General features: G+C 47.5%; 1 protein-coding gene across 1 annotated transcript; it reads left to right on the top strand.

The window, feature by feature from the left end:
- The first annotated feature begins 24,840 nt into the window (after positions 1 to 24,840).
- On the top strand, positions 24,841 to 56,040 carry LOC146863338 (homeobox protein not2-like). The gene is made up of 3 exons (XM_085643357.1): positions 24,841 to 26,616; positions 42,193 to 42,395; positions 53,643 to 56,040. The coding sequence occupies exons 1-3, from the start codon at positions 26,298 to 26,300 to the stop codon at positions 53,799 to 53,801; spliced, it is 681 nt and encodes a 226-aa protein (XP_085499483.1). The 5' UTR covers positions 24,841 to 26,297; the 3' UTR covers positions 53,802 to 56,040.
- The last annotated feature ends 16,049 nt before the right edge of the window (positions 56,041 to 72,089 follow it).

Raw genomic sequence — 72,089 nt, forward strand, 5'->3', positions numbered from 1 at the left:
CACAATGCTGGTGATGGACGATCCTCGTAGCAGATATGTCTTATGTGGATAAAGGATGTGTATGTTACAGTTGGATGCCGACTGCTCAGTGTTACGGTATAAGTATTACTGTGGGCTAGAAAATGTTGAATATGAAATTACATAACTATAAATTACCCCTGTGAATCATAGGTCAGCCCTTCTTAACTTACCTGCCTATCGAAAGTAGTTTGCTGGTTGGGCTGTTTTAATTACCATTGAGTTGGGTAACAATAAACATCTGTTATTTAGCGCCATGATACCTACGGGTGAACGTGCGCTTTACAAATACACTTGTCATACATGTTCAAGTGAACCAGAGATGTACTTAATTACATATAATGTTACCCACCAAAGTTCATGGACCCTCACAACAGCATATGCCCACAACCCTATGGATTCAACCTAATGTGATGCGCCCTATTAAAAAGTCCTTAAAACTGAGTGTGCGAATCTTCCTCAAAGATAAAAAAGAAATTTAAAATCCTAATTATGGTTTTGAACTATTGAAAATTGGGCAGTGGCCTATTGACCCTTTGTAACCACTTTAAGGCTAAGGTGGTTATAATGTGTCCAAGCGACTCCGACTGAAAATCCTGCCCATTAGGTTGCTTGAACCGGCTAGAACGGGTTGATCTATGATCTATCTTGGTTAAAACCCACTATGGAGGGAATAATCATTGGGCCTGTGTGGGGAATATGAGGTCTCGAGGAGTACTTATACCCTACTGATGACGGGTGGGATGTAAAACATGAACCAAGGGCAGGTTAGTGATTAGCTGGTTTCAAATAGCGCCGCGTAACCACCTCACAGCTCCATCTAAAGTTTCTGCACCCTCACTATGTGGCCTGGTCTTACCCCCGAATGTGATGTCAATTAGCTTAAATCTAAATGTTAAAGCCCAAGAGAGATTTGCGTGCACACCACATAGAAAATAGGAAGCGCAAAACTGCAAATACAATCAGCTGTTGGATGTTATATTTCAGGAGCCTAATGCTGCTGAACGGTGAACGGTCTCCAGATTCCTGCACAGCTGTATCAACCATCTTGATCTAGCTTTTTTTATAGCCGGGGCACAAAAAGAACACATCCAGTTCAGTTTCCTCTACATTACTATAAGCCGGGCACCCTAGAAATTTGGTGCCCGCCCGTCTGTCAGAAACAGAGCGCAGGGGGAATGACCCGTGCCTAAATTGTACATATAGCTTCCTTGCTAATGCTGGTTCTATGTTATTTAGGAAAGGCTTCAAATTATAGTGGTCTTTAATTTTCATAATGATTACTGTAGGAGAGCCTAATACTGAACTCTCTTGTAGGTGAGCACGTTTTCCTTCTCTATAACTCCTAGCCAGTTCCTTCTTTGTTATTGCGGGACACGATGTTTCTGGGTCACTCCACATACTCTTTCTTCCCATACTATTGAGTGTGTTCCGATTGTATGTGAGCCACGCTATTTTCCCTACCCTTGGAAAACCCATAACCTCTTTAAGCTCAGATCTATAAGCTACCAATCCGGGGGTCGCCCATATGTATCGCCAGAAGGTTAGTGGTCTGAGACCTATTTCCTCTGCGATCGGTCTCACTCCAAGATCCAAACACAGAGGAATGAGTAGGGTGCTAATAGGAAGTCCAAATGGCTGCCTGATAAAATTATTCTCAATCTTAGTTATGTTTTTTTGTAGGGCAATGCCCCCAGAGTTCAGCCCCATACATAGGGGCACCCCTAATTTGCAGTTAATAGACCACAGTGATCAGGCTAACGGGTTTACAAAAAATAATTCCTAAATACCCTGGCCAGCCCCCCTGTTGTCTGTGCTAGCTTAAGGCTTGTTTTATCAATTTGTGATACCCATTCCACTTTTTCCATTAGGATAACCCCTAGATATTCAAACACTGATACCCTCTCAAGCGGGGTGCCGTTCAGACAGGGATTTGGGCATGTCCTACATGCTGGATTGAAGTCCATATATTTTTGGTCTTCTAAGTATTGATCACCAACCCTCTATTATTGCAAAAAACACCGAAGCTAGTAAGGATCCTCTGAATTCTCATTGTTGACTTGGAGAGAGGGAGAGTGTCATCAGCAAACATCATTGTTGACATTTTATAATGCGCTATCTTTGGGGCATCGATGTCCTTCCCCCTCAATCATTGTGTCAACCAATGCATTGATATATAGACAAAACAATATGAGGGCTAGCACACATCCCTGTCTGACTCCTCTGTTCACTGAGAGAGGCGTGGTGAGTTCACCATGTTTCTCAAACCTAATTTGAGTATAGTTGGATTCGTGCAATCTCCTGATCTTATGGCAGAGATAAGTAGGGACCCCAATGTCACTTAATACAGACCATAGCTAGTCCCTGGGTACCAGGTTGAAAGCCATTTTAAGATCAACACATTTTAAATAGAGATTGCCTCCCTCTAGAGTCAACATGTTCCAGTGCAAAAGCTGCACCCTAAAGATTTGATCAACTGTGGAGGTGTTTTTCCTAAAACCAGCTTGAAAGGGACTCAGGATGTTGTGATCCTTTATCCAATCCTGGAGGCATGTCAATAGTATCCGGGCGACGATTTTCTGTGTTACATCAATTAAGCTAATAGGTCTATAATTAGCAGGTAGTAGTGGGGATCCCTTCTTGAGACTGGAAAAATTTCCACACCAGCCCAAGTTATGGGGATTGACATACCCTGTAATACTGCATTAAATAAAGCCCACAAATATGGACCCCAGATTGACGGTTCTAAATGTAGGAAGAGATCCCCCACTATTTTATCTTGCCCTGGTCCTTTTTGAGTGCCTATTTTGCTTAGGGAACTTAGCATTTCTTTCAGAGTTATCTCTGAAACCCCCCCATGTGCCATCGGCTGTGGGCTTTTTATTGGGCTTAAGTTGGTTCCTTTGCCCTCAGGGGTGGTATATAAGACCTGTTAATGATAGGGACATTCTCAGGGAGTCCCATTTGTCCAGCGCCCATGTTTTGTTTGCTGAAGCAATGGCTTCCCTATATAGAGCCCGCTTTGATTTAATTTGTATCCTAACTTTAAATTGAATGGCTTCTAGCAATGCCAATTTGTCCTCTCGACACTTACCATCAAACCAGGATTGCGTGGACTTTCTATTTCCACTGGGACCTCCTGTTGGGAAAAATAAGTCGCCCAATTTGTAAGACAATGCTTTGGGCTGTTTCCATATTCGTATTGTAAGCAGAAGATTGGATTTGAGGGTGGAATTGTCTTGCCAGGTCCTATTTTCAACTTTCTTCTGGAGTATATGTGCTCCTGGGTGCTTCGAATGATGGCTGGTAGTGAGTTGCAAAGCTTGGAGGCATTTTCTGAAAAAGCAGTGCCTCCTACAGATTTCTTATGGTAAGGTGGTATAGTGATAAGTTGTGCAAGCCTGGAGTGCTTGAAATTAGTTTATAGGTATAGCAGTAATTTTCCTTGGAGGCTCTGTAGACAATGAAATGTGCCTTGAACATTGCCCTTCTTTGCTATAGGTAGCCAGTGGAGTGATTGCAAGACTGGAATCTTGCGTTCTCTTAGGTGATGGTAGAGAAGAAATCTTGCAGCAGCTTTTTGATGAGATGTATTTTGCATATGATGAATGCAGGTGCCCCAAGGTATAGGCTGATGGCATAGTCAAGCTTGGAGAGTATGAGGATAGCCCTCTGCAGACTTCCTGGGGTGCTGCTGCAACCTTGGCATGACACACGTGGCGTCCAGGTGAGAGGTCAGCCTGAGCACTTGGTGGAGATCCCCGGAGGGGTTCCGCAGGCCTGACAGATGTGGTGAGTTGACCGGGGAGGTGAGGCTGACCTCCCTACATGCCACGGTGGAGTGGTGGGCCCGACGCTGGACAATGAGGTGGTCCTCGCAGTAGTGGATTGCCCTGAGATCTGCTGCGACGGCGCGGGGGCCTGGAGCCTTGAGGGCCTGCCGCCTGCAGTCTGGTAGGCGATCAGTGGACAGCCTGGCACCGGACTACGAGGTGAGCGGCGGTGGCGGAGTGGGAGGCCATCCGGCGCTGGCGTGAGGGGAGCACCTGAGCACCTTGCATATACCGGAGGTGTTGACGCGTGGTGGTGGCGCCCAGAACCCTCTACATACAACGCAGCGCCGAAGGAGCAGGGGAGGCATGGACTGACCCGTGGGTGCTGGCGCGCGCCGCATAGGGTGCCCAGGCATAACTGGAGTTGATGTGCCGTCTGGGGCGTGTCGCCGCCTGTGCCGCGCCTGTAGCACCGGGGTAGTGCCCAGCAGTAGGTGATTGCACAGGAACAGCTGCCGGAGGTAGAGGCGGCGGACATCCATCAGCCCTACTTAACGAGGGACGTCGGCGTCCAGATGGAAGATGGGTGCCCGGCGGGGGACCATGGTACATTGGGGGAGTGACGTGTGATAACGCTGGGGGTCCACGAAACCCGCGAGTAACAGGAAGCTGGTACCTCCTGGTCGGTGGCTGCAGTCCCTGCGGGGGGGGCCTTGGCTTTCCCTCGCCTTCCTCCACCCTTGCCGCGTTGGCGGAGAGACTGTGGTGTCAACCCTCTCCTGTTGTGGTAGACTGGCGGTCTGGGCCCGGGCCGCCTGCCTGGTGCCGGGGTTACCAGCGAATGCGTATGGCACAGCAACTGGTCATGGGCCGGCTACGAAATGCGTCAAAGGAGGGCCGGACACCGTTGGCGGGCCCGGGCCCCATGCCGGGATGCCGCGGCGATAGCGTGGAGCCTCAGGCGCCGGCGCTTGCGGCAAAGCTGGACACAGTTCTAGCGGCGGTGGAGCAAATTGGCTCTACCCTGGAGCAGACGAAGGCTTCCCTAGAGTCCCGGATTGATAAAGTCACGGTGGACTTCACCCTTCTTCATGCAGACCACCGCAAGTTGGCGGACACAGTGGCCCAACAACGCCAAACGCTCCAGGATGTCCAACCAGTGGTGAACAATCACACTGCAGCCTTGCAGGACCTGATAGACCGCGTCCACACCCTGGAAGACCGTGTCGAGGATGCCGAAGGGCGCTCCCGGCGCAGCAATATCAGAGTGGTGGGATTACGGGAGGGCGAGGAGGGATGACATCCAGAGCAGTATGTCGAGAGGTGGCTTCGAGATCTGCTCACTCCGGGGGTACTCTCTCCGCAGTTCGTGGTGGAGCGGGCCCACAGGGTCCCGGCACAGAAGCCCAAACCTGGAGCTCGGCCTCGCCCTTTCCAGTTCAAACTTCTCAATTACCGGGACAGGGATGCGGTGCTTCGCGAGACCAGGAAGTTGGGCGCAATCACAGTGGGAAGTGGGCAGGTGATGTTCTTCCCGGATTACACGGCGGTGGTGCAGAAGTGGAGGAGCAGCTACCTGGCAGTGAAGTGCCAACTGCGTGACCTGGAGATTCCATACTCTCTGCTGTACCCGTCTCACCTCAGAGTGGTCATGAAGGAGGGGACTCGCTTCTTCGATGTCCCGTCGGATATCTGGGAATGGCTGGAGGAGATGGGGCAGTGTAGGGGACAGAGGCCTCCGGACCCGGGACTTGGCAGCCAGCGGGGGAGGAGGCCAAGGCGGCGGCGGTGGAGGGTGTCCCGCAGAGATGCAGGGTTGGGCTCGGGGGTGGCGCCTAGCCCGGAGAAGATGCGCCTTGAACGCCAAGGAGTGCTGGAAGTGGTGGCAACCCTTGGATCTATGAGTAGTCAGGGAGATGCGGACACTCACGGACATAGTGAGCCCGAGACCAGCAGATCATCTTCTCCGTCCACCATGCTCTGAGGACCAATTAATGCAACTAGTGACACCCCAGACTTCTGACCAGATCATGTGAGCCGGGAGCGGCGTGACGACAGCGCCCACTGGCACGCACGTTAATAAGGGATGGACAATTAGTCATAGTGGCTGACCGCTTACAGACTCTGCTGTATGCTATGGTATTGTGCAGTGTGATGGCGCCGTTAAGTCTCTTTGGTTGCTGCGTGTGTGCGGAGGGGCGGGAGGCCCTGCCCTGGGGAGGGACTGCACGTCAAATGGAATTTGCGGCAGGTGGCGTAGATAGCTGCAGTTAGGTCCTCCGCCCATGCTTGGCCAGGCACACACTACAGAAGGCGCCTACAGCGCATACAGGGGCACCGCGGTAGGGGAGCTGCTCATGGTAGTTACAGCCACACTAAGCACCCGTTAGCCTCTACCTGGCTTAGTTTCACTCCATAAGCGTTTAGCTTGCAGTTTGGACGAATGCCCGTACGGGGGTTTGCCCTGGTAGTTATACTGGTTTTGATTCCCAGTTCGCGTGCTTGGCTGCACCTATATGTTTATTTGTTCTGTTTCTCGTTGCAGTGCACCGGCATGACATATAGAGCCCATGTTCCTCCCACTGGTCGACCGGACCCCGGTCCCGTCGCCTATGCAGTCTTTAATTGCTTTAGATGGCCAACACAGACGTAATCACATGGAATATCCGGGGCTTGCACACGCTAGCGCGTAGATACTCCATTTTTGCTTATTTGCAGCGACACAAGGCGGCCATAGCCCTCCTTCAGGAGACTCACATGACACAATCAGAAATAGCCCGGTTGCGCGCCCGCTGGAGGGGTCAACTATTTGGAACTACATATTCTGCACACGCCAGAGGCATGTTGATCTGGGTGAGGGCGGGCACTCCGTTTACATGCACAGAGGTGGTAGTCGACCCGGCTGGGCGATACACATTAGTACGTGGGCGACTTAATGGAAAACACATATTACTAGGCTCATTGTACGCCCCGAACGTTGAGCAATCGTCATTTCTTGCCCACCTGTCCACGGTGTTAGCACCGTACGCGGGCCTTCCCTGGCTACTGTGCGGGGATTTTAACTCGGTCCTCGACGTGCGACTGGTTGATGTGTGGCGCAGTTTACACCCCGATGATCGCATCTACTCGTACTACTCGGCGGTGCATGACCTCCATGTACATCTTGACAGGGTGGTGGGCTCCTATTCTTTGCTTACCCTGCTAGACCAGGCAGAATATTTAGCTCGGACGCACTCAGACCATAATCCTCTTAGACTGTGCCTCCGATGGAAACCCGGTCGTCCCCCAATCCCCACATGGCGCCTCCAACCAGCGGCTCTGGAAGATGCATAATTCCATTCATCCTTAGGCACGCCAATCGAGCAGTTTTTCGATCTAAATGAGGGCACTACGGGCAGTGAGCTGACAGAGTGGGATGCCCATAAGTCCACCATCAGGGGGCATTGTTTAGGCGCGGCGTGGAATATTCGCAAGCAGCTTGCATTGTCGCTTCCCGCCTTGGAATCTCGCCTACTCTCGTGCGAGTGACACGGGGAGGGCGGGGGTCGTGACTCGGCCCGGCTGATGCGGCTTCGGGCGCGCCATGCCGAACTGCTGGAGCGCTTGCGATGCCACAATTATGCAGCTCACTCGGCTCGTGTTCATGCCGCGTCGGACAGGACAGGGAGGTTGCTGGCCTAGCTGCTGAGACAGGAGACTGTACATGATCCGATTGGCGCTATATGCGGACCCGACGGGTCACTTGTATGCACGCAGTGGGAGATTCATCAGGTAATGACGACACACTACGCGTCTCTATACCGATCGCGGGACGTCGGCAGGCGCAGGACCTGGACCAGTTCTTGGAGGCTGCCTGTCTGCCCACGGTCCCAGATGAATATCAGGAGTCTTTCGAGGGCCCTCTCACTACGGATGAGATCGGGGACGCGGTCGCCTCTCTGGCTTCTGAGAAGGCGCCGGGCCCTGATGGGCTCCCGGCGGAGTATTATAAGACCTACCGGGAATCACTGGTACCCAAATTGCACAGCCTCTACCTGGCCGCCCTCGAGGAGCGTGCCTTACCCGGCTCAATGCGAGAGGCCTATCTGGTATCTCTGCTCAAACCAGGTCGGATGCCACCCATTTGGGGTCCTACCGCCCCCTTGCTCTGCTTAATACGGATTATAAAATTTTGGCTAAGGTGCTGGCGGAGCACCTGGCGCCAGCGGTGCCATCACTGGTACATGTCGACCAGAATGGTTTTGTGCCTAAACGCAGCACCTCCCTTAACCAGCGGCGGTTCTTTCGAGTGGTGTCCGATAGTGTCCTACAATGGCCTAGAGCAGGCTGCCTGGTTCTAGACCTTGAAAAGGCCTTTGACTGCCTGGAATGGGGATATCTGGTGGCGGCATTGTCGCACTACGGGCTAGGCCTCGGCTTCCTTCAACTGGCAGCCCTTCTTTACAAGGACCCTATGGTGAGAGTGAGAACCGGGCCGTACATCTCTGATGCTATACCTATTGGCCGCGGCACTAGGCAGGGGTTCCCGCTCTCACCCCTCCTGTTCGCGCTCGCAATAGAGCCTCTGGCATCCACGCTCCGCAGGGAGCTGGCTGACGGCATCCCCCTGGGCGATGCGACGCATCAGGTATCGCTTTATGCGGATGACCTGTTGGTCTTTGTCAGGGATGTGTCTCACATTCCAGTTGACCTGGAGCGTATTCTATCTAAATTCGAGGCCCTCTCAGGTCTCCGGGTGAACGCTGCTAAGTCCTGCCTATACGCGTTCTGAGCCGACACTCCAGACCCGAGTTATCATCTTAGGGGTGAGCTGGTACAATGGCGACCGGATACCTTTCGTTATCTGGGTATCCAGGTATATCGTCAGCCGGCGGATCTCGTGGAGGGTAACTTAGGCAGAGCCGTGTCCGCAGTTAAGACTCAGATGCGGTTCTGGGGTACGCTTCCCCTCTCGGTCACGGGCCGAGTAGCCTTAGTCAAAATGGTAATTTTACCCCGTCTCCTGTACTATTTCGCCAACCTGCCCATCTATATTCCGGCATCTTTCTTTGCGGTTTTGGCGCGGTCCCTCCGGGACTTTCCATGGGGTACTACGCGTCACAGAGTCGCGTTCTACCTTCCCAGTTGTACCTTCCCACTGACCAGGGGGGACTTGCAATGCCCTGTTTTGAACATTACTACCTGGCGGCACAGCTACAGTGGGTAGCCAGATGGTTGGCAGACAGAGGTCGTGAGGATACTGCGACCATGGCGTACAGTAGCGAGGGCATAGCCAGCTTGGCAGGGCACAAGAGCGAGCGCGACACTGTCTGTGTAGTGGCCCGTATGGGAGGCATGGGGCTGGGGGTACGACCTATGGGACATGGGCAGGTAATACTTGACCAATGGCCGGACTTTGCTGCTGTTGCTGCACTGGTTGGGCGTTAGCTGTTTGGCCCCTGTTATTTTATGATTTGCTATCTGTTTATGGAGAAGACCTATGAGAGAATGGGTGAAGTATCAGTACTCTTTCTCTGGGGTCGCCCCCTCCTGTAGTAGGATCCCAAAAGCGGCTTCATAGTTGTCGCCACAGTTGAGAGGACTTTCACGGTGACAGGAGACCAGGAGGTGTACCCATTCTCCACAGAACAATGTATGTTCGTCCAGGTGCATAACCATGGTATTAATGTTGCTGTACATTATGCTGTTTACATAATGTGATGTACACCTTTTTCAAAAACAAAAACCTCAATAAACAGATTTATAAATGAAATCAATGAATAGACAGGTAATTCAATTATAAAAAATAACTGAAATTATAAATTAATTTAACAATTTACAGAATTAATTAGCAATAAAGTATGTAATTAACATAAATATTCATGTAAATAAAACAGAAATGTATAAATGAAATAGCTTTCCACCCATTTCCCCTACAAACCCAAAAACTCGCTACTAAATTATAAATTAGTAATTAAACTATCAAATTAAAATTGCACATTAAAGATAACAAAATACACTTAAATAAAAATGAAATATTACCAAAATAATTACATAATAATACAAATATTTAATTAACATAAAACATAATTTAAAAGAAGAAACAATAATTTAAATCAATTCCCACCCTATTCCCCTGCAATCCCCCAAAAACCTCTACTAAATTATAAATTACTGATTAAATGTAATACAAATTTTATAACACATTAAAGCTTACAAACTATACTAAAAAAAATACAGTTATTATGATAAAAGCACCTAAAATTAATATAACTGATGTATATTAAATTAATTGAAAATGATAGTCAATGCAACTATATTAAAGTAAACACTGTTATATGCAAAATCAAGTATATTACATACATAGAAAACAATATTCTTACCTTTTATATTCTGTTTCCCAATATTTTTGATATGCCATCATTTTTGACACAATATTCTTGCAATTTGATAGTTTTTAAACAATATCCTTGTCATTCAATCACTAATCATGTGTACCCCAAATAAGGCCTTGATTCCTATTATAGATGGAGCAAAATGTAGTCTATTCATTCAAACACAAGATCTATTAGTACTCAGCGCACCCTGAGCTCATGTATTAAAAGGTGCTATAATGAAGAAAAATGAGGGTTGCTGAAATAAAAAAATTGCCTAGGACCACACAACTTGGGGAAGCTTTGATTGATCCCAGGTTTTTTATTTTGACATCATGCAATTCAGCCATCCAGTCCTTCTTTACAAGGTAACTGCTTTACCTGTCTTTTTGGCACATGATGTTAGAGAGTTGGTAGGAGGCAGAAACTATATGAAAGCTCGGCTCTTCTGGCCTTGAGGGCCCAAGGGGACCTCGAACTGAACCAGAACCACGTATCGGGCTAGAGTAAGGTTTGAGCTTTAATATCTAGCCCACCTCTATTATGAATAGATCCCTTCATTGGTGGTTGGAGCTGACCTTGATGGGTGCAATGAATTCCCATACTGAGGAGTCTCTGTGCTAAAAGAAACACACAATTGCTGCAATTGAACCTGCACATGGAAAATCTTCTTCCCATGAGACAAAATCAAAAAGTTACAGACTCGGCCAGACTCGGGCACGCCCCCAGTATGGCGGTCGTGCCGGTCCCCCGTACCCGGGGGAGTCAGGGGTCGCCGCGCACAATAGTGACGTGGCCCTCTGACCTCCCCAAAAGGCCGCATGTGATTGGGTCACGTGTGCGTGAACCGGAAGCACTTACAAGTGCTTCTGTGCTTCCGGTTCACGCGTTCAGCAATGTCGAACGGGCAAGCCGGTCGGATCCGGCTTGCCCGACTCTACGCTTTAAAAGGCTGGGGAGCGGAGCGGACAGTCTCTTGTTTCACTGCTCCCCAGCCTTGCTGCATAGACGGTTCAGGGCCTCAGTCGGAGGCCCCAACAATTCTTTTTCCCCACTCACTATCCCCTAAGGTAGATATGTTATGTAATTATTATGTTTTTCTATTTCAGGAGGAATAATGTATTATAGTTTATTTGATTGATGATTTGTCGTAATATGGAATAAAAATGTTTATCTTAAGTATTTTTGTTTTAATTTTCAGGAAAAGTTACTTCGTCGTGTTTCCCTTGGTCAGGCGGTAAGGTCATGATTGGTGAGCATAGTTTTCGGTCCTTAGCGGGCATCATCATTGTCAAATGGGGATGCCTGAGGGGGAGACAGAGGGTCTCTCATGGAACTCCAGGGGCCGTTACAGCCGGTAGGCTGGAAGGATTCTGGGGGAAGGGAGGTCTCACTTCCAGTAGGCTGGTCGGCCAATCCCCGCACGCGCATGCACTCAAAGGCGCAAGGATGCACAATTTGCAACGGCCCCTTTATGGAGTTAACTTTGAGGGCATGGGGTGCCCGGGAGTGGTATCCATCCGGTAAGCTGGGCCCCCTATGCAACGTCACTCCAGTCTGGATCTGGGGCCGCCAGCCATTGACCTTGCCGTAAACTATAACAGGGATACACAGAAAGAAATTATCTTCATCACTAAGCTTTCGATAGGAATGGATATGTATTAGAAACATGTTAAGGTTAGCCAATTGACATCTCGTACCTATCAATGTATTGGACTTTCTGCGTATTGTACATAATGTAAATAATAATAATTTTTAATGTTTGATTATTTTATGTAGTAAAATAAAGCCGGGGTTAGCGACCCATAATCCAAACAGTTGTGGTGTTTGAATTGTTTGCCTTGGGGTAAAAGGGGAGAAGAGAGCCCCAATGGAGCTGGGAGGGTCCCACCCCACCCCAAGGGTCTTGGTTAATGAGAGGAGGTGGCTTAGGCAGTACCATCCCATATGAGCCATCCAGTCTAGAGTAAAAAATAGTTCTCTTTATTAACCAGTCCTGCATTGCCAACAGTCTCCTACAATAGGCATTCTGAATATCCCTGTGGTTGATGATATCTGCTTGGGTTTTGAGATCTATTATGACATCATCTACCAGCCAGTTCCTTTAAAATACGTCTAAAAATGGCCTTTCTGAAAAAAGAGCAAATTGAAACACATCATCTGCAAAATCACGGCCACAGCAGGAGATATGAGGAGACAGAGATGATTATCCACAGCAACTACCACAAACACCGCCATCTAAAAGGTGGCACATGGACTCAGGCCCGCCGTGTCTATGGCGGTTGTGCCGGTTCCTGCCGGGAAGGGGCGTGGCTGGTGACGGAGCAGATGACGCTGCCGGCGCCAGCCCCGACCTTGAATGGTGATTGGGGAATTGCAGAGATGCCCCGGAAGTGCTTCAAGCACTTCTGGGTCAAGGGAAGCAGGTCCAGCCGGCTCCTGCTGACTCGCACGTCCCCTTTAAAGGGAGCATCGGATCTGCGGGACGGTCTTTTCCTCGCCGCTCTCACTGCATCACCCTGCCGGCTGCCCCATTGCAGCAAGGGCTTTTCTGAAAGCGTGTTATCACCGCTTTTTGGACCACTTTTCTCCTGTTTTGTCTCCTTTTCTCTACAAGTTCCCAGTGCTGGCAAGTCAAACAGGAGGGGAGGCAGCGCGTCAGGAAATCAGCTGTTCTCTGCTTGGGGCCAGCTGGGAGCCGCTCGGGGGATCGAGTGATTACACTCGCCTGACCCGCAATTTAGATATTGTGGTGGCAGCTCTAGCGAGGAAGCCCAGGTGAGGGGCAAAGAGTTTAGGGGTGCTGGTTTGTTGTACAGGTTATTGCAGCAAGTGGGTTTTTTTGGTGGCCTTTTGAGGTAAGGGTCAGGGATGCCAGGATTTCTGTTTTTTCCTCTGCATCAAGTTGTTTTTCTAGGAGTGCTGTGCTCGCAGGGGGGCAGTTGAGTTTACCATTTTGTTGGGAACGTGGTTGTTGTCATGAGCAGTCACGAGCGGAGTTCTGTGTTCCAGCTCGTGACTGACTCGTGTCGGGGGGAAGAATGTTTAGCTTCAAAATATGGTGGAAGGTTGGGAATGAGCTCTGGGGAGTTGTAACGTTATTCCTGACTTGACCTGATTGCATACAGACGTGTATTAAACTTCACATCCAACTTCATCTACTTGGTCCGTGTTTTCTTTCCTATGGATGCCTGCACTTCCAACACATTTGCCGCCTTTCTTCAGGCAGCGGAGGTAGTTTGGTGCCTGTGTGCTGTAGAATTTTAAGTGAGGGTACAGTGGTGGTCTTTGGAGTAAGCAGTGCCCAGGGGCAGCCATAGTATATGTGTATTAGGCAGTTAGGTCTCATTACTTGGAGGGTGTATACATTGGTGTGGTGTGGTTTGTTTAGGTCTGCGGTGTAGAATACCCATGGCACCAAAGATGCCGAAAAGGGAGAAGCGGACGCGCATGGAAGAATTGATGGAGGCAATGATGTGCAGGATGGATGAATCAGTACTTGGCAGAGTTGAGAAGTCGGGTGGAGGGGCAAGACTTACCTGAGGAGAGGCCTAGGCCAGCTGGAGTAGCCCCCAGAGCTGCATGTCCACCAGTACCTAAGAGAGTTAGAGCCAAACAGGTTGAGAGTGGAGGTCAGGTGTCCCTGCGTGCTCCAATAGCAGAGGCTTCGGGGTCCTCGGCCCCAGGAGTGAGAGTCCCTTCTGAGGAGGTGGCTGTGGGGGCTCCAACTGAGGTACCATCGGGTGGCCTGAATGCAGGGGGGCCCTAATCCGCCAGCTACAGTTGTCAGTGAGGTGCCATCGGGCAAACTGAATGCAGGGGGGGGCCCTGGTCAGCTGGTTTTAGTCTCTAGTGAGGTGCCATCTGGCGGACCGAATGCTAAGGGGTCCCCCAGTCATCCAGATTTTGTCACCAGCTTAGCAGCTGTGCTCCCCTGGTTGTCAAAGATAGAGACATGGGCCCCTGCGGACAGCAGTGGGGCATTGCTGGATGAAGGGGATGCTTAAGAAAAGTCTAGGAAGCTGGTAGCGCAGGCGGAAGGGTCCAGGCAGACGGGAGCCCAGACTGTAGCAGTGGGGACATCAGTGGTTGGTAGTCCTGCAGCCAGCGGATCTGATCAGGGCTGTGCAGAGAAAAGCAAGGGTTTCCCTGAGCCCAAGAAAGCCAGTGCAGCAGCGGAGAGAGATCCCACCAAGAAGCAGGACACGGCAGCATCAGGTATGACTCGACTGTTGCCAAGTTTAGGTTTGGGAGAGATACGGTCCCCAAGGGAGCGTTTGGGCAGGCACATCTCATTGGAAGGGAAAGAGAACATTTGGAAAGGGGAATATGTGGATATGAACACTAAAGAGCGAAGCTAGCGGTATCCCTCTAGGACAGCACTGGATTTTTTTGTTAACCCATCATATTAGTTGGTGATATTTTAAATTCACCACAAGTGTGCACTCTTGTTTAGCACCCGCCAGCACAATGCTGTTCCAGCCTCTTGAACATATATAAACACACAGCAAAAGGTGCACCACTTCAACAAATACAGTGTGTTTTAAATCAGTCTTCAAAAAGAGAGACCAACTCTGCAGATATCCGACAGAGTTGGTCTCTCTTTTTGAAGACGGAGGATGCGGAATCGGGCATTCTAAGGACTGTGATTCCTGTCCGTATTATTGGACGAAGTCCTAATATGAACTACACTGGAAGGAAGTGATCGCTTTGGCGTTATTTAGCAGATATTTTTACCTCTCTGACCGACATTCTTACTTCGTGAATCCCTGAAGAAGTCCCAAGTTGGACGAAACGCGTTGGCTGCTTTGGCTGTTTTTAAAGTTTATATAACAAATGAAAAATAAAGAAGAATGTTTTGAAAAGAAAAGACATCAAGGATATGGACTGATTTAAAACACACTGTATTCGTTGAAGTGGTGCACCTTTTGCTGTGGAATATGTGGATATGTTTGACTTGTTGCTCGACAAGCCAAAAAGGGAAGAGGTAAAAAGGTGTAAAGAGTGCGCCCACTCCAGGGATCGTGGCCACTGGGCTAACAAAAAGGAAATTGACAAAACTTTAGTTAATTGGATAAAGGGTTTCTCCAGTTATCAAGCAATCATGGCAAAGCGTTTTACCGGTTTGGGCGCCCAAACGGAATGCTATCAAAATAGGATTGCCTGTGCGTATGATGAATACAGGGGTGTGGGATGGAAGGAGTATGATAAGGAGTTTAGGAGAGCGAAGATGATTGACCCCGAGTTAACTTGAGATCAGATTGACCTCATTATGTGGTAACGTCACATGAAACTAGCGTGCCAAGACACCACCTGCCGGACAGTCCGTTCGAGCAGACACCCCGGGTAACACGGGGGGAAGGGATGTGCTGGGACTATAGCAGGCGAGCATGCACCAGGCCACCAGAGTCTAGTAGATTCAAGCACGCTTGTTCCTTTTGCGGCCTCCCCTCGCACCCTGAATCCAAATGTTTTAAGAAAACAAAGGATAAAGGGGGTAAAAAGCAAGAATGATGATTTACTCCTCATCAGGGCTCCCTTTCCTTTGAAGATAGCGGCATTGATACCATGGATATGTAGATACGGTTGCTCAACCAGAGCCCAGATTCTTTCTAAAGGCTTCAAAGAGGGTTTTGGAATCCCAGCTACCTAGGTGTTGCGCACTGCCAGAATTAAGGATCTGTAATGTCCAACAAGGCGGTGGGGGTGGCAAAGATTGAAAAGGAATTGAGAATGGGGAGGGTGGATGGCCCGTTTGATACTGTGCCTGTGGAGGGTTTTGTTTGTTCACCGCTGGGTGTGGGGCCTATGAAGGACCGGGGTAAATTTCGCTTGATTCACAATTTGTCCGGTCCCAGGGGGAATCACTGAATGATGCGATTGACAGTGCATTGTGCATCATCAGGTACACCTCTCTTGATCAGGCAATACAGATGCTCCAAGAGCTGGGGCCAGGTACCCTCTAAGCAAAATCAGACATTGAGTCAGCGTTCCGCCAACTCCCCGCTCACCTGCAGGATTTTCATTTGTTGGGTTTTCAGCTCAAGGGAAAATACTAGATGGACAAGTGCATGCCCATAAGAATGCTCTGTCTCCTGCGCATACTTTGAAAAATTCAGTTCTTTTCTTGAATGGGTCTTCAGGCAGGTGACGGGTCATCGGGGGGGATCTCCACTACTTGGACATTTCCTCTTCCTGAGCTTACCAGGTTCACAAAAGTGTGGCGGGTGCTACAGTCTTTTTCCGCACACATGCAGGAATTTGGAGTCCCTTTAGCGCCCGGCAAAAGTATGGGTCCTTGGACAGAAATTAAAGTCCTCGGCATCGAGATAGACTCGGTAAATGGGTTGTCACGGCTCCCACAGGTCAAGGTTGCTGCTTTCACCCTCGTGCTGCATGAGTGTCTGGGTAAGGAGAAGGTCACCTTGCATCAGCTGCAAAAAACAGTTGGGCAGCTCAACTTTGTGCTAAAAATCATCCCCATGGCCGGCCCATTTTTGCGTTCCATCTTGCAAGCAATGTCAGGCCTGAGGGAAAAGCGCCACCACACACATTGTCCCATGAGGTCCGTCAGGATATGTGTATTTGGATGTCATTCCTGCGTGATTTCAACGGCACTGTGGTGTGGCCTGGTCCACCCAGGTACAATGAGGATCATGTCAGTAGCAGAGTGCATTAACCAGCAAGCAGCTAAATGTAAAATTATACTGAGGGTGTTAAAGGAGATAGTGCTCCAATGCATGAAACTGAATGTATTGTTTAGAGCCAAGCATGTCCCAGGCGTGTTCAATAAGGCTGCCGACGCTCTGTCTCATTTCAAGATGCAGGTGATACCACGCGGAAGCAGCGGAAAGTCCAACGCATTTTCCAGACCATCTATGGCAACTTGGTGCCCGACCTATTGGACCTCATGGCAGCCAGCCTAGCACCCAGGTGAGACGGACCTAAGAGGGGGCTCTTAGCGCCTATTGTACTTTCCATGGGGAAGGCTGGGTAGGGGCTTGGCATGAATCCTCCGCTATCTTATCATTTCTGAGGGTATTGAGGGATGGGGAGGCGTTCTGAAGCATGTGCGTGGCACCATATGGTGGCAATTTCTTTCTTTGCAAAAATGCGGGGCCATCAGGATCGAACCAGCACTTTGATAGTGCCAAGGGCTCTGAAGGGGTGGCAACTCTTGCAGGGATCACAACCAGATGCCCGGTGCCCAATTGGCATCAACACACTGGCAGCAGAATTGGGGTCCCTGGGGAACTCTTGTAGGTCCAGAGGGGATGTTCAACTGTTCACAGCAGCCTTTACCCTGGCCTTTTATGGCACTTTCAGGGTCGGAGAACTAGTGGCGGGTAACAAAAAGGATTGGCAAGGAGGGCTTCAGCTAGCACATGTCCAGTTACAGGGGGGTTCGGTGTCTCTATCGATCCCTCTGTCAAATACGGACCAGGGCGTTAGAGGGGCCCACGTTAAATTGCATAAAGCGCAAGGAAGCTTTCGCTGTCCCGTAGGCAACCTTGAATCATTTTTGGCAAACAGACCTCGGGCGCGGGGGTCCGCTTTTAATCCACGAGGATGGCACCTAGCTAACCAAATTCCAGTTCAACAGGGTTCTTGGTTTAGCACTCAGGACAGCGGGTTGGACCCTTTCAAATTCGGTTCCCATTCCTGCAGAATTGGGGCGGCCACAGATGCCACGGCGAGAGGCCATACAGGGTAAGCAGTACAGAGGATTGGACGGTGGTCTTCTGACTGTTATAAGCGATATGTTAGGCTACACATGCTTTAAAGTTATGACGTGTTTCTAATAACGGTGTTCGTTTTTCGCAGTTTTCATGTCCTGTGAAGCAGGAAGGAAGTTTGCTGTTGTGCTCCGGTCGTCGGATCCCTGTCCAGCCCAGGTGCCCGCCTGGGGCCAGGTGAAACTGAAGTATAGGTCGTAGGCCATTCTTACTTCAACAGATAAAAGCATCCTTTTTTCACAGGAAATTATGTGGAGTGGGCCCATCAGGTGGGGTTCAACATCCCTTTTCATGGGCAAGGAGTGTTGCGCCTGGGGCAATTAAGGAGCATGTTAGAGTCTTTGCTGGTTAAGTTGCGCACGCCCCCAGCAATTGTGGTGATACATCTGGGGGGCAACGATCTGGTACACTTGGGGAGGAGGGGCGTGTTTGAGGCACTGATCACAGTGATAGGTTGGTGGGCAAGGAGGTCCCCGCGGTCTGTTTTAGCTTGTTCCCACATTATCCCAAAATTCCAATGGCGGGGGCAATTCAGTCTGGGCCCTAAACCATTCTGTTAAAAGAATTAATAAGAAGAAGGACAAGTTGTTTAGGTCCCCAAAACTCCAACCTATCTCACATGGATGCATTTGGGGGAGAGACTTTTCTTGCAGGATGGCGTTCACCTCTCAAAGTTGGGGAATTCGTTTTTCTTACAAAACTTGCTAGCATGGTTAATCCGGGGATGGGACAGGGCATGACCTTAAGGCATTCCTGAAGGTTGGGGGGGGGGCAGATAGTCAGGCAACTATGCTGGTCTGTGGTGGTAAGGTCATGATTGGTGGGGCAGTTACGGTCCTTAGTATGCACCACCATTGTTAATGGAGAGGATGTGGGCTGACGGCTAGAGCTGCCGACTTTAGTGTTGGAAACCAAGGTTAGAGCCTCTGGGTCGCGTCCACATCTTGCGATTCTGGGCAAATCACTTAATATCCCCGTGCCTACCAAAACAATATGAATGTGTCCTTGTGTAACGTAAGCGGTGCTCATGTAAAGCGCTCCAATACCTTCAGGTCGAGTTTGTGCTATATAAATCTGCAAAAAAAAGAAAAAAAATGGGGGACAGCGGTTTTTCATGGAACTCCAGGGGGCGCTTGTGGCCAGTCGGCTGGAGCTTACAGGGGTGGGGAAGCGCACACTTCCGGTAGGCCCTTGCAGCCAAACCCCACACAAGCACATGGGTGCCAAGTTAGCATAACAGTGCAGCCCCTTGGGGATGGTATTTCAGGGATAGGGGGTGCCTGAGGTAGGTAACCTTCTGGGCCTCCTGCGCAAGGTCACTCTAGAGGGGTGGACCTAGCCCATACTTTTTTTTTTTTAAACAATTTTTATTTTTAGCAACATAGTATCTGCATACATCATGTATAAATACAGTGATTACACTCCCACACCCCCACAGCGTGTCCGGAACTCTATGTCCATACATATTCTAAGCACAATCTTGAGCGCTTCAATACCTCTGGTCGCTGGTCAGCCATCCTTGGGGCACATAACTAGGGGTGCACATTTGAACAAACACAACAAACAATGTAGGTCCATGCATTGTATACTTCCCCACTCGGGGGGGGGGGAAGCCCACAACCTCAGAGGCTAACTGGTCCAACATCCTGTCTTTCGCGATGCAGCGCTATCGTAGGGGAGATACAAATATCGCCTCAGTATCTGTTCCACCTCCCCCACTTGCGGTCCCACTTCCCAGGGCATCCCCGTCCTTTGAATACTGTCTTTTCTGCAATTATTACCGAGTCCATATCCCTTGCCCAATCTCTAACCAACTGGACCCCGTCCACCCCCCATTTCTGTGCAATGTTGCGCTTTGTGATTAATAAAGCCCATCGCAGCCCAAGCCTGTTCAGCCTGGGAGAGGTCAGTCGCCTTCCAAATATTGAGGAGGCAGAGCTGGGGGGACATTTGCAAGGGTTTATCACATGTTCTCACACTTTGACGGGTGACTGCGTCCCAGTACTGCTGTGTGTGCGGGCAATCCCATAGGATATGGATAAAAGTACCTACTTGTTTACAGCGTCGGAGACAGAGCGTGTCAGGGTGCCTACCCAGTCGGAATAGAAGTTTGGCATCGAAGTAGACTGTATGGAGGATCTTCAACTGGATTAACCGTAACCTCATGGGAATGGCTTCTTCCCTGGGGGAGGCCAGAGCGTCACGCCAATCCTCGTCTTCTATTATTCCCAGGTCTGTTTCCCAGCACCCTTTCAGTTTCTGCAATGGATCAGGACGGTTGTTGACAAGCTTTTTGTATGTGAGCGAGATTGCCTTGCAGTTCATGGGGTCTAATAGCAACCTGTCCTCCAGGGGGGATGAGTCAGGGAGAGGGGTCCCCTTAGGTAGGGCTGTCGAAATAGCATGTCTGATCTGTAGGTACCTAAATGCCTCCGATGGCGCTAGTTGGAATTTTGTCTGGAGGTCACTAAATGAGGCCATCTTCCCTTTCACCCACATGTCTGCCACTGTGGAAATCCCGATTGTGTCCCATTTATCAAACCCAGGGCATTGACTGAGTAGACCCAAATTTTCAGACTCCCATAACGGTGTCGCCTTAGTCAGGCGGTTATACCACCCCAGCTGTCTAGTAACTTTGTGCCAAGTCTCCACCGTACGGGCAATGTGGCCAGTTAACTGCAGTTTGCGGGGATTTGTGTATAGTGCCCTATTATAGTCACCCGTTCCCATAAGCCAACGGTCTGTGCGAAAATTGGGATCGTCATATTGGCCGAATGCCCAGTTGTTGATAGCAATCAACTGGGAGGCCTGATAGTAGAGTCGTAGGTCTGGTAGCCCTATACCCCCATCCTACCATCCCATCGTGAGCTAGAATAATGTGATGCGTGGGACTCGGTCTTTCCATAAAAGGACCCGTACAACGCTATTGATTTGGGCAAAGTAGAACTCTGGAATAGGTATGGGGGCGTTTTGTAGCGCATACAAAAAGCGTGGAAGCACAAGCATTTTAAACAGGGTCACTCGTCCCAGAAGGATGAGGGGGAGAGATCGCCAATGGAGGGCATCAGACTTAAGGCGTTGAAGAGGCCCAATTAGGTTTTGTTCATAGAAGAGATCAGCATCCGGGGTGACGAAAATGCAAAGACATCAGAAGCCACGGGCCGCGACCGGTGTCTCAAAGCCCCTTGGACTGGTGGGGGGAGCATCTCACAGCGCAAACATTTGTGACTTGGACCAATTTATCCTATATCCCGAGTGGGAACCAAAAATCTGAAAAATGTGCGGCACCCGCCATATAGATCGCGCTGGAGAAGCCAGATATAGGAGAATATCAAAAGCGTATAATGATATGCGATCATCATGGTCCGCCGACCATTGAAGCCCGCGAATCTCTGGATCCCCCCCTAACCCAGATGGCCAACGGTTCTAATACTAGTGCGAAGAGCAGAGGAGAAAAGGGGCCCCCTGTCTTGTACCCCGGTGTAGAGCGAAAGTGGCCGAACAATGGTTGTTAACAATTATGTGCGCGGTGGGCTGAGTGTACAATAACCTAATCCAGCGTATCAATTTGGGCCCAAACCCCATGCGAGCCAGCACGGCAAAAAGGAAATCCCATTTGATAGTATCAAACGCCATGCTGGCGTCTAGGGATAATAGGACCGCGTCTTCTTCGATGGTAGTAATCCTACCGAGGGCCCCGTTCACCCTCCGTAGATTTCGGGCCGTGTTTCTGCCCGGCATGAAGCCGGACTGGTCCGGATGAACTAAGTCTGTGACATGAGGAAGGAGTCGATTGGCCAGGAGTTTGGCCAAGATTTTGGCCTTGGCTGTCAGTCGAGAAATAGGGCAGTAGGATTTGCAATCTTCGGCCGGCTTGTTAGGTTTATGGATGACCACGATGGCCGCATTACGGACATCGGCAGAGAGGAGTCCCAACTCGAAGCACTCCTGGTAGAGGTTCAGTAAGTGTGGAGCCAACAGTGTAGCCATGGGTTTGAAAAGCTCGATGGAAAGTCCGTTTGGACCCATCGCCTTCCCAGATCGGACTCCGTGAATTGCCTTCTGGATCTCAGTCTCGGTGATATCAACCTTCGAGCGCCTCCCTATCCTGCGGGGAGATGCTGGTCACCTCTATAGTGGCCAGTAGGTCAGCCGACATCGGAGCTTGCGATGTCGGCGAACCGGCATAAACCTCCTCAAAAGAAGATGCGAAAGTGTCAGCTATAGCTGGGGATCTGTGAGGAGCTTACCGGGTGCACGCCGTGTCCCTGGAGCCTCCTCCAGCTATCGGGCCTGCCGCACCACACAAATGCCCCCGAGGACCATGAAACTTCGCCCAGTCCTCGGGCTAAGGATCATCAACAGCCAGGCACAGGATAGGGTGAAAGAGGCCGGGGCAAGCTGGTATATTACGGATGTTACGGGAATGGCGCAACGGAGCTCAGCTACCGTGCGGCCATTTCCCTCGGCAGTTGGCCACCTAGCACATAGTTGGACCAGTCATGACCTTGCTCTTAGGGTCAATTTGGGATACGCAGAGACAAATGTATATATTCGTTAGTTTAGGATCAGGAATGGCTATGCATTAGAATCTCTGTTAAGGTTAGCCATCCACAAACATTGTAAATAATATTGAACACGAATATGGTATATGAATATTATATGGAGTGTTAACGGGGGTTTCTGCGTATTTAAATATACAAAACTTTTTTTTAACACAAACTTTGAGTTTTTTCCATGTATACATTCACATATTTTGTATCATTGCCAATACACAATTTTGCCAATGCACCCCATATTTCAAGCATTACGTTTTTTTGTCTTGTCATTCGGATGCCCGCACTCTATTACAGTGCACTCGTCATTATATTAATATACAAAACTTTAGTGTGTTGTTTTTTCATAAAATACGGCTGGGGATGTTACAACCCCTAACCCAAAGAAAGTTCTGTGATTTTTTTTTGTGTGTGATCTACGCCTCGAGAGAGAGTGGTTGGTACTCATGAGGCCACGGGATGGAATGGGTGTGTCCGTGAGGGCGGGGACTCGGCAATACCTGGCCATATGCTTAAAACAAATTTGTCTTCCTCATATCAGCACTAGAATATTTGGGTCTTTCTCCCCACTTGTATTAGCTCCGAAGGTATATGAATGTCTTGGTTGTGGACTGTCAGAATTTATCTTAGTAACTCAGAGAATATACATCTGCCACAACTCTCAACCCACTGCGTAAAGACAAGATGACCGCCAAGCCTGTAGTGCACCCACCAGGTGGAGTAATAGTACAATCAATGGTGGGTTGGCAGTGCTGGGGCAGTCTCACGGTGGTGGTCTGTTAGGCTCATAGGGAAGCCTAACATGCAGACTGCTGCCGTGAGGGTGCAAACTGCACATTCCTGTACGTTGTGGCATGCACCATGTCGTGCATGCCACACTGGCTAGAACGGAGGTGCAATTCCATGGGGGTACAATATGTGCCCACTGCATCCACCCCCCAGGCACAAGAGCGACTGGGTCCTTGTTAAGGGCCCCATAGTTGCCTCTTTGCCATCCTTTTCACGGTGGGCTCACCGCCATGAAATGGGCGGTGGACTGGCAACTCATAATATGCTTGCCAGTGCCACAGCGGCACCGTCAGCATATTACTGCTCCTGACTGCTGCACCGTTGCCGCAGCATCCTGGATCCCGGTGGTCCTGTGGCGGTCCGACTGCCACATTCAAAATACTACGGGCGGACCCGCAGTGGTTGGACCACCACCACGAGTAAAGCAGTTGTGTGGACCACCGTACACGTAATAAGGCCCTTAGAGTTTGGCGCACCAGGTTACTCCATCAAAAACGCGAGGGATATCTTGTCTGCTATATTATAAGTCCCTTATATTCTAGAAGACGAGATGTCCGTGACGTTTGTGAGGAGTGACCCGTCCACCAAACTCTGAATCAGCCCGTAGTCACCAGAGTTGTTTACGCTGCTCTTATTGAAGCCACAAGGAGTTGGCCCAAGGGATACAGACCATCGTTAAAGCACCAGGCCCGACCTCTGACACTGGCTTTCCTAAATTTCCATCTGGACGTGTGATCTTGGGCAGATCGCACAATCTCGTCGTCCTTCGGTTCCCATAGTTTGTCCAAATCTTGAAAAGTCGCTCACAGAAACAAAACATCTTGATTTATCACAGTCAGGTGGGGATCCCTGGATGATCTTTGGTGTTAGGGTTTGTTGTCTTTTATGGGTTTTAGAAACCGATCGGCCCCTCTTGACACCCTCCTGATGCAGTGGGTGGTGGGTAAAGTGCTTTAGAGAACCTAGGTGTGGTAATCTAGGGTACTTACTGCGCGCCGGTGTAAAGAGAGGGGGCACCAGAGTTCAGCGGCGCAGCCCAGCTTGCATCTTGTAAACTTTGGCATTTCAATTTGAATTTCAAAGCTTGAATTACAAAATTTTAATTGCTAAATGTGTATTTTCGAATGCAAAATGCTCTCCAAGATTTATTTGTAAGAAAAAACATATTCGTATTAAGGGATTCTCCGCGGTACGTTTCTGCACAAATCCTGCTATGCTGTTGTAAACCTGACCCAGAGAGCGGATCAGAGCGGTTTGGGGGCCCCGGGGGGTGGTGCGGCACGCTGTAAACTCATCTGTTCACAAACACTGGAGATCCGATGAGTTACTGATCAGGTGTATTGATCTAATGCCCTGTGATTGCCTCTCCAAACATCCCATCAGACCCCGGAGAGGGTAAATTGAAGTTTGCACTCCCAGCTGCATCACAGGGGCATGTTTGAGGAAGGCAAGTGGGTGTGAGCAGGCTTCGCCCTCGGTGGGTGTGAGCAGCCTTCCCTCGGTGGGTGTGAGCTGCCTTCCCCCTCCCGCTGCTTTGCATATTAATGCCCTGATTACACCTCTGAATGGAGACCCTCTCTTAACGCCCCCTTCCCTTCCTTCATCCAGAGTTAGCGGGCCCTAGAGGAGAGCGGGCGAGATTCCACGCAGCTGCCCAGCCTGGATACCACAGAGGTCACAGCTCGCAGGCACTGCTGCGTCCACGGATCTTCACTGGAGCGCAACAGGCCACTGCTGCCACAGCACTGCACCCCAGCCTCAGTCCAGCCTCCGGCCTGGCTGCCCCCGCACACCCTCAGCTCACAGGCACTGCTGCGTCCACGGGTCTTCACAGGACCTCCACAGGCCACTGCTACCACAGCACTGCAGCCCAGCCTCCGGCCGGGCTGCCCCCGTACACCCCCGCACACCATCAGCTCACAGGCACTGCTGCGTCCACGGGTCTTCACAGGACCTCCACAGGCCACTGCTACCACAGCACTGCAGCCCAGCCTCCGGCCGGGCTGCCCCCGTACACCCCCGCACACCATCAGCTCACAGGCACTGCTGCGTCCACGGGTCTTCACAGGACCTCCACAGTCCACTGCAGTGAGGTCACTGTTGCCACAGCACTACACTCCAACCTCAGTGTAGCCCCATGCCTAGCTGCACGCGCACACCCTCAGCTCACTGCGGCGCCTTACCCCAGTGCACACAGACCCGCGCTGACCTGAGCCCAGACCTCACTGCACTCATTCATTCCTGCTCCTTAGACCCCACTGCATTACATACAGTAGGCTTGCACACATACCCCATTCCATCCCAGCCCCACTGCACACTCGGGCTCCCCTGCAGCGCCGACCCAGCACTGCCCGCCCCAGACTCCGTGTTACCACTATAACTTATACCGTTCACTGCAACTACCAGTGCACCAGGCATTGAACTGCATGCCTAAACTCCTCTGCATCCGCAGACCGCCCACTGCACGCCAGGCTCCACTGCCCCCCACCTCACCTAGACCTCGCACTATTTGATAGACCGGCCACTGCACGCCAGACTCCAGTGCCCCCAGACCTCGCAGTATTCCACAGACCGGCCACTGCACGCCAGACTCCAGTGCCCCCCAGACCTTGCAGTATTCCACAGACCGGCCACTGCACGTCAGACTCCAGTGCCCCCCAGACCTTGCAGTATTCCACAGACCGGCCACTGCACTCCAGACTGCAGTGCCCCTCAGACTTCGCAGTATTCCACAGAACGGCCACTGCACGCCAGATTCCAGTGCCCCCCAGACCTCGTAGTATTCCACAGACCGGCCACTGCACGCCAGACTCCAGTGCCCCCCAGACCTTGCAGTATTCCACAGACCGGCCACTGCACTCCAGACTCCAGTTCCCCCCCAGACCTTGCAGTATTCCACAGACCGGCCACTGCACGCCAGACTCCAGTTCCCCCCCAAACCTTGCAGTATTCCACAGACCGGCCACTGCACGCCAGACTCCAGTGCCCCCCAGACCTTGCACTCCTCTTAACCGCCAGGTCCTGCGCTGCACCTTACACCTTGGCACCCATACCTCACTGAAGGCCGGCTAAATGCTTCAGATGCTCCAGTCTGCAGCCTTCCCGGGCTTCGGCCACTTGTGGACAGACTCCGACCCCTCGAGGGCGGCCCCGGAACTGCCCCCTAAGAGCTCCTTTAACATCGACTCTATCCTGGCCACGCGGCCGCCTCGTGTTCCAGCAGAGGGTGCTCCCTGGCAGTCGGCAGCTGCCCCGGTGCCCTACGGGGTTGTACCCTACTACCCACGTCTATACCTGTACAAGAGCGCGGGGTTCCCAAGCCTGGCAGCGGACGAGCAGCCAGACACTCCGCAGGGAGGATACCCCTGCACGGACCCAAGGTGTATGCAAGGTAAGAGGGGCACTGCCCAGGGCCAAGGGTCACTGGAAGGATACACTGCCGAGAAGGGTGACTGCCCGGGGTTACTGCCAGAGGGCGCAGTCTCTTCCTCGTAAATATCCATAGTGCGCTGTGCTCTCCTCACAAATACCCCTCGTGTACTCTTCAGAAACAAACAATATGCACTCTACCCCTCAGAAATACCCAGGGCATACTCTGCTCTTCACAGATACCCAGGGCATACTCTGCTCTTCACAGATACCCAGGGCATACTCTGCTCTTCACAGATACCCAGAGCGCACTCTGCCCTTCACAAATACCCAGGGCGCACTCTGCTCTTCACAGATACCCAGAATGCACTCTGCTCTTCACAGATACCAAGGGGATACTCTGCCCTTCACTAATACCCAGAATGCACTCTGCCCTTCACAAATACCCAGGGCGCACTCTGCTCTTCACAGATACCCAGAATGCACTCTGCTCTTCACAGATACCAAGGGGATACTCTGCCCTTCACAAATACCCAGAATGCACTCTGCCCTTCACAAATACCCAGGGCGCACTCTGCTCTTCACAGATACCCAGAATGCACTCTGCTCTTCACAGATACTAAGGGGATACTCTGCCCTTCACTAATACCCAGGGCGCACTCTGCCCTTCACAAATACCCAGGGCGCACTCTGCTCTTCACAGATACCCAGAATGCACTCTGCTCTTCACAGATACTAAGGGGATACTCTGCCCTTCACTAATACCCAGGGCGCACTCTGCCCTTCACAAATACCGAGGGCGCACTCTGCTCTTCACAGATACCCAGGGCGTACTCTGCTCTTCACAGATACCCAGGGCATACTCTGCTCTTCACAGATACCCTGAGCGCACTCTGCCCCTTCACAAATACCCAGGGCGCACTCTGCCCTTCACAAATACCCAGAATGCACTCTGCCCTTCACAAATACCCAGGGCGCACTCTGCTCTTCACAGATACCCAGAATGCACTCTGCTCTTCACAGATACTAAGGGGATACTCTGCCCTTCACTAATACCCAGGGCGCACTCTGCCCTTCACAAATACACAGGGCGTACTCTGCTCTTCACAAATACCCACAGCGTGCTCTGCCCTTCACAAATACCCAGAATGCACTCTGCTCTTCACAGATACCAAGGGGATACTCTGCCCTTCACTAATACCCAGGGCGCACTCTGCCCTTCACAAATACCCAGGGCGCACTCTGCCCTTCACAAATACCCAGGGCATACTCTGCTCTTCACAGATACCCAGTACCCAGGATGCACTCTGCTCTTTACAAATACCCAGGGCATACTCTGCCCTTCACAAATACCCAGGGCGCACTCTGCCCTTCACAAATACCCAGGGCGCACTCTGCCCTTCACAAATACCCACGGTGTACTCTGCTCTTCACAGATACCAAGGGTGTACTCTGCCTGAGTGTACTCTGCTCTTCACAAATACCCACGGTGTACTATGCTCTTCACATATACTCACGGTGTACTATGCTCTTCACAGATACCAAGGGCATACTCTGCCCCTCAGAAATACCCAGGGCACACTCTGCCCTTCACAGACACCCAGGGCGCACTCTGCCCTTCACTAATACCCAGGGCACACTCTGCCCTTCACAAATACCCAGGGCGCACTCTGCCCTTCACAAATACCCAGGGCATACTCTGCTCTTCACAGATACCCAGGGTGCACTCTGCCCTTCACTAATACCCAGGGCACACTCTGCCCTTCACAAATACCCAGGGCGCACTCTGCTCTTCGCAGATACCCACGGTGTACTCTGCTCTTCGCAAATACCCACAGTGTCCTCTGCTCTTCACAAATACTCACGGTGTACTATGCTCTTCACAGATACCAAGGGCATACTCTGCCCCTCAGAAATACCCAGGGTGCACTCTGCTCTTCACAGACACCCAGGGCGCACTCTGCCCTTCACAAATACCCAGGGGATACTCTGCTCTTCACAAATACCCTGGGCGTACTCTGCTCTTCACAAATACGCATGGCGTAGTCTGCTCTTCACAAATACCCAGGGCGTACTCTGCTCTTCACAAATACCCACGGTGTACTCTGCTCTTCACAAATACCCACGGTGTACTCTGCCCGAGGTGTACTCTGCTCTTCACAGATACCAAGGGCATACTCTGCCCTTAACAAATACCCAGGGCGTACTCTGCTCTTCACAGATACCCACGGTGTACTCTGCTCTTCACAAATACCCACGGTGTACTCTGCTCTTCACAGATACCTGGGGCATACTCTGCACTTCCCAAATAGCCAGGGCGTAGTCTGCTCTTCCCAAATACCCAGGGCATACTCTGCCCTTCACAAATACCCGGGGTGTACTCTGCTCTTCACAAATACCCACGGTGTACTCTGCTCTTCACAAATACCCACGGTGTACTCTGCTCCTCACAAATACCCACAGTGTACTCTGCACAGGGTGTACTCTGTTTTTCACAGATACCCACGGTGTACTCTGCTCTTCACAAATACCCATGGTGTACTCTGCTCTTCACAGATACCCAGGACGTAGTCTGCTCTTCACAGATACTCAGGGCACACTCTGCTCTTTACAAATACCCACGATGTACTCTGCTCTTCACAAATACCCATGGTGTACTCTGCTCTTCACAGATACCCAGGACGTAGTCTGCTCTTCACAAATACCCAGGGCACACTCTGCTCTCTACAAATAGCCAGGGTGTACTCAGCTCTTCAGAAATACCCATGGTGTACTCTGCCCAGGGTGTACTCTTATCTTCACAGATACCTACGGTGTACTCTGCTCTTCACAGATACCAAGGGCATGCTCTGCCCTTCACAAATACCCAGGGCGTACTCTGCTCTTCACGAATACCCACGGTTTACTTTGCTCTTCACAAATACACCGGGCATACTCTGCTCTTTACAAATACCCACGGTGTACTCTGCTCTTCACAAATACTCAGGGTGTACTATGCTCTTCACATATACCCACGGTGTACTCTGCTCTTCACAAACAACCAGGGCACACTCTTCTCATCACAGATACCTAGGGCATAGTCTGCTCTTCACAAATACCCAGGGTGTACTCTGCTCTTCACAAATACCCAGGGTGTACTCTGCCCGGGGTGTACTCTTTTCTTCACAGATACCCACGGTGTACTCTGCTCTTCACAGATGCGTTCAGTGTACTCTGCTCTTCACAAATAACCGTAGTGTACTTTTCCAAGGCGTACTCTGCCCTGCACAGACACGTTGGGTGTACTCTGTCCTTCACAAATAACCGTAGTGTACTCTTCCAAGGCGTGCTCTGCTCTTCACAGATACTTTGGGTGTACTCTGTTCTTCATAAATAACCAGGGTGTACACTGCCCAGGGTGCTCTCTGCTCTTCACAAATACCCAGGGTGTACTATACCCAGGGTGTACTCTGCCCCTAAGAAATGTGTAGGGTGTACTCTGCTCTTAACAAATACCAAGGGTGTACTCTGCCCGGGGTGTACTCTGCTCTTCACAAATAACCATAGTGTACTCTTCCAAGGCGTACTCTGCCCTGCACAGACACGTTGGGTGTACTCTGTCCTTCACAAATAACCGTAGTGTACTCTTCCAAGGCGTGCTCTGCTCTTCACAGATACTTTGGGTGTACTCTGTTCTTCATAAATAACCAGGGTGTACACTTCCCAGGGTGCTCTCTGCTCTTCACAAATACCCAGGGTGTACTCTGCCCCTAAGAAATGCCTAGGGTGTACTCTGCTCTTAACAAATACCAAGGGTGTACTCTGCGCTTCACAAATTACCATAGTGTATATTTCCCAGGGCGTCTCTGCTCTTCACAGATGCGTTGGGTGTACTCTGCTCTTCATTAATAACCAGGGTGCACTCTGCCCAGGTTGCGCTCTGCTCTTCACAAATACCCAGGGTGTACTCTGCCCAGGGCATACTCTGCTCTTCACAAATACCCAGAGGGTACTCTGTTCTTCACAAATACCCAGGGTGTACTCTACAATAACCATGGTGTACTCTGCTCAGGGAGTACTCTGCTCTCCACAAATGCCCAGGGTGTACTCTGCCCATGCTGCAATCTGCTCTTCACAAATAACCATAGTGTGCTCTGCCCAGGGCGTACTTTGCTTTTCACAAATACCCAGGCTGTATTCTGCTCTTCACAAATAACCATAGTGTGCTCTGCCCAGGGCGTACTTTGCTTTTCACAAATACCCAGGCTGTATTCTGCTCTTCACAAATAACCATAGTGTGCTCTGCCCAGGGCGTACTTTGCTTTTCACAAATACCCAGGGTGAACCCTGCCCCTCATTAATACCCAGGACTAACTCTGCTCTTTACAAAAAACTAGGTGTAGGCAAATAATTCTGCTCCGCCGGCGTAGTTGGCGGGGTTTTACCCACTTGGCTCGGAGCACAGAGTTCCACAAACCTCCGCAAACTGAAGCAGAGCAGAGTGTTTTATCTCAAGCGGCTCACCACTGTTATGTTGGTAAGTGCTTGCGAGAAAAAATCGTGTGCTAGACCCGCCCTCCCCGTGAGGTTTCTCAACAAGGGCGGTCGCAGCAGGCCACGCCCACTCATGTTGAAAAATCTGCTGCTCGCGTTGAGAACGCTTCCGCTCAAGTAGAATGTTGACTTGAACGGCACAAAGCAGCAGTGCCCTCTGCCGTGACACGTAGTGCAGTACGCTCTGATTTAACAGCATGGGACAAACTTCTGACACTAAAAACCAGTGCGAGCAACCCGACTAAACAGACACTGCCGCTGGCGGAACTCCGCAGAGCACAGTGTCGTTTTTCTGGCGCTTCACGGAGTACCTTGAGTAGAACTCTGTGAACTCCGCCCACGTCTACAAATAACGAGGGTGCACTCTGCACCTTAGAAATACGCAGAGTGTACTGTTCCTCACAATTATTTTGGGTGTACTCTGCTCCTCAGAAATACCCAGCGTGTACTGTTCCTCAAAAATAGCTTGAGATGTTCTCTGCTTCCCAGAAATACCCAGGATGTATACTGCTCTTCACAAATAGCCATGGTGTACCCTGCTCCTCAGAAATAGCCAGGGTGTACTGTTCCTCACTAATAGCCGAAGTGCATGCTGGCCCTCAGAAATTTCCCTGTTGTATTCTGCTCTTCAGAAATACTCTGTGGCTACTCCTAGCATTAGAACACAAAAATATGTTAAAATGGGGATAATACATGCACAAAATGAGTTCAACCCTATTTTCTCGTCCTTTCCTACCAGAAGCCGCCAGCGCAAACGCCACTCCACTTTTGAGGGTGAAGACTGTATCTTGTTACTGCACAGTTCACTTTCATCAGACCCTATGACGAAAGCAGCAAAATCGGTGCAAAACCGTTATACCCTTTTTACCGAAATGCAAAGTTTTGCCATAATACAGTATATTAGGAAACCTGCTAGCTTTCTGGTAGATTGTGCTAAAAAAACATGCATTTGTTCGAAATTTCATCTCTGATCTACAGAAGAGGGTGCGAGGGTGGGGAATTCCTATCTTAACTCGCAATAATGAACGTGTTTTTAAAATGATATTCTGCATTTTGGAATCTTATATCCAAATTTATTCTGCCGCATGAAGTTCAGAGAAAGTATGTGTTCGTGCACGTGAGTGTGCTGGCACGCTCTTGCGCAATAATGGACCCATGTTGCACGATAATCATTCCTGTGATCAAAAGTTACCACAGGAAAAAAAACTTTTTTATAAGTAGGGAAAAATATAGTGAGAAAGGTCATCAATTATGGTCCCATAACAACACAAGGCGGTCCTAATGGTATTTATAAACCAAAGTTGGCCATATAGCCAAAACCCCAAGATTGGAACATATCTATAGGATAAAGTACCCCCTGCTGTACATTATAAGGATATTGCAAGCCACCGAGAAGTTCAGTGAATATATAGCAGAATGAGGCTATTTGTAAGGTCATGGAATTCATAGGTAACTTGTAATACCCATTTCAATTAGATTCTTTTTATTGTATTCATTCATGTATAGCAAAACATTTGTATAGGATGCATTTCCTGCGTTGTCCTTTTAAAATCCGTCATTGGGCATTTTATTCCTTATAAAACATGGTTACACCATCAACCTTTCGACAAACCATTTAAATTCTTGGTGTCTTGCCCTTTTATATGAAAGAAGTAATACATTTACACTCATGCAGATTCTAAGTAGAATCTGTATTGCGAAATTAAACAATAATAATCAGTTAGTAATTTCTTGAAAAAAGATATTGAAAAAAGTTAATTAAAAGTCAGATTTAAAAATTGCAGTAGCTCAAACCGTTGAATAAAGGAATTCTAAAGAGGTGCTTTTCTACACGGATTGAAGGCTAAGCACACTACAAATAATGATACACTGTGGTCCTATAGTGCCATCTGGTGGTCGTAAAATGAAAGCAACATTTTAAATTATTCTCAAAGGGAAATAAAATATACACATAAACACCTACTGTCAAATATTCTGCAACTTTCGATCTGTTTCAAACTCACAAACCCATCCACAGTCACATACCACATATCGTAGAACTGGGTTACTGTATACCTCTAACTCCAGTCGCAGCACAATTAGGGCAGAAGCTTGATAGGCGGGGTTAGGTGCATTTTGTACAGAAAAAAACACACACACACACACACACTCTCTCTCTTTCTCTCTCTCTCTCTCTAAAAAAGTGAAAAAACGCGTTTCGGCCCCATGGCCTTTGTCAGTGAGTTTCTGTGAACAGAAACATTGGAGTATCCTTCAGATAGATGTGAAATTAGGAAATGTGTTGCCAAATAAACAAGATATAACACATAGGAAGAGTGGGTCCCTGAAGGACATCTTGGTCCACAGTCACCATGTGGATGGACCTATGCATAAAGGCATAAATCACCGGTTTCTATCCCTGCACTATATACATATACATATCGGTCGCCAGTAGATAGTTATAGTTAGGTCCGTGTTTCCATAGGAAATCTCAAAATTCTATTTTGAATAACTTTGGCGCCGGTTGACAAATCCTCGCGAAATTTTCAAAACTAATGGGGCACTCCGATCAGCTCCTACCCTGAAAGTCTCTGGGTGATTCGTCAAGCGGGGGCCGAGAAAAAAGGGAGGTCCCAAAACGCGTTTTCCCCATGCATTTTCCCATAGGACCTTTAGTCGAAGGTACAACCTGAACGGCTGAACAGAATTACTTGAAATTTGGCAGAGAGGTAGTCCTCAGGTCAGGCATGTGCCTTTTGCACATATGGAGTCAATCTGTTCAGTATTTCCTGAAGAAAATTGCAGTTAAAAGTACATATATATTTATAAGCGCGCACCGTGCGCGCACCCTAACGTGCGCAAGCGTAATTCTGATTGGTGGTTACATGTCAGTCAACGTTCGAATCGGACGAAATCAGGAAGTGTCGGCCGCCATTTTGTTTGTTTTGTGTGCGACAGGGAAAAAGGAAGGTGGCGAACGTGAAAAGGGGGCAGGGTAGAGAGTTTCTGACCCCGTAGCCTTTGTCAGGGGGTCCCTGAAGGACCCCGAAGGCTGATTTTTTTAAAAAAAAATTTTAAAAAAAAATTGCGGGGTGCGCGCACCGTTTGCGCACCGTGCGCGCACGGTGGAAAACATTTAAAAAAAAACCCAAAAAAACTTTTTAAACGAGCCATTCCATATTACAGGATACAGTCAATCTATAACTATATACATAGGTAGTTATTTTAAAATAAATATATAAAAAATATAATAATACATACATAACTTAGCATTTAAAAAACCGTACAAATTCACTTAAAAAACCATAGGTTTCACACACGTTATAGTTAGGAATTAGCATTTAAAAAACCTTACAAATTCACTTAAAAAACCATAGGTTTCACACATGTTATAGTTAGCTGGACATTTCACTCGTAAAAAACCAATGAAATTCCCCCGTTATAGTTAGTTCAGATAACTATAACTCGCGCGACCGCCACTCTATCACAAGGATGATGTCCTGAGTGATGCCACTGACCATGTCATGAGTGATGTAATACGTGACGTCATCAGCAGTGGATTGTGGGCGCGCGAGTTATAGTTATCTGAACTAACTATAACGGGGGAATTTCATTGGTTTTTTACGAGTGAAATGTCCAGCTAACTATAACATGTGTGAAATCTATGGTTTTTTTAAGTGAATTTATATATATATATATATATATATATATATATATATATATATATATATATATATATATATATATATATATATATATATATATATATATATATACATACACACATACACACATTGCAATGTCAGTAGAAGAGGATTCAATGTATTTAAATTGTTTAAATATAACAGGCTATAGCTGGTACTGTGATTCCCTTACATAGTTACACATTTTGTAATCTTCTCAGAAATGCACCCATAGCTGCTGCATGTTCCAAAGAAAGAATGTAACATATATATATATATGTGAACAAGGAGCATTTAGCTTTGAAACGCGTAGGGCTGAACTACTATACCAAGGACATTGCCGGTTGGTGATGAAATAAAGACCTTGCAAGTAACAGCTGGGTCGGCCTGTTCTTCGAGTGCGCTTTCAACGGTGGGCGTTTTTGGAAGAATTTATACCGGCCTGTCCAGGTCGGGAAAGTGCACCGCCATAAGAAATAAATTTGGACTGTGGGTTGCAGATTCACTGCAACCGTCTCACGGAGGAACAGGAGACAATATAACCAACAGGCGGAGACATTTGGGACCCATACAGGGTTTTAATTTTATGTGGTCGGCGGAAATTTATGGCAGAGAGCACTACAAGTCCCATGAGGCATTTGGGACAAAGCCACTTGGATGTGATATTTAAATCAACGAGGTGCTCACTTCCGCCGCTAGCCATTTTGCCCGTGAACAAGGAGCATTTAGCTTTGAAACGCGTAGGGCTGAACTACTATACCAAGGACACTGCCGGTTGGTGATGAAATAAAGACCTTGCAAGTAACAGCTGGGTCGGCCTGTTCTTCGAGTGCGCTTTCAACGGTGGGCGTTTTTGGAAGAATATATATATATATATATATATATATATATATATTTATATATATTATACATAAACTATATATCAGCTCCCAGCTCGTATTCCCAAAGGAAAACAAGACGACTGCACACAATATCCAGGGGTAAGTTCGGTTTTTATTTTACCGAAAAATAAAGCGGGACAGGACACGTTTCGGCGTAACGCCTTTTTCCACTGTAAGTGGGAATGGGGTAAACAATGCATTTAAATAAACAAATAAACATAGAAACAAGACAGCGATTTTGGCCGATGCTTGCTCTCTTGGCAATATCATGGAAGAAGGACTAACATATTGTTGCATCTCTCAACGCCATCTTGCAATAAACATAATGTTTTTAGAAGCTTGCCGAATAAATTATATACATATAAGTGTTTTAACCCCTTATATGCCCATGACGAGCTGGACTCGTCATGGAGCACAGTCGCGCTGTGCCCATGACGAGTCCAGCTCGTCATGAGGCATACCCTAGGGAATCCCTCTGGTGCGGGCACCAGAGGGATTCCCTTTCTGCCAAAACAGCCTCGGGAGCTGGGGAAGAGCTTCCCCAGCTCCCGAGCCCCCCCCCCCCCCCCCTTTCACTGTAATGACGATCGGAAAGTGAAACTGAAATGAGCCAAGAGGCTCATTTCAGTTTCACTTTCTACGTGCTCAGGGGGCTAGCTCAGCCCCCTGAGCACGTAGAAAGACGGGAGAGGTATCGTTGGAAAGGGGAGAATCTCCAGTGGATCCCTGCTTGGGGATCACCACAAGAGGGCGATCCCCAAGCAGGGATCCACCCACTAGACACCAGGGAGGGAGGAGCGGCCCCTTGGGCAAGGGCCTTTGCTCCCCCAAAGAATTTTGGCCAAATTTAGACTTTTTGCCCCCCCTGGGGGCAGATGGGGGCAGTAGCCCCTAATCTGCCCCCCGGTAAAAAGCCCACTAGACACCAGGGATTTTAAAAAAGAAATACAAAATAGGGGTGGGGACTGCCCAAAACGGGCAGGCCCATGCCCCCACCCCACCCCCAATTACTACAGTCTTTTGCCCCCCCGGGGGGCAGATGGGGCATTGGCTCCTAATCTGCCCCTTCGGGGGGGCAGGAAGCCCACTAAAAACCAGGGACTAGTTTTTAGTTTTTTTTTAGGGTGGGGGCTCCCAGCAACGGGCACGCCAATGCCCCCACCCACCTGCCACCATTACAGCCTTTCTGCCCCCCCTGGGGGGCAGATGGGGCATTGGCCCCCAATCTGCCCCCCCCCCCAACCCCGGGGGGGCAGAAAGCCCTCTAGACACCAGGGAAATAAAAAATAAAAAAAATAGGGGTGGGGCTGCCCAAAACGGGCAGGCCCATGCCCCCACCCCACCCCCCAATTACTACAGTCTTTCTGCCCCACCCGGGGGGCAGATGGGGCATTGGCCCCTAATCTGCCCATAGGCGCCAGCGAGTACGCCGGCTTTTTTTATGCGTGAGGGTGGGGGCTGCCCAAAATTGTCATACCAATGCCCCCACCCCCACACGTGTGGGAGGCCCAAGTACCCGCGACAGGCAAGGGCCTAAAACGTATTGAGGCGACATGAAAATTGCCTACATCAAAACGACCTGGTTTTGCAAGGGGGGTCACCTGGGTTTTTGGCCGGTGCTCGGCGGCCACCTAGGGGAACCTACCAAACCCACACATTTCTGAAAACTAGACACCCGGGGGACTCCAGGGAGGTATGGCTTGCGTGGATCCCCCAACGTTTCCTTACCCAGAATGCCCTGCAAACCTCCAATTTAGCTGAAAAAATCACCCTTTTCACACATTTTTGTGTGGGAAAGTTGTGGCATCACCGGGCTGACACAAATTTCCTACCACCCTGCGTTCCCCCGGGTCTCCCGATAAAAACGGTGCCTCACTCGTGTGGGAGGCCCAAGTACCCGCGACAGGCAAGGGCCCAAAACGTATTGAGGCGACATGAAAATTGCCTACATCAAAACGACCTGGTTTTGCAAGGGGGGTCACCTGGGTTTTTGGCCGGTGCTCGGCGGCCACCTAGGGGAACCTACCAAACCCACACATTTCTGAAAACTAGACACCCGGGGGACTCCAGGGAGGTATGGCTTGCGTGGATCCCCCAACGTTTCCTTACCCAGAATGCCCTGCAAACCTCAAATTTAGCTGAAAAAATCCCATTTTCCACACATTTTAGTGGGGGAAAGTTGTGGCATCACCGGGCTGAAACAAATGTTCTACCACCCAGCGTTCCCCCGGGTCTCCTGATAAAAACGGTGCCTCACTCGTGTGGGAGGCCCAAGTACCCGCGACAGGCAAGGGCCCAAAACGTAGAGAGGCGACATGAAATTTGCCTAACTCAAAACGACCTGGTTTTGCAAGGGGGATCACTTGGGTTTTTGGCCCGGTGCTCGGCGGCCACCTAGGGAAACCTACCAAACCCACACATTTCTGAAAACTAGACACCCGGGGGATTCCAGGGAGGTATGGCATGCGTGGATCCCCCAACGTTTCCTTACCCAGAATGCCCTGCAAACCTCAAATTTAGCTGAAAAAATCACCTTTTTCACACATTTTTTTGTGGGAAAGTTGTGGCATCACCGGGCTGACATGAATTTCCTACCACCCAGCGTTCCCCCGGGTCTCCCGATAAAAACGGTGCCTCACTCGTGTGGGAGGCCCAAGTACCCGCGACAGGCATGGGTCCAAAACGTAGTGCGCCTCAACAGGCAAGGGTCCTAAACCTAGTGTGCCTCAGTACGTTTTGGGCCCTTGTCTGTCGCGGGTACTTGGGCCTCCCACACGAGTGAGGCACCGTTTTTATCGGGAGACCCGGGGGAACGCTGGGTGGTAGGAAATTTGTGTCAGCCCAGTGATGCCACAACTTTCCCACACAAAAATGTGTGAAAAATGTGATTTTTTTAGCTAAAATTGAGGTTTGCAGAGGACTCTGGGTAAGGAAATGTTGGGGGATCTACGCAAGCCATACCTCCCTGGAAGCCCCCGGGTGTCTAGTTTTTAGAAATGTATGGGTTTGGTAGGTTTCCCTAGATGGCCGCCGAGCACCGGGCCAAAAACCCAAGTGACCCCCCTTGCAAAACCAGGTGGTTTTGAGATAGGCAATTTTGATGTCGCCTCACTGCGTTTTGGGCCCTTGCCTGTCGCGGGTACTTGGGCCTCGCACACAAGTGAGGCACCATACCTCCCTGGAAGCACACGGATGTCTAGTTTTCAAAAATGTATAGGTTTGCTAGGTTTCCCAAGGTGCCCGCAGAGCTAGGGTTCAAAAACTACAGCTAGACATTTTGCCAAAAAAATGTCATTTTTCACTGCGAAATTGAGGTGTGACCACGTTGCGTTTTGCGCCGTTTCCTGTTGCGGGCACTAGGCCGACCCACACAAGTGAGGTACCGTTTTTCTCGTAAGACTTTGGGGAACGCGGGGTGGGTGGAAATTTGTGGATCCACGCAGATTCCGGAACTTTCCACCACAGAAATGTGGGGAAAATGTGTTTTTTTGTCAATTTTTTTAGGTTTGCAAGGGATTCTGGGTAACAGACCCTGGTGGGAGGCAGTCAAGTCACCCCATCCTGAATTCCCCTGGGTGTCTAGTTTTCAAAAATGTATAGGTTTGCTAGGTTTCCCAAGGTGCCCGCAGAGCTAGGGTTCAAAAACTACAGCTAGACATTTTGCCAAAAATGGGTCATTTTTCACTGCGAAATTGAGGTGTGACCACGTTGCGTTTTGTGCCGTTTCCTGTCGCGGGCACTAGGCCGACCCACACTAGTGAGGTACCGTTTTTCTCGTAAGACTTTGGCAAATGCAGGGTGGGTGGAAATTTGTGGATCCACGCAGATTCCGGAACTTTCCACCACAGAAATGTGGGGAAAATGTGTATTTTTACAATGTTTTAGGTTTGCAAGTGATTCTGGGTAACAGACCCTGGTGGGAGGCAGTCAAGTCACCCCATCCTGGATTCCCCTGGGTGTCTAGTTTTAAAAAATGTATAGGTTTGCTAGGTTTCCCAAGGTGCCCGCAGAGCTAGGGTTCAAAAACTAGAGCTAGGCACTTTGCCAAAAAAGGGTAAATTTTCACAGCGATATTGAGTTGTGACCACGTTGCGTGTTGCGCCGTTTCCTGTCGCGGGCACTATGCCTACCCACACAAGTGAGGTACCATTTTTATCTGGAGACTTAGGGTAATTCAGATTTGTAAAGGAACTGTTATTATCTATTGACTCTCGATGCATTTCTGCCTTCCAAATGAAAGATATTGTGTAAACAAGAAGTCATTCTAAAAAATGACTGATAATTCTCATGCTAATATGAGTATTCCCAATTTCAGAAATGTGCAAATATCTACTATTTCTAAACTCTATATTTTGTTCCCATTTCAGAAATACATAGGTGTCTTTCATACCGATTTTTCCATGTACACATTTTTACAGAATAATTACCATATACCCGGTACATAATAAAAAACCATTGCAAGTTGCTGCTCAGTTTTTGTCTCTGGGTTCGTCGGGTTCTTGGTGAATCTACAAGTCCTATATATCCCCACAACCAGTAATGTCCAGCGGATGTAATGGTATATTGCTTTCAAAGAGCTGTCATAATTAGAAGAAGTTACAGGTGAAAACGTTGACACAAAAGGCTGTTTTTTTCAACTAATTTTCAATTTATCCTATATTTAACTGTTAGTTTCTATAAAAAAAACCTTGATGGATCTACACAAATGACCCCTTGCTGAATTCAGAATTTTGTCTTCTTCTCGAAAATGTATAGCTTTCCAGGATCCATTATTGCTTTTGTACCCATTTCTGCCATTAACTGGAAGGAGGTCAAAAGCACAAAAAAAAGCAAAAATAGGCTATGTCCCAGAAAAATGCCAAAACTGTGTAAAAAATGTTGGGTTTCTGACAAAAGTCTGGTATCCCCGAAAAGCTGGGAAAATGGTGATTTCAACCCCACAAACCCTTTTTTGATAACATTTGCAGGGAAAAACTCAGATGCTTTCATTTGCAGCCCATTTTTCCAATTTTTCAGAAAAAAACAACATTTTGCTGTATTTTGGCTCATTTCTGTGACTCCTCTAGGAGAATCCACAAACCCTGAGTACCTTTAGAATCCCCATGATGTTGGAAGAAAAGGACGCAAATTTGGCGTGGATACCTTATGTAGTCAAAAAGTTATAGGGGCCTCAGCGCGCACTACCGCAAATAGCCAAAAAAGGGCGTGGCACAGGAGGGGAAAAGGCCTGGCAGCGAAGGGGTTAAATTGATACACTCAAAACATCCAGTTTACAGCATGCCTGTCGATTCACGCCTGACGCATTTCGTGCTCATTGCAGTCTTCAGAGGCGTGACAGTCATTTTGGCATAGAGGCACACACCACAAGACCCACAAACCAACGTGGACTCATTTGAGTCGCCCATTGGAGGGCTCTTATTTCAAAGTGGGAGTTGTGGCCTCTGTGCCAAAATGACTGTCGCGCCTCTGAAGAGTGCAATGAGCACGAAACGCGTGAATCGACAGGCATGCTGTAAACTGGATCCGCCCACCGATCCGGCTTTTACCTCATGAAGGTTGCTGCAGTGGATGTCAGAGTGCGTCTCCACAGGTGAGAACCTTGGAGCTTTGATATATATATATATATATACATATATTGGAGAGAGGCGTGCCAGGACTCAACAAGGGGCATAATGAAGGCCCCTGTGCTTCCTGCAACGCAGGGGGGGACAACCCTTCAAAGGGGCCCCATTCAGCCCAAACCCAATAAATATCTGTGAGATATGGGAGACTCAGGGGCACTCGCCACATTCTGCAGATTCTGCAGGGGGCCCATCCTTTTGCGTTACGCCGCTGGCCTCAACCAGTGAGATCAGGAGACAGGGCGCAGAGTAGGACCCCTCAGGGAAGGGCTCAGGCGTTGCTTCAACCGGGAAGTTCATTACAGATTGGAGAAACAGCTGCCATGCCACTGTATATGGTTTATTTTTTGAATTATTTGTGTAACAGTGGTTGCTTGAGGGATGGCACAAGCAACATATTAGAATGGTGCCAACATGCTAATAATGTGATACTGATATGCCGAGGAAACATATTTACAAGGTATTTGTGGCAAGATGAGACTAAGCAGATAATAAAATGTTGTTAACCTCTTGAGTGCCCATGACGAGATGGTCTCGTCATGGGCCGCGGTTGCGCTGTGCCCATGACGAGACTATCTCGTCATGAACCCCGCCCGCTAATGAAAGGGCCGGCACAGGGCGGGGAAAGGGCGGGGCACTCAAGGGGTTAAAATAGCACAAACACACAATAACATGTACGTAACATGCCACTATCAACATACCACACATACAGTGTGACACGCGTGACATAATGATGACAATATACTACCAGGACACTAGCATCACAGTAAAATGGCACCTCATGAGATATTAAGAGCAGCAATGCGACACCCATATGTCAGTGTGCTCATGTCTTCCCCTGCATATATGACCCGGCTGTGGTCTTGTTCTCACCACCAAACCTTCTCTTTCCCTCACACAGGTCTGGGTCTAAGCCATTGCACAGCTGCCCCTCACATCGCTTCTGCCCCCTGGAGGCCAGGAGGCTGCAGGACAAAGAGGGTGAGGACAGTCTTCACGTCCGACCAGCTGGAGCGGCTGGAACAGGAGTTCCTGAGGCAGCAGTATATGGTGGGCACCGAGAGAGTGCAGTTGGCAGCCACTCTTCGCCTCACTGAGACACAGGTAGGAAGCCTCCACCAATGCCTGACCACTTCCTTACCCCTGAAGTATACAACAGATTCAGAAATGCTTTGATTGCCAGCACCCACTCCACTCCTTCAACACTCTTAGATGGGATATTGTGCTGCTGGCGAACACTTCTCACTTTTACAAGCTTTACATTCTATGCTTACCACATGCTCATTTTAATGGAATGCTTCTTCTGTGCTTTAACTTCCTGCCTTTTTCACCTGACAATCAACTTATCGTGCTTCATTCACTTCTTGGCCTCCCCTCACTGGGCCAACATATAGCTGTAGCAATGTTTTCAGCATAGTATTGTCGTTAACAAGAAGTGTGACTTTTTGATTTGATATAACTCTCAATTAATTTTTATGCCTGTGTGTTTGTGCAATTCCTGTTCTGGTGTAGCGGTACACACTCCTACAAACCAATTTTATTTGATAGGAGCAGGACTCTAAGTGGTTGGGAGGAGGGGAGGGTGTTATTCATTAATTGTTGTAGGAGTGATTTCTTAGATGAAAAGTGATGCTTATTTGAAGACTTATGTATCCTGATCAAATTATTTGGGAAATGTTTAATTTATCTAAAAGGCTTATAAAATTCTGGTTAAAAACGTAACTGTGTGGGTGTGTGAGGTGGCTATATGGGTATGTGAGTGGTTGTGTTTGTGGCTGTGTGGGTGTGTAACTAGGTGTGAGAGTGACTGTGTGGGTGTGTGAGTAGCTGTGTGGGTATATGAGTGGTTTTCCAGCTCTGTGAGTGGGTGTGTAAGTTGGTGTATGGGTTTGTGAATGCCTGTGTGGGTATGTAAGTGGTTCTGTGACTTGGTGTGTGACTGGCTGTGGGGGTCTGTAAGTGGCTGTATAAGTGGCTGTATGGGTCTGTGAGTGGGTGTCTGAGTTGTTGAGTGGGTGTTTAACTGTGTGTGTGAGTGTGTGGTTAGCGCTTATGTGGGTCTGTGAATGGGTGTGTGCGTGGTTCACTGGGGTTGTAAGTGGGTGTGTGAGTGGCTGTATACATGTGTGAATGGGTGTGCAAGTGGTTTTCTGGTCTTTGGATGAGTGTGTGACTGTATGGATATGTTAGTGAGTGTGTGAATGAGTGTACGAGTGGCTGTATAAGTGTGTACTGGAGTGAGTGAGTGCTTGAATGGTTCTCTGAGTCTGAAAATGGTTGTGTGAGTAGCGGTAGGGGTGTAAGGGTGGGTGAATGGGTGTGCGAGAGGTTTAGTGGTTTTCTTTGCTCCTGAATGAGTGGGTGATTGGCTGTATGGATGTGTGAGTGGGTGTTTGAGTAGTTGTGTGAATGTGTAAGTGTGTGTGAGTATGTGCTGGGTGTGTGAGTGGGTGTGTGAGTGCCCGTGAGGGTCTGTGAGTGGGTGTATGAGTGGTTCTCTGGGTCTGTAAATGGGTGTGTGACTGGCTGTATGGGTGTCTGAGTGGATAAGTGGTTTTGTGGGTGTGTGAGTGGGTGTCTGAGTGCCTGTGTGGGTCTGGTCTGTGAATGGGTGTGCGAGTGGCTCTCTGAGTCTCTGAGTAGATGTTTAAGGGACTTTATGGGTGTATGAGTGGCTCTATGAATGTGTGGCTGGGTGTGTGAGCTGCTGTATAAGTATGAACATTGGTGTGTGAGTGGTTTTCTGGATCTCTGACTAGGTGTATAAGTGCCTGTGTGGGTCTGTGTGTGAGTGTGTTAGTAGTTCTATGAGTGGATATATCAGTGACTGTATGGGTGTGTGAGTACCTGTATGGAAGTGTGACTGGATGTGTGAGTGTCTGTATGGGTGTGTGAGTGGGTGCGAGTGGCTTCCTTGGTCTCTGGGTGGGTGTGTGAGTGGCTGTATGGGTGAGTGGTTGTGTGAGTGGTTGTGGGGGTGTGCAAGTAGATGTGTGAGTATGTGGTGGATGTATGAGTGGGTGTGTATGTGGCTATGTGGCTCTCTAAGTGTGGTTTTGCTGTATGAATGTTTGGGTGAGTGTGTTAGTGAATGGATGTGTGAGAGGGTATGTGAGTGACTGTATTGGTGTGTGAGTGAGTATATGGATGTGTGAGTGGTTGAGTGTGTGAATGGGTGTGTGACTGACTGTGTGGGTCTGTAAGTGGCTGTATAAGTGGCTGTATGGGTGTGTGGGTGGGTGTCTGAGTGGTTGAGTAGGTGTGTAACTGTGTGTGTGAGTGTGTGGTTAGTGCTTATGTGGGTCTGTGAATGGGTGTGTGTGGTTCTCTGGGGTTGTAAGCGGGTGTGTGAGTGGCTGTATGCATGTGTGAATGGGTGTGCAAGTGGTTTTCTGGTCTTTGGATGAGTGTATGACTGTATGGGTATGTGAGTGAGTGTGTGAATGAGTGTACGAGTGGCTGTATAAGTGTGTACTAGAGTTAAACGATCCCTTCCTGTCCGCAAAAGCGGACATCTGACAAACCACATCTGTAACTGAAATGTATAACATGACAGAAAATGTATTATGCATAAGTTGGAAAATCAACAAAAGATAAAATGCCAGATCATCAATAATGTCACTATATTATGCAGCAATGGTTCTCAGTAAAATATGTTTGAAAAATAAAAGTGTATACTGGAGTGAGTGAGTACTTGAATGGTTCTCTGAGTCTGCAAGTGGGTGTGTGAGTAGCTGTAAGAGTGTAAGGGTGGGTGAATGGGTGTGCGAGAGGTTTAGTGGTTTTCTTGGCCCCTGAATGAGTGTGTGATTGGCTGTATGGATGTGCGAGTGGGTGTTTGAGTAGTTATGTGCATGTGTAAGTGTGTGTTGGGTGTGTGAGTGGGTGTGTGAGTGCCTGTGAGGGTCTGTGAGTGGGTGTATGAGTGGTTCTCTGGGTCTGTAAATGGGTGTGTGACTGTATGGGTGTCTGAATGGATAAAGTGATTTTGTGGGTGTCTGAGTGGGTATCTGAGTGCCTGTGTGGGTATGTGAGTGGGTGTGTGAGTGGTTCTCTGAGTATCTGAGTAGATGTTTAAGGGACTGTATGGGTGTGTGAGTAGGCGTATGAGTGGCTCTATGAATGTGTGGCTGGGTGTGTGAGTTGCTGTATAAGTATGAACATTGGTGTGTGTGAGTGGTTTTCTAGATATCTGACTAGGTGTATAAGTGCCTGTGTGGGTCTGTGTGTGAGTGTGTAAGTAGTTCTATGAGTGGATATATCAGTGACTGTATGGGTGTGTGAGTACCTGTATGGACGTGTGACTGGATGTGTGAGTGTCTATGGGTGTGTGAGTGGGTGCGAGTGTCTTTCTTGGTCTCTGTGTGGGTGTGTGAGTGGCTGTATGGGTAAGTGGTTGTGGGGGTGTGCAAGTAGATGTGTGAGTATGTGGTAGATGTATGAGTGGGTGTGTAAGTGGCTATGTGGGTCTCTGAGTGTGGTTTTGCTGTATAAATGTTTGAGGTAGTGTGGCTGTCTGGATGTATGAGAGGGTGTGTGAGTGACTGTATTGGTGTGTGAGTGAGTGTATGGATGTGTGAGTGGGTGAGTGTGAGTTGGTCTGTAAGTGGTGGGTGTGTTTTTAATTGGAGTCTGGATCGCAGTTTCACATGGAGGGGGTACATGCCAAGTGCCACAGTGGATCTGCAGACCCTCACGCACCAAAAATAAAACTTTTTTGGACAATTTCTTGCCTATGAGGGATTCTTCATAGACTTCTTCATCAGTCCCATGGGGTAAGGATACCTCTATCTTGACCCATTTTGTCCTATTTATACTTTATTCTCCCCCCCAGGAACCTTGCCCCAATTCACAAAATAGCTACTGCAACTTTTCTCGCAGGTTCCGGTCAGTTAATCACGGCATTGCTGCTGGCACTTGGATCCGCATCTCTAGATGTACATACATCTTTTTTTTATTTATTAACTTAAAAATTACTATACAGATTTTCACCAATGTTAAAAAAAAACTCTCTTTCTGAACCAAGATCAGCTTTCTGCCAAATGTGGTGTAATTCTGTTCAGCTGTTCGGGCTGTAGTTGTGTCTAAAATTCCTATAGGAAATTGCATCGGAAAATGCATTTTGGCCCCCCTCCCCTTCTTTCCTCCACCCCCTTGATGAATCACCCCAACACTTCCCAGACAGCAGCTAAAGTAAATAGCAAAATGTTTTGAAAATGTCATGAAGATTCCTCAAACGGCGTGGAAAGTTATTAGCATAACAAAAAACGCTTTTCCTATGGAAACTAGGTTATCCAGTATTAGGGTATCTTTCATAGATTCGCATGCCTGAATCATTCTCCGTCGGCGGGATGGGAGTCACCGGTAAATAACTAAGCAATGTCTTAGTAGACATATATAGTAAAAGGCCCCAAAAGGCCTTAGCTTAGTAAGCTATCCACGTCCTTATGTAAAAAGGACCAAAGTTTGGCCAGTAGCCAATCAGCTAGCACCACCTTCTAGAACCTTCCTGGAAGGAGCTCTACTCCCTCCGATTTTCTACCGCACGTCGTGCTAAGGGAGTCTCCACTGAGCTCTGCTAATTGCTTCTGGATTTCCAGTGTTTCTTGCTAAAAATTTACTTGGCTTCGTCATGGCTGATACCCCAAAGAAGGGACTGTTCAGATCCTGTGCTTCCTGTGGGAAAAAGAGGCTTCACGTGGACGATCAGCATAAAGACTGTCTCTATTGTCTTTATCCTAGCCACAATTCGAAAGACTGTAAGGTATGTCGTACCTTTTCATCTAAGACCCTGAAAGACCGAGAAGGGCGCCTTTTAATCTGGCTGCAAAGACTAAAGGACAAGGAAACTGTTGTGTCCTCTAAGGAAAGTGAGGGTTCTACTATCTCTTCTCACTCCTCACATAAAAGACCAAGGGTGTCATCTCCGGGCCCTTCGTCGCAGCCACCTCAAAAGAAGACGCACAAAAAGTCTTCAGAGGTCCTGGCCTTGCCTCTGCCAGGGACTGCTTCTCCTCAGGATGTGCCACATACCTTTAAGAAGCCAGTCTCCACCCCGTTGACGATGATGACCTCGTCGACGGTGGCTTCAACGATGAGGAGATCTCCATCGACGGCAGTCTAAGTTACCTCGTCGACAGCGACAATATCTACTGTTACATCCCACTCTATGACTACGTCGACGACGACCACTCCATCGTCGACGGCTGGTAAAGCTATCTCGTCGACGCTAAAAATAAAAAAATCATCGTCGTCAGTTAAGCTGCCGACGGCAGCATCGACAACGACACCATCGACGAAAGCTCCCACGTCGACGTCGACATCATCGTCAACGAGGACACCGTCGACGAGACCTTCGCCATCGACATCGTCGTCGACGAGGACACCATCGACGAAGCCTTCGTCATCGACATCGTCGTCGACGACGTCGTCGACGAAGAGACCGTCATCATCTTCGTCACCGCCGACGATGACCTCGTCGACGACGTCTCAAATGCAAATAATACCTGTTACACCGTCTGCGACTCTACCGTCGATGGGCCCGTCAACGGATATGGACTCTGATGTGCAAAGTACTTATGTGCACCTCAAAATAACTAAACGTGCACTGACTCCGGCCCTCACTTCACCCAGTAGGGTCCCAACCTTGCCTCCAGCTCAACTTTTTGACGCGGAAGACTCAGATGACGGCAGTATATTCCCTGCTGCGACAAGTCCATCGCAACTGCACGTAAAATATCAGGATATCTCTGACTATGAGGACATTGACCAAGAATATCAGGAGGTTTCACCTCAGGAATATCTGCAGCCCCCACCTTCCATGGTTTGTCTGCCTGCGTCTCTGGTCACGGATCTCCAATTCCTGATATCTGATTATAAGCAACGGTTTCCGACGCCGGCACCTTCCCCGATGCCAGTTGGGCCTCCAACACCAAGGCCACGACCGCCTCCATTGGTTTTGCAGTCAGAGGCTGTCACATCGCCACTTCGTCCCACCACAGATGACGAGGATGACGGGGAGCCTGAAGAAGGAGAGCTTCAGGATGTCCAATCTCACCAGGAAGAATGGGATGACTACATCCTTCCCTGCCCAGTTTCTCCTACCCCTACCACGGCCAACTCGCCGCCAGAGGACATTGGCGGCTTTCATAATATCATAGAGAGAGCGGCCCAGCGCTTTCAAATTCCAATGCCCTCGCACCAACAGGACTGTTTCCTTTACAATTTTAAGGAACCTTTTAAGAAGTCTGTCCGTGCAATTCCTATCATAGACTACATTTGGGAACAAGGCATAAAGATTATGCAGAATCCTTCCTCGGTCCCTCCAGTGTTACCACGGCTGGATAAAAAATATAAAGCGCCAGACACTGCTCCGGCTTGTCTCACAGGCCATCCAAAGCCGGACTCTGTCATTACCCAGGCCGCACAGAGGAGGTCAAACAACCCAGCTGCTCTGTTGACAGCTCCACCAGATAAGGAGGGTAGGCGACTGGAAAACATAGGCAAACGTTTTTCCTCGATGTCGGCTTTAACAGTGCGTGCCTCCAACGCCCTAGCACTGTTGGGACGTTACAATCGTCAGATGTGGGCGGACATTGCGCCATACTTGGCAGACTTACCAGAGGAGTCAAAAGAAGAGGCAAAGAAGATCTTGCTAGAGGGGGAAAGATCTGCCTCTGAACTTATAGACTGCGCAATGGATATTGCTTCGACCGGATTTCGACAACTAGCTGGCGCAGCGGTCCTTCGACGCCAAGGTTGGCTAAAGGCAACCTCCTTCAGGCCGGAGGAACAAACCAAAGTGCTGGATATGCCATATGATGGCCAACTTCTCTTCGGCGCACATATTGATGAGGCATTACAGGGTATTAAGAAAGATACTGATACCGCCAGAGCTTTGGGTACCTTACAATTTCGGATCCCTTCCTTTCGAGGTTCCAGAGGGAGAGGTCAAACTTCAACTAGGGGAGATTTTCAACAACGTTCTTCCTTCCCTTCCTCCCAGCAATACCGGTCGCAATACCAACAGCGACAGCAATCCTCATACCCAAAATCTTCCTTTCGTGACAAGGGAGGAAGACAAAAGGGTGCCGCTCGACGGCAATGACTTTCAACTGCAGCCGGTCTCAAACTTCTCTCCACCCTCCAAGATTGGCGGAAAAATTTCCCACTTTCTCCCAAATTGGCAAAAAATAACTACGGACCGTTGGGTCCTACAATTAGTACAATTCGGCCATTCTGTAGAATTCATACAGATCCCTCCTCAAACCCCTCCCCGCCAAATGCTTCACAAAAATCTATGTCCTTTACTCTTAGAAGTGAAGATTATGCTCCAAAAGGGAGCTATAGAGAGAGTTCCCCCAAGCCAACGGGGAAAAGGGTTTTACTCCCGTTTCTTCCTCATCCGAAAAAAGGAGAAAAAAATGGAGACGATATTGGACTTGAGGAATCTGAAAAAGTTTCTGAAAAAGCAGTCGTTTCGTATGGTCACCATTCAGGAGGTATTACATTTACTCAATGCGAATGACTACATGGTGTCGTTAGACCTGCAAGACGCCTACTTTCATATACCAATACACCGCAACCACAAAAAATTCCTACGATTCATGGTGGCGGGCAGACATTACCAGTTTCGGGTTCTGCCGTTTGGACTCAAATCGGCGCCACGCATTTTCACCAAATGTCTAGCTCCAGTGGCTGCATATCTACGCCATCATCATCATCAGGTCTTCCCATATCTAGACGACTGGCTTGTCAAGTCTCCATCTCTAGAAGGCGCGTCCAGGTCTTCCAATGCTTGTCTGAGGCTTTTCAATTCACTGGGGCTAACTCTCAATCACGACAAGTCCGTCCTTCAGCCATCTCAGCGCATGAATTTTCTGGGCGCTACACTAGACACCATACTACGGAAAGCATTCCCATCACAGGAACGCAAAGACAAACTTCAGTCGTTAGCGCTCCGGATAATGTCCAAAAAGACGCTGTCAGTGCGTCTCTTCAAATCCCTACTCGGGATGATGTCTTCTTGCATCCTATTAGTCCCGCATTGTCGTCTTCATATGCGACCCCTTCAAGAAGCACTGTCGGATCAATGGGTCCAGTGTACAGGGTCCTTCGACGACGTCATCTAGGTGACCCCTGTGATCAAAAAGGCTCTACGATGGTGGGTTTGCCCCCGGATCCTTTCTCAAGGCTTGCCTTTCTTGCTTCCTGCTGCTCCTCATATAATCACCACGGACGCCTCCTTAGAGGGCTGGGGGGCTTTCCTTCAAGAACTGCAGATAAGCGGGAAGTGGTCCCCTTCCGAGAAGGCACTTCATATCAATCTTCTAGAGCTACGCGCAGTCTATCTAGCTCTGGTGGCCTTCCTTCCAAGAATCAAAAACTCCATAGTGCTTGTCCGAACAGACAACACCACGACAATGCACTATTTGAACAAACAGGGAGGAACTCGCTCGCTAACACTCTCTCGCAAGTCGCAAAAAATTTGGAACTGGCTGCTCCGTCACAACATCTCTCTCCGAGCAGATTATGTTCCAGGCGCCCACAACGTGTTGGCAGATTCTCTGAGCAGAAGACAGGCAGCATGCCACGAGTGGGAGCTGGATCAACTAGTTCTCAGCAACATATTTGCTCAATGGGGCACCCCTCTTCTGGACCTCTTCGCCACCCAACAAAACGCCAAATGCCAACACTTTGCAGGCTGGCATCCCCAACAAGGGTCTCTGGGGAATGCCTTTTCGATCGCATGGTGCAACGTCTTTGCGTACGCCTTTCCGCCGTTTCCCCTGATTCCCAGGGTGCTACGGAAGATGAAAGCGGAGCCCTGCACTCTCATATTGATAGCTCCAGCTTGGCCACGCCAACACTGGTTCGCGGAACTTCACCTCCTTTCCCTGGAACCTCCAATCAAATTGGAGCCGTTTCCATCTCTTCTAACGCTCAACAATCAGCAAGTTCAGCATCCGAATCCGGCATCTCTCAAGTTATCAGCATGGCTCCTGAGTTCAGAGAGTTTCAGGGCTTAGACATTCCTCCAGTTTGCAGACAAATTCTAGCTCGAGCTCGAGAAGATAGTACCAACAAAACGTATTCATTAAAATGGAAGAGATTCTGTATCTGGTGCAAAACAAACAGGTTACACCCTCTTTCTTCCACCCCGGAACAAATCTTGCCGTACCTCCTGCACCTGGCAAAATCTGGTCTTGCTCATGCCTCCATTAAAGTCCACCTAGCAGCAATATCACGCTTCAGGAGATCCTCTACAGGTCTATCTTTGTGGTCTCATAGATGTATTAAGCAATTCCTTAAAGGACTGTTTAGAACACTTCCTCCAGTAAAGCCTGTACCACCGGCTTGTCATCTCAACACGGTTCTGGCTCAACTAATGAAACACCCGTTTGAGCCAATACACAGAGCAGACCTTAAGTATGTATCCTGGAAGATTGCGCTCCTGCTGGCCCTTACCTCGGCAAGGTGAGTGGGGGAACTCCAGGTGTTCTCAATCCAAGACCCGTTCCTTCAGTTCAAACAGGATAGGGTCATTCTTCGCACAAATCCGAAGTTTATTCCTAAAGTTCCATCTCAGTTCCATCTTAACGAACCTATTGTGCTACGTTCATTCTTCCCGAATCCACAAACAGTGGCGGAGAAAACTCTACATTCATTGGACATTAAGCGCTGCCTAAAGTTTTACATTGATAGAACGAAAGCATTTCGTAAGTCTAATCAACTCTTCGTAGCGTACAGTAGGCCTAGAAAAGGGCTACCGCTCACCAAACAGAGTATCTCCCGCTGGATTTCTTCAGCCATCACCTTCTGTCACCAGCAGGCAGGACGTCCACTGCGATCAACAGTTCGTGCCCATTCCACAAGGGCAATGTCTACTTCCATGGCACTGTTTGCAGGGGTGGCCATTGTGGACATTTGTAGAGCGGCCACATGGAAGACGCCGCAAACATTCACCAAGCATTACTGCCTGGACACGGAGATCATGAAGGATGCTGCAGTGGGTCAAGCGCTACGCCGTCATCTATTTCAGTAGAGGTGAGCCCTTCCTTTCATCCCACCATCCTTGCCTCTTTACGCACATTTCGCACTGTAATGTATACATTGGCTGAGACATTGTTTTCTAGTGCTTTTATCTTTCACATGGATATGTTATTATCTAGTGACTGTATATTTACTGTACCTTTCGAAATGTGCTTATTATTGCTTACTACTCTGATTCAGGCATGTGAATCTATGAAAGATACCCTAATACTGGATAGGGAACGCGTTACTTACCTGTAACTGTGGTTATCCAGTATTGGTATCTTTCATATATTCACATGCAACCCACCCACCTCCCCTGGAAGGGCTCTCTTGGATCTCTCAGTGATACAACTACTTAGCACTGTGCTTACGAAAATCTCAGGGACTAGAGCTCCTTCCAGGAAGGTTCTAGAGGGTGGTGCTAGCTGATTGGCTACTGGCCAAACTTTGGTCCGTTTTTACATAAGGACGTGGATAGCTTACTAAGCTAAGGCCTTTTGGGGCCTGTTACTATATATGTCTACTAAGACATTGCTTTGTTATTTACCGGTGACTCCCATCCCGACGACGGGGAATGATTCAGGCATGTGAATCTATGAAAGATACCAATACTGGATAACCGCAGTTACAGGTAAGTAACGCGTTTCTTCTAACTGCAACTAACTATTTGCAACCGCCAGTAGGTAATTTATATATGTGTACTTCTGAATATATACATACACATATGGTCGGGGTACTTTAGGGTGTATGTTGAGTAAAGAACAGTAAATCTATACTCTTAATGTATACTCACCTTCACAATATTGTGGTAGTCAATATTCTACTTACAATACTGTCGTAGGACGATATTTAATACTAAGTATTCTGGTAGAATCCTGTTCTGGGAGTTTTTGGTTATTTCAGATCTGGATAACACCATAAAATTCCAGCCAACTGGGAGGTTCATGGAGTCTCAATGTTAGAAACTCATTTGAGTTTTTTGGTAACAACAAACTTAGACACTTGGAAATATGCACGAGTCATTTGCAGGACACATCTACCCACCACTCACTGATAAAACACATATCCATAGGTATTCAGCTACTCGATGAAGTGAACAGTCCCAGTTTTCTCTCTTTCTCACCTACACATACAAAAATAACACGGGATTTAGGCTTGCGGAGTGCATTGCCAACAGTCAGGCTGTAAGAGCTGCTGTATACCTACAAGGTCATCAGATAGGGAGGCATAGCCATAACGCACAGCGCAAACCTTCAGAAATATACTCTCTCTACAGTACTTGTTTAGATATAACCAGTCTCAATCTTGTCCTTGCAGGTGAAAGTATGGTTCCAAAACCGACGGATTAAGTGGAGGAAGCAGAGCCTAGAGCAGAAGAAAGCAAAGCTCTCAAAGTACGGTGTACTACCACCTGCATCTGAAGACCAGTCTGAGGACAAGGACAGTGAAGATGACCACGTGGAGATTGAGCTTTGAAGAGCAATCCCTTGTGGCGTCTGGCAGCTCACTCTTGCAACGGCCGACTATCATTGGACAGTGCTGATATTTGCAGTTACCTTCCAGGCTGTGTCTGGAGTCCTACTGGGATGTGTCTTGACAACAGACGACAGCGCTCCTAAATAAATGTGCCTTAATTTATCCATAGGACCTCATGGATCAATGTCTACCATGTTTGAATAATTGGATATAACATTCAATTGGAACCCAAAATGTTTATATTGCGGGTAAGGAACCTTATCATTTCAATTGTACCCCCTGGGAGCCAGGAACCCTATTGCCTTTGATGCCAATCCAACCAGCACAGATAGGTCAATGGTAAGTAAACGATCACAGAGTAAAGCAGCGATGGCCTCTAAGTGAGGTAGAACAGTGACAGGCTTGCTTAGGAATACCATCACAACAGAGGGGAATGGAAGTCTATGCAGCATGGCAATCTCCACTCGATTTCTGTGCACTACCTGCCTTCTGGGCTCCGCAGACTACATTGCACAGACAGTACTGCAGAATTTCTTTCAGTCTCGTACAGACGTCATTGATCAAGTGTTTTCAGCCTGCTATCGACAGTAATGAAATCTGTTTTCAGACTATTATATATATTTTTTGCCCAGTTTTTCTCTCTGTGACAGACATGGCTGTCTCAGGTTTCAAGCCTGGTCCAGAAGTTATTGTTCAATGTTTCCAGAATGCTATGCAAGCTTCTACTTGATGTGTTAAGACTATTACCAATATTACTGCCCATTGTTTCAAGCTGGCCAGCGTTGTTGCCCTTTCATAATGGCTTGGCGAGACACCCTGGCTGCTGGATTTTCCAGCGATACAAATGTAACATTCTACATATTTGTTTCACGACCTTGATTTCCACGCCAAATTCACTTGGTTTTCCAATTGAAACCTGCTTCATATCTCATGACTTGCTCTGCTAAATTGGAGTGCATTGAACAGACTCAGATATGACACCAAGCAGTAACCTAGAGCTGACGTGCTCTGCCAGGAAGCTAAAAGGCCAATGGTGAAGGTGTTTGCTAGTGGTATTGAGTTCTTGATTTGGCACAAGCAGTTTTTTCACAATTTCTAGTTAAAATTCTAATTAATAAGGGTTACCAGCACTTGCTGAGGTACTTAGCTGTATGTTAAATGTCTCTCTGACCTTCTGCTCTATAGAGTTGATCGAACTTCTCAATGCAGGGGCACTGTCTCCACAAATGTCATTTTGCTGAAGGTCAGAACAGATCACTTACCAATATAGACAACATATCCTTACACCTCTTTCCATCTAATCCACGCCAAGAGGTCAGTTGGCAGTGTGTGGATACTCACAACAGTACAGCCATCACTGTGAATTTACATCAGATGTCTTTGTAACTCGTGGTTACCCAAAATTCTAAATTCACCATAAATTAGATTTTTTTTGTTTTTCGTATCATATACAGGCAGGGGAGGATATACATTATTCATCAATTCCCTTCCCACAGGCTACAGTACATGAAGCAGCTGATCTAGAGCTTGGCATGCTAAATGTCTGTCCACTGGTAAGGTTGATGTAGGTTCTCTGTTGCACTGGCAGTGGTGAAAAATCCACCGCACTTTGTATTTCTCACGATGGCGGCAGGTTTCTCTATGAAAGCAGCAGTCCCTCCTCTCATATCCTATCTTCTTTAATACATTGGGTGACCTGTTCCAGTATGTTATGAAGACTTACCTTTTTCTGAAAGTTTGCAGTCATATCTATAGAGGTCTTTAATGATGTTGACTCGCTATCTCTGTGGATCATCTACTGTGAATGGGGCGGCTGAACAGCAGCCATCTTTTGGAGTCAGCATCATATCTTGGTATAACTAATGGTGAACCAGGTCGTGGCTCTCAAGCCTACACTGGTGCAGATAATCATCTTCTAACCTTGTCCACAGGTGGCCTAGAAACACTTTGGCATATGTGTATAGAAATTTCCCTTAAGTCTCTTTGCGTATGCCCTTCCCTTGCACTAGAGGTCTCTACACTGTACTCCTCATCAACATTTGACAATGTTTGTTTTCTGCTGGACTAACTCGGTCAGAACCAATGCCGAAGAGACAGGCTGCTCCAAAAGCTCAGGATAACTTGTAGGGGCATACTTTAAAGACATTCAGACCAAATAGATTTTTATAAATGCTATATTGTTGTATGCATATTTATATTGTTCCAGTATGCCGGCTGTTTTTTAAATGTTCTATATTTATTGGCCTCTTTTTTACCTTAATAAAAATGTAGTTTATTTAAGAGAATGCTACATGTTTTATTATCATTCTTGCACTGCACTAGTTTCCCTGGTGATGCCACAGAGCAGAACTGTTGTTATATTAATTCATCAAACATATGTTATTTTATTTTTTATAAATTGGTTAATTTTGTTAGCTTGTGCATTATTCTGTTTAGTAGGAACTGGGACACAATCTTTACCCAGACGATTAATATTTTATTATTTATACGTTCATCATTTATACTATTAGCATTAATAAAATCATCAGTCATACTATCATTACCCAGACTATCATTATTAATACTCTCATCATTCATACTATCAACATTCATAAGATCATCAGTCATACTATCATTACCCAGACTATCGTTATTAATGCTCTCATCATTCATACTATCAACATTCATAAGATCATCAGTCATACTATCATTACCCAGACTATCATTATTAATGCTCTCATCATTCATACTATCAACATTCATAAGATCATCAGTCATACTATCATTACCCAGACTATCATTATTAATGCTCTCATCATTCATACTATCCACGTTCATAATATCACTATTTATACTATCAGTACCCAGATTATCATTATTAATGCTTTCATCATTCAAACTATCAACATTCATAAGATCATCAGTCATACTATCATTACCCAGACTATCATTATTAATACTCTCATCATTCATACTATCAACATTCATATGATCATCAGTCATACTATCATTACCCAGACTATCATTATCAATGCTCTCATCTTTCATACTATCAACATTTATAAGATCATCAGTCATACTATCATTACCCAGACTATCATTATTAATGCTCTCATCATTCATACTATCAACATTCATAAGATCATCAGTCATACTATCATTACCCAGACTATCATTATTAATGCTCTCATCATTCATACTATCCACATTCATAAGATCACTATTTATACTATCAGTACCCAGATTATCATTATTAATGCTCTCATCATTCATAATATCAACATTAATAAGATCATCAGTCATACTATCATTACCCAGACTATCATTATTATTACTCTCATCATTCATACTAGCAACATTCATAAGATCAGTCATACTATCAGTACTCAGACTATCATTATTAATGCTCTCATCATTCATACTATCCACATTCATAAGATCATCAGTCATACTATCATCACCCAGACTATCATTATTAATACTCTCATCATTCATACCATCCACATTCATAAGATCATTAGTCATACTATCATTACCCAGACTATCATTATTAATGCTTTCATCATTCATACTATCAACATTCATAAAATCAGTCATACTTTCATTACTCAGACTATCATAATTAATGCTCTCATCATTCATACTATCCACATTCATAAGATCATTAGTCATACTATCATTACCCAGACTATCATTATTAATACTCTCATCATTCATACCATCCACATTCATAAGATCATTAGTCATACTATCATTACCCGGACTATCATTATTAATGCTTTCATCATTCATACTATCAACATTCATAAAATCAGTCATACTATCATTACCCAGACTATCATTATTAATACTCTCATCATTCATACCATCCACGTTCATAAGATCATTAGTCATACTATCATTACCCAGACTATCATTATTAATGCTTTCATCATCAATACTATGCACATTCATAAGATCACTATTTATACTATCAGTACCCAGACTATTATTATTAATGCTCTCATCATTCATACTATCAACATTCATTAGATCGGCAGTCATTACCCAGATTATCATTACCATGCTTTCATCATTCACACAATCAACATTCATACTATCAATACCCAGACTATCATTATTCTCATCATTCAAGTTATCAATTTTCATAAGATAATCATTCTCTCAGCATTCATAAGATCATCATTCAAACTATCATAATCCAGAACTATCATTATTAATCTTATCATCATTCATACTATCATTACCCAGACTATCATTATTCATATTCTCGTCATTCAAACTATCAACATTCATAAGATCCCCATTCAGACTAGCATTACTCCTATTATCAATCTTCATATGGTCATCACTCATGCTGTCCTTATCCAGACGATCTATATTCTATCAGCGTTGATAACATAATCATTCATACTGCCAATAACCCGACTATCATTGTTAATGTACTCATCATTCGTATTATCAACATTCGTAACTACATCATTCAAACTTTCACCATTCTACTTCTAACAATTCATACTATCAACATTGATAGGATCATTGCTATTATCATTGCCATCTTATCACAATTCATCCTGTTTTTAGGTTTCAGCACTAGTCACACTGTGAAGGCCGATACTAGTAATCCTGCTAGCACAAGTCTTCAACCCGCAGTCATGCTACAATCTCCCATTCCACTCAAGCTTTACCTATCCTCCAGCACAGATCTTTCAAAAATTCAAATGCTTGATTCTCACCCCAATGATAGGGAATGATTCACATACTTCAAACAGTCTCCCAGTCGCTTCATAAAAGCAGTATCAGAGTGTAACTGGCCTTAATACATTATCACTTTAGTAGCCTAGTCACCTCATTCCAAAAGACCTGAAGTCCTGCCAATGAGCTGAGAATGACCTGGATGTGCCTCCTCTCAGTGCCATTTTACCTCTACTGCAAGCCTTGTGGTAAAGAAGTACTAGAGCTTTTCTATCTCTTCAGACAGATATGTGTATAATTTTAATCAGAAATCCCTCTCTTAGGGTCAGATTATAAATGCGGCGGTGTATTCCGACCCATGCATAAACCCCATTTTACACACGGGTCAGAATTCTTAGTTGGTAGGTATTTAAGGCATCCAATATTTATGGGATGCTTTAAATACCTCAACCTTGGTTAAGTATTTAACGGGGGAAAGCATATGGGATTTACTGCATCATGCAGATTGTGGTGCGTTAAACACCAAAATACGCACGATATTCCCCAATAATTCATTATACGTGTTATTAATCACACCTGATAAATAATGTACCCCAGGGTATTGTTATTTATCAGGTGTGATAAATAGAAACTGAACTCATAATCAAGCCCAAAGCCTCTTCCTTTATTGTGTCATCTACGTCATCCACAACGATATTTAAATAAGCCAAGAAGAGAGTGTCTCTCAAATGGAATCATATTAAAAAAGAAGTCTGTGCACAGACTGTGAGGCTTGTGGCAAAATGAGGGTTTAGTCAAATGATTCTCATACGTTGTGTAAATGTTGTCTACACCCATATGACAGACCAAAATCTGTATGATTTGCAGGAAATGTTCTTCCAATATTCTCAGTGACCATGTAGGAAGTATTCTGCGGTGTTTGTAAAAGGCTAAGGTGCCGATCACGATCCGGTAAAAAAATTCCCCGTACGACTCGTATCCGGTCTTTTTACCGTACGAATCGTACAAGTGCCGTACAAACTGCCAATTACGACGCGCTGGGGGTACACACCGTACATACACGGGTGGGGGTACGACTCGAACGTACAGGGGTGTACATACACGGGGAGTACGACACGTACAGGGGTGTACATACACGGGTGGGGGTACGACTCGAACGTACAGGGGTGTACATACACGGGGGGTTCGACACGTACAGGGGTGTACATACACGGGTGGGGGTACGACTCGAACGTACAGAGCTGTACATACACGGGGGTTCGACACGTCCAGGGGTGTACATACACGGGTGGGGGTACGACTCGAACGTACAGGGGGGTACATACACGGGGAGTACGACACGTACAGGGGTGTACATACACGGGGGTTCGACACGTACGGGGGTGTACATACACGGGGGTTCAACACGTACAGGGGTGTACATACACGGGTGGGGGTACGACTCGAACGTACGGGGGTGTACATACACGGGGGTTCGACACGTACAGGGGTGTACATACACGGGTGGGGGTACGACTCGAACGTACAGGGGTGTACATACACGGGGAGTACGACACGTACAAGGGGTACATACACGGGGGTTCGGCGCGTACTCACGGGGGCTGGGGGGGGTACGGCGCATACTCACGGGGGCTGGGGGGGTACGGCGCGTACTCACGGGGGCTGGGGGGGTACGGCGCGTACTCACGGGGGCTGGGGGGGTACGACTCGAACGTACGGGGGCTGGGGGGGGTACGACTCGAACGTACGGGGGCTGGGGGGGGGTACGGCACGTACCGGGCCACCTACTCTGGTCGTTTCGCGCCGTACTTCGCTTTTCCGGCACTTTTTGGGTGCCGTAAAAATATTGCCGTCCTGACTGCTGTCGGTTCGAATCGTACTTCCTGGGTCGTGAAACGCTGCCTGACAGCGTCCCGACGTCACGTCGCAGCATTCCCGGATGTATATTTTCGTCGGTCGGTGTTTTTTACGATTCGTACGGAAATGGTGTTTCCGTGCGAATCGTAATTCCATGTTTGTAAAGTTTTACGGCCGGGTACGAGTCGGACGGAGAAAACGCTCCGACCGACGGTTCGTACCCGGTTTTTACAGGATCGTAATCAGCACCATAGTCTGCTGACAACCCCCTCTTCTGGGACTAAAGCAGTGCAGAGCGCACCTGCTGAGTAGGAGCAGACAGTGCATAAACACCATCTGGACCATATATCGGGGGTATTAAGCAATGACAAAACAATACAATATAGTACACTGAATTGTCTCCAGTGTCCCCCACAGAGAACACCGACTAAAGTTCATAAATAGGCTGTCCGGTTTTAGGTTTAAACCTATAATAACTGATAAAACCCCACAGAAAGGGAAATAGCCCTCACCAGTGTAAACATATAAACACTGAAAAAACACCTGCACAACCACAAACTAAATGCCATTCAAAGAAAGGAAAAGGAGAGTGAAAGAGTCATTTCCTTTCTTCCTGAAGGGGCTAATTCAATGTAACTTTGTTATACAGGCTAGCAGCAAGAAAGACTGGGCTAACATTATTCTGCTTGAATTTTGTTTAGGGATGTCAGTAAAATATTATTTTGTCTTCCTTTTGCTTTTTCAGTTTTGTGGTCTTTGGTCTAAAGATGCAGGGTTTAGAAGAATGTTTTAGGACTTGTTTAATTATTTTATAAACTGTAGAGAATCAGGACATATTAAAATTCATATTTGATATTGTGGCTGCATTGGATTCTTTCACTGATGCATACAATGGCTGGCTTCATAAGAATCTTTCCCATTATGTGGCATCACACTTACCCTCAGAGAATGGGTAAAACCCTTGCTGCATCAGCTCCCAGTTTGTAGTCAGTATTGATAATAGGTGAATTGCCAATACCTCAGGCTTTAAACATTCAATGTAAGGTTAGTGACAAGTATATGTGAAAAGAGTGCTATCACCAAGCATCTGGGATAGTGGGGAAAACATGACACCAGACCTTTGGAAAACATGGAACGCAGTGTCACTTGGAATTCTGCTGCAGAAAGGTTCTTTCCAAGTTCAACAAAGATTGGAGTGATATTGTTTATATTTGCAGTGATTCAGCTACGTATATGAAAAGGTTGAATGATACCTGTCAAAATCTATACCTGAGCTGAAGTGCTTCCCTGTAAGAGATCCTTGCCACTTGCTGATTGTCATGCTGAAGTCATCTTTACAATCTTTAGAGTAAATATAGAATGCTGTTGAATTTTCAGTCCATTCTTGCGCACTGTTTTGTTATGTTTTGTTATGCATCTGTACTAAAACGCAAATATTTTCATTTTGTGCTTTCCATGGCATCAAAGAAAGAGTCATCCCAAATGTGTCATTAGCTGGTGGTCTCAGTCCTAGAGACCATGAATGCTATATTATCCACGTGGCAACCGTTTACAGAATTTTTGCTCAGTGAGTATGCCAAAGGCAAGAAATCTGAGGCTCTTTGGTCGCATATTGATAGTGATGTGAAAAAAAGTACACTCTACTGCATTCTTAGATTTTTACAGGAAAACATAACTGCTGTAGTGGACATAATAAAAAAAACTAGAGTTTGAAAACGCCCTTGTTTGCCAAGTGTTCTGCATAATTGATGTATATGTGAAACATCACCATGAGAGTAGGCTGGGCAACACCTTTAGTGACTGGCACTGCAAAATGTTCCATGTTAGAGTGCTTGCCACTTGGTAAGCAAAGCAATGAGAAGAGCAATTCAGGAACTTTTATTTTACAATATATGAGAAATGGCTTGCAATGATCCATAGAAATGTCCCTTCACCAACCATACGCTGTACAAGTTCTAGATTCCTTCCATAAAGGGGAATCTTCTCCGTAGTTTCAAAAGTGCTGCTTCATTTCTGACCGCTTCATTAACTCTGAGGGCATAAGTGCCTAGCTCAATGCAAATATTGCAGAACCTGCCCAGAGAATCGCAATCTGCAAGGGCACCAGTATTGGCATGGAAAGCTATGTCAGTGGCCAGAGTTAGCAAATTGTGTACTGGCTGTTTTGGCATTGCCCGTCTCAAGTGTCAATGTTGAGAGGGCCTTTTCACAGAAAAAAGTTTACATGGGAAGGAAAGAGCGAGCACACATGACCAAAGACTCACTAAAGAAGTATTGTATGGTGTACTACAATAAGTTTGATTTGAAAAAATATATTTTGACCTCATATACACATGCACGTACACGGTCTATATACCATGCACTATCAGTGCAGAAAGCAAGCAATAATAAAAGCACACATTCCATAAATACCGGAAAATACTGTTTCTGTTGTTTTTAATGGCGTGAAAATGTATAACCACTGTTTTTTTAAGGTATTGAAATCACTTGAAAACACTGAAAAAACCCCACCAGAATTTAACAAAAATAGAAACTGAAAACAGGAAACCCTATTCATAAACTAACATCTGGACTTACTGAAACAAATATCCTTCTTACACTGCGAAAACAGAGTTATTGAACTATTCCCAAAACATCAACAAAACGTTGGCGTCTACTCTAGGTTCTTTGTAAACGCTGAGGAAAAGGCCTGGGGAGTCGAGACCATCTTAGACCTACATCAGCTCGGGTTTTCCTGAGAATAGTCTATATGTAGGGTCATTCTACAAGAAGTGTTGCATGTGTAGGAAGTGGGCGGCGAGGGGGTTGGCTACAGGACCTTGTTTTTTTTAAAGGGGAGGAGTCCATGTGCCCCTCCCATCCCTCAGGTCCTTTTTATCTTGCTTAAATGGGACGGGGGATCACGTGGCCACCTTCCCCGCGCCTCATTAGGCCCTGGGAACCCCATCCCCCGTTCCTTTTTCTATGAAAGGGGAGAGGGGCCATGTAGCTCCACGAGTGTTATTGGGCCCTCTGGACTTCAATCCCCCAGGGTATTTTTTTTTATTAAAGGGGAGGGGGCAATGTGGCCCCTTCCCCAAACCTTATTAGACCCAGGGGACCCCATCAATTAAATGGGTGGGGCTGTGTACCTTAGCCCTGAAAAGGGGGTGGTCACTTGGCCTCCTCCCTGAACCTTATTAGGCCCTGTGGACCCCATCCCCAGGGCCTTTTTTAATTAAAGGGGAGGGGGGCATATGGCCCCCTTCGCCGTGCCCTCTTAGGCCCTGGGTTCCTCACCCAGGGCTGTTTTCTAAAATTAATGTGTAGGGAGGGCCGTGTGGCCTTCCTCCCCATTTTTAGAAATTTGGCTCAATGGGGCCTCTGATAGCTCAAGGAGGAGGGCTGGCTCACCTCCCCATGTACGTTAATTTCAGCCTTAGGGATAGGTTTCCCGGGACAGTCATGTCTCGGGCACGGAGGCTCCCCTCCCTTTCCCTTTATTATAGAAAATCAGCCCTGGGGTATGAGGTCCCCGTATGGGGTGTGCTGGGCTTCTGGTGGCTCGGGGAGGGGGCTGTGCTTTCCCCTCCCCTTATATGCAAATTTAGGCCCTGGGGCTGGGTTCCCCAGTACCTTTAATGGCTCGGGATGGGGACCGTGTGGCCCCTCCATTTTTTCATCATTTTGGCCCCAGGCCTTTATTAGCTCAGGTAGGGGGGCCACGCAGTCCCCAACCCCTTATTGAATACAGCCCCGGGCGTAGGCTCCCTGGGGCGATAATTAATGAAGGGGGTCCTGTCGCCATTTTTTTCTGACCCTGCAATATTGTAGCAATTTTTGCCAATTCATTTTTGTTTTTGGTCCAGGTGGGTCCATACAGGCCCCCAAATTGGGGCCTAAGGGGTGAGGGTATCCCTACCCTGCCCCTTATATTACTTTTCATTTTTAATTGGAAGACAGGAGACCCAAGTCCTCTAATGGCTGCCAGCAACATTTTTCTGATGTTCTGGAAGCCAATCAGAGCACTTGCTTCAGCTGGAGTCAGACTCCTGCGGGAGCGAGATGGCCCAGGAAATATAAAGCTCCCGGGGCCAATCAGAATGCTCTATTGTTAATCTGGCGCTCCACAAGTGTCTATCGAGCCTCTCGCAGATCCAACCTTCCAGATACACAATTATATTTTAACCTCAATTTCTCAAGAACTACTGAACTGATTTACACCAAATCTGTAGACCAATGTGTAGCTTTCTGCCAAATTTAGTGTAATTCCATTCAGTTGTTTTTGCTGTAGCCCTTCTTAAAGAAGTCTATGGAAAACGCATTAGGATTTTGCATTTTGGGACGCCCCTTTTTTCTCGGCCCCCGCTTGACTGAACATTCCAAAACTTTCCATGCACAAATTAGTCAAAAAGTAGCATTATATATATTTCCTGTTTACGCTCCTCAGAAACCATGTGCACGACACTGGCTGGGCACCCAACTCCCGCCTCGACGACCCTCCGACCAGCCTGCCTAGCGTGACTAGCCTCCCACAAACCACCTCCCTCAGGGTTTCCAACACAGTTCATCCTAACCCCTCTAGCTCGTCTCCCGGCCTTGCTAACACAATCGTCCCGATACCTTTGGTCTCCTCCCCACTAACTCCCCACTCTGACTCTGAGACTGATACGCCTCCAAAGACCTATGATACAGGTCAAGCTAGCCCTGCTAGCCCACAAACCACCCCTCCTAGTGATCCTAACACAGTTCATCCTAACCCCTCTAGCTCGTCTCCCGGCCTTGCTAACACAATCGTCCCGATACCTTTGGTCTCCTCCCCACTAACTCCCCACTCTGACTCTGAGACTGGTACGCCTCCAAAGACCTATGATACAGGTCAAGCTAGCCCTGCTAGCCCACAAACACCCCTCCTAGTGATCCTAACACAGTTCATCCTAACCCCTCTAGCACTTCTTCCGGCCTTGCCAACAGAATCGGCCCTAGACCTCGGGTCCCCTCCCCACTAGCTCCCCACTCCGACCGTGAGACGAGACGCCCCCAAAGACCTACGTCACAGGTCGAGCTAGCCCTTCTATCCTATCCCATATTCATGACGATAGAACTGCTTCTGAACCACTGCCCCCCTGTCCTTTAGCACCTCCCTCCTATATGGATATCGAAACTCTGCACTCCAGAGCTGACAAAATAATTCAGAGCATCCATTTCTCCATTCTTGATCTAACGAACCTCCTTCACCTCGTCGAACTCTCCTTCGCTAAACTTAAGCTCCTGCTGAACTCCACCCCCCCCTTATCAAAGAGCTCCCTAAACACACACCACCTCTATCCTTGTGACACCTTCGCCCTTGCAAGCATCCTTGCCACCTCACCTCTCGGAGGAGGAAACCCTAGCTCTCGTCCTCTCCTACAACTCTACCCCCGCCAAACCAAGTCCAATAGACCTCACTGAAAAGGAAATCCTTGCCATCCTCCGGGACTACAACGCAGCCCCAGTTACCCCTTGTCTATTAGACGGGAGTGCAGAACATCCCATCTGCACAGTCACTATCAACCCCAGCAGATCAGCTACCCTCCGTAACAGAAGTGTGATTAAAAGCAATCGAGCGCCTGTACCAGTGGCGGCTGGTGACTTTTGAAAGTGGTGAGGCGTAAAAGTTAGTGATGAGTGGGATTCTCCCCCTGAGAAAAGAATGGGTAAATTATGCATTTTCACGCATATTTGAGAAAGCAAGAAGGTTAATTAAGCAATTATGAAAGTGTGGTGAAGCACAGGGAAGCATTGGAGAGGAAGGGTTCATTGAATAAATACCACCAAGAGGCACGGGTATGGCTCTGAGTATCTTATATAATTGATACTAGGCTGCATCAAACATCATGCTTGCTTGTGACGTGTTTCATGACAAGCTACAGCTCTGCCTGTGTCCTCATCCTATGCATTGTCAGAATCATTCTCTGGCGCTCCTTGCAGACAGACATGCATCCTACAGTTCCAGGGACATTAATATGTGTCGTCATCACACTCACAGAGCTGAAGTGGGACAGCCACAGAAGGGAATCCTAAGCATGGGAGCTACAGTTTGTGTCGTTATCAGAGTGTAACACAGTAATAGCATTACCAATGGCCTGTGTTCTCAGGCATTAATTATTAATCAACACATAATTAGCCTTAATGACGTCCATGCTGAGTTCATGTGCTTGGAGGTGGCATTATATAATCTGTACGGATGGGATTCGTTTGCGCACTTTACCGGCCTTTGACGTGTGAAGCACGGCAGGACTTCACCAGGCACCTGCACAACGCATAGATTGATAAAAGGCAGTTCGACCGTAGTACAGTTTACCAGTTTGTGACATTTTTTTGGAAGCTGTGTTAAAGATAATTTAACAAAAGTAAGCACTAATTTGAATGAATGCAAAACGTTTGTTCAATTTTCTCAGTTGCACACAACTTCATGAAAAGCTGATTATTTCATTAAAAAAATGTAATGTGTACATTTGTGCTATTGGGAAGGTGGGCATGTGACCAAACAGATGACCCGGAGTCAGCGTAGTACACACGAACTGCCAGTTGTGTGTGCCTGGAAGACAGGAGGAACGGGAACTGTGTTCGTTTACAGGGGGTGGGTAGCGGAGTAGTGTGAAGGAACAGGGGACTATGTAGGTGTTGTTGTGCAGCTTCGGCTTATAGCACAGAAGGTGAGAGCACAGATATGTGTGAGGCCGCATGTCCCTTTCTGACAGCTAACAAAGGCCATTTGTGCATTCTTACCTGTGTGTTCCAGGCAGGTTGAAAGTGCTCTGCAGGAGAACAGGTAAGTGTGTGGGGGTGTATGTTGAGTGAGCAGCAGGCATTGTAATGTAGGGACCGGGAGCAGGGAAGGACAATGTGGAAGAAACACTAAGGGAAAACATGGCGAGAACTGGCACTGAAAGGGCAATTTTTTCATGTAATTCCACGAAAACATGGAAAACCCGGTAACCCCCCAGGAAACACTGAGGCCTCCTCTGTCAGTAATTCCTGGTCGATTTACCAGGTGACCTTTTGTGCCACTCCTGAGAGAGTGTTTTTGAAAATACAAATAATGGTTTCGCTGCCTTTCCAACATCACTGGGTGTAAGTGGTTTCAATAATTGCTGGTCATCGTGTTTCATTGACTTGTTGCAGGTGTGCCAAACAGCTACCCAGAAATAGTACCTAGTAATCCCTTTGCTTGTAGAAGGTGTGCCAACATTGCAGCCGATGCAACAGCAGGATAAATTATTCACACAGCTTGCTAAGTATGACAAAGCATTTATTTTACAAACCGCCGCATCCATTATGACAAAGCATTTGTCTGTGCATTAGGAAGTATAAAGAGTTCATGTAATGAGAATTGTGGAACGTTAATAATATACATCAAGGAGGAAGTTGAGCTTGGAAATGTTTCTCCAGACTGTAAACAATATCGTTTTGTTCATGACATGATTATGAACATTACTAAATTGGCTTTCTTGATGTTTTTTTATGATTACAAGACGGTTTCAAACTATTAGCAGGTATAAATGTCTACATAACTGATGTTGGAACAAAAAAACCCGAAAAAATGTATACAAACATAATAAAAACAATTCGTAATCTTTTCTTATGACAAAAATAATTATTTTAAACATTTTATATTTGACTGCATGCCTAAAAAAGACAACACTTATTAATAATACAATACCGATGTGGTATTTAAGGGCTTGTATAGTACAACACATGCACGTTGAAAAACCAGTGTTTAACGTGCACTCGTCTGAAATGTACTCTGGTTGAAAAGACTAACGGTAGAGCAGACAAGATTTTCAGCACCCGATTTACAGGTAGGTAACCCGTGGCGCTAGTAACTCAAAGGTCACCCTTCTAATGGAGTTTGTCCAGGCACGGCCGGCATGACTGGAGAGGGTAGGGGGGGAAAGTTAATCAATAATAAAAAGAACTTACCAGCCATCTTCTCCGGTCCCGCGTCGCATCACGTCTGCTGCTCTGACTGTAACGTGGAAGTAACTTCTCCCCGCTCTTTTCTTTTGCCAATGAGGAGACTGGGGGGCCGGGCGGTGGGCTGAACCTTTACTTTCCTGTTATTTGATAGGGCATGGGGTGACTTTGCGCAAAACGCGTCACCGCCCGAGCAGGAGCCTACCTTCAAACTCCTGCTCTACACAGGGCATGCGCAGCAAACCTAATGGTTTTTGAATGTGAGTGAGGGGCTTTGCTCCTCTCTCATGCGCAGACCATCTTTTTAACTCCTGCTCGTCTCTGCCTGCGTGCGCTGTGCGTGACATGCGCACAGCGCAATTTCACCGGTGATGAAGCGCACAGGCGGCCGGAAATGTAAACAGACGAATTGTAAGCTGTCAATTCGTCTGTTTACATTCCATCCTGTTCACTGGCCGATTCTTTTGTGGGGCGCTGCCCCAACGCCCCTAATGGACCAGCCGCCACTGGCCTGTACACCTGTCCGCCCGACTCCTGACACTCCCTCCGACCCCTCTCTGACTGGTCTCTGAATTAACTGCCGATCTACAGTTAAGCACGCCACAGATATTGCTGCTCCCATCGTGAACAAAAATTTCGACTTAGCAATTCTAACAGAATCATGGCTCGACGAATCCTCATCCCCATGCCTGGACCTCTTAGTCCCTTTCAACTATAACATTGCAAGGCTGGACAGGCAACCTAGCAAGAAAGCAGGCGGCATCGCCTGCATCTATCGCTCTAACCTTCTTGTCACGGAACTTCTGGCGGATACCACGGACTCCTGCGAATACCTCGCCCTCTCCATTTGCAGCAACTCCACCCAACTGTGCAACCTGCACATCTTTTACCACCCCCAGGCATGAATGACTCCTTCACTGACCACCTCATGGAAATTTTCACAGCTAAGAGTTCCTGCAACGCTAAATACATTTTCCTTGGTGATTTCAACCTGCACTGGAACGATCCCAAGGATCCTCATGTCAACGCCATCAAAGACCTCCTGGCCGATCAAGCCCTGACCCAATCTTGCTCACTCCCAACTCACTCGAAAGCGGCCACTCTTGACTGAATCATCTCTAAGGAATCAACAGCCAAGCTTATCTCTAAAGACCCATGTGACTGGTCTGACCACCACGCAATCGCCTTCCTACTACCTGGCACCCACAAGACAAGGGCATCACAGCCGGTGATTCCTAAACGCTGGGTCAGAGACATCAAGAACCTGGACCACAGAGAACTGGAGGCTCGGTGCAAATCTGACCTCCCCCCCTCGCATATCACAACGAATCTGCGACTATATAGAACATTCTGGATGACCTAGCCCCACTAAAACTAAAAAGAACCCAAATCAAAGATAGAAACCCCTGGTTCACAGGATACCCCAACATTGAGAGGAGATCCCTCCGGTAATCCAAAAGAATCTGGAGACAGCACCCCTCTGCCGCACATCTAAAACTTCTCCGCCAGGCCAAAAATAACTACAACAGGAAAATCCTCAACTCAAAAAAAGAATTCTTCAGATTGTAACAAGGGAACACCAAGAACAGACCCCGCAAACTCTTCGAACTGGTCAAACACCAATCCAACAAACGGGCCAAAACATCGAAAGAAAACCCCAAGTCTCTAATATCATCTGAGGAATTCTCCTCTTGTTTTGCGGACAAAATCAAAGCCTTAGGTAACAAACTTAGTGCCGCCTCATACTCTCAACCCCCTCCTGACCTGCCTCCTCCTACCACGCCGCCCTGACAGGCTTCACCTAGAATCAAGCACACTGGACCGACTTCAGTCTCTACGATGAAGACTCTGTCTCTAAAATCCTATCTACCTTAAACCCAAATAACCATTTTAATGACCCGCTCCCCTCCAACTGCCTAGCTGCCGCTGCCCAATCCATTATTCCTAGCTGGACTGCAATAATTAACGCCTCTTACCGGCAGAGATCGATTCCTGACTCTCTGAAAGCCGGCCAAGTCCTCCCCATTTTGAAAAAGTCGTCGCTGTATCCAGCCTCCCCTGACAACTTCAGACCTATTTCCAACATCCCTCTCTTAGCTAAAGTGTTGGAGAAGTGTGTGCAACTGCGGCTAAGTCAACACATCAACAACTTCCACCTACTCGATGACTTCAAATCCGGATTCAGACCTGGACACAGCACTGAAACCACCATGCTCCACATCGTTGATGATGCCCTCCAAGCCTTTGACCAAGGCAAAGCATGTCTCCTAAACTTCCTAGATCTATCCTCGGCCTTCGACACGGACAACCATGGAAAGCTACTCCAATGCCTCAAACTCAGGATGGGATTGGATGGCTCTGTCCTAGAATGGTTTAGATCCTTCCTCCAAAACCGATCACAATGATTCCTAATTGACGGCAACCTGTCTGCTCCCTCTCCGGTCACGATTGGAGTCCCTCAAGGATCAACGCTGTCCCCCCACCCTATTCAACCTTTTCCTAGAACCGCTTGCCAAAGTCCTATGCACTGCAAATATCTCCTACCATATGTACGCTGACGACACTGAGATCTACATCAAAATCTCATCCCTCGAGGAGATTCTCTCCCTGAATGAGGCCCTGAAGCTGACTGTCCAATGGCTTGCCTCCAATCAACTCAAACTCAACGCAAAGAAAACAGAATTTCTCCTAATTACCCCTCCTAAAACCAACCCTGAGATTCAGATATGGATTAAGGCCATCACAGCCTTAAATTGCCCACCGACCATCGTGGACTCAGCCAAATCACTGGGAATAACCCTTAAATGCAACTTGAATATGCGGGACCACATCAACTCGATGGCCAAAGCAGCCAGTTTCCACCTGAGCTACCTATGGAAACTGAAACCCTTCCTTGACGCTCCCGACCTAAAAGTGGCAGTCCAAGCACTAATCATCTCTAGACTGGAATATGGCTGTTCTACCCTCTCGGGTTTACCCAAGATCTCCTTGGCACCTTTAAAAGCCTGCCTCAACGCGCCCGCCAGAATACTTACCGGCACAAGGAAATTCGATCACATTTCTACACACCTGAAAGCGCTGAACTGGCTTCCTCTCGAGGCCAGAATACAGCTTAAGCTGGCATGCATCACACACAAGGCTTTATACTCAAACTTCCATGCATATCTTGCACAGAAACCTGTGGTATCCGGAGGAATCAGAAACTCCCGGTCCGCCAGAGACCTCTTGCTCCAGCCTGCACGTTTTCGGGGAAAAAAAACGTACAATCGGGCTTTCGCTGGGTCCGTGCCAAGAATATGGGACTCTCTCCCACCGCCATCAGAAGAATCCCCTCTATGGCATGCTTCAAAAAGGAGGCCAAAACCTTTCTTATGGGTAAATTCCTCATTTAAACTTTTACCTTCAACCACCACAGAGACCCTGATCAATTTCCGGCTATTGCCTCTCTCTGATGACCTGTACCTGTAATGTAACTGTAATGTAAACTGTAAATATGTATCCTTCTATCCCCTATGTATCCAGCACCCCGCCCCTTCCCAATCGATTGTATACTCTTATGATTCCATGCCTTTTGTACACTCTATGATTCTGTAAAGCGCTCTGATACCCTAATGGGTCAATTTTGCGCTCTATAAAACACAAAGATGAAATAAAATAATAAATATATAATTATTACATTATTATATATTAATTACCCAGTGGCGGTTGCCAGTAGGTAGTTATAGTTAGGGCCTAGTTTCTATAGGAAAAGCTTTTTTGTGTTTCTAATAACTTTGGCATCCTTTGAAGAACCTCCTTGAAAGTTTCCAAAAAGGGGCT

This window comes from Triturus cristatus, chromosome 2_2 (genome assembly GCF_964204655.1).
Source record: "Triturus cristatus chromosome 2_2, aTriCri1.1, whole genome shotgun sequence".
Classification (NCBI taxonomy): domain Eukaryota; kingdom Metazoa; phylum Chordata; class Amphibia; order Caudata; family Salamandridae; genus Triturus; species Triturus cristatus.

Coding starts and splice junctions, on each gene's coding strand:
- LOC146863338 (XM_085643357.1), top strand. CDS start 26,298: ATGCTTCAGATGCTCCAGTCTGCAGCCTTCCCGGGCTTCGGCCACTTG. Junction 26,617..42,192: donor GGACCCAAGGTGTATGCAAG/GTAAGAGGGGCA, acceptor TCCCTCACACAG/GTCTGGGTCTAAGCCATTGC. Junction 42,396..53,642: donor TTCGCCTCACTGAGACACAG/GTAGGAAGCCTC, acceptor TTGTCCTTGCAG/GTGAAAGTATGGTTCCAAAA.